General features: G+C 44.6%; 1 protein-coding gene and 1 long non-coding RNA gene across 10 annotated transcripts in view; both read left to right on the forward strand.

Moving 5' to 3' along the window:
- Window positions 1–4,654: 4,654 nt before the first annotated feature.
- Window positions 4,655–37,155, forward strand: LOC128324545 (uncharacterized). 9 transcript variants are annotated; one of them, XR_008306923.1, is made up of 9 exons: window positions 4,655–4,745; window positions 6,873–7,024; window positions 8,013–8,199; window positions 13,270–13,423; window positions 14,183–14,316; window positions 18,698–18,836; window positions 31,317–31,408; window positions 36,627–36,862; window positions 36,963–37,155. XR_008306923.1 is itself a non-coding variant. In XM_053249235.1 (9 exons), exons 4-9 carry the CDS (start codon window positions 8,822–8,824, stop codon window positions 37,083–37,085), a joined length of 810 nt encoding a protein of 269 aa, XP_053105210.1. In that variant the 5' UTR covers window positions 4,655–4,745; window positions 6,873–7,024; window positions 8,013–8,199; window positions 8,791–8,821; the 3' UTR covers window positions 37,086–37,155. The 9 variants fall into 9 exon arrangements, 3 of the variants coding, with proteins under 3 accessions (XP_053105210.1, XP_053105211.1, XP_053105212.1); XR_008306925.1 differs by lacking the exon at window positions 8,013–8,199 and adding an exon at window positions 8,791–8,907; XM_053249235.1 differs by lacking the exon at window positions 13,270–13,423 and adding an exon at window positions 8,791–8,907.
- A 15,787-nt stretch (window positions 37,156–52,942) lies between these two features.
- Window positions 52,943–72,089, forward strand: part of LOC128324546 (uncharacterized) — a 21,390-nt gene continuing 2,243 nt past the window's right edge. The window contains exon 1 of the long non-coding RNA XR_008306929.1: window positions 52,943–53,012. This is a non-coding gene — a long non-coding RNA (uncharacterized LOC128324546). The remainder of the gene's footprint in view (window positions 53,013–72,089) is intronic.

A 72,089-nucleotide genomic window follows, 5' to 3' on the forward strand; every position in this document is an offset into this window, starting at 1 on the left:
TCTTCAGTGTCAATTCTGAGGGTGGTTGCTGTACCTGTTGTCATTAGTTTAGTCTTCTTGACATTTAGTCGTCGTCCCATTTTTTCACTGTGCTCCTTGACTTTCATTACTAGAGCTTGCAGATCATCCGCATTCTCAGCTATCAGAGTGGTGTCATCAGCGTAGCGCAGGTTATTGATGTTTCTTCCTCCAACTTTAAAGCCACGGCCATCTTCTTCCAATCCAGCTTCTCTCAGTATATGTTCAGCATATAAATTGAATAAAGAAGTATACAGCCTTGTCTTACTCCTTTGCCAATCTGGAACCAGTCTGTTTCACCATGTTCCATCCGGACTGTGGCTTCCTGTCCTGTGTATAGGTTTCTCATGAGAACAATGAGATGTTCTGGGATGCCCATTTTCCTAAGGATATTCCACAACTTGACATGGTTGATGCAATCAAAGGCTTTTCTGTAGTCAATAAAGCACATATTGACTTCTTTCTGGTATTCTTTGGCTTTCTCAATTAATTATCCAGTATGCATCAGCAATGATGTCTCTTGTTCCTCAGCCTTTTCTGAAACCAGCTTGAACATTCGGCATTTCCCATTCCACGTAGGACTCTAATCTGCGTTGGGTGATCCTGAGCATTATTTTGCTAGCATGAGAAATTAAGGATATTGTGCAATGGTTTGGATCTCTTGATGGCTTTCAATACCATCGACCATGGGTTGCCTGAAGGAGTTGTGATTGGGTGGTTTTACAGTGGTTCCATTCCTAGCTCTCTGGCAGATTCCAGATGGTATCACTTGGAGACTGCTGCTCTGAAAGTGGGAGTTACTGTATGGAGTTTTGCAAGGCTCCATACTGTCCCCAAATACTTTTTAACATCTATATAAAGCTACTGGAAGAAATCATCAGGAGATTTGGTGCAGGGTGTTATTAATATGCGTATGACAACCAAATCTAATTCTCCCTATCAACTTCATCAGGAAATGGCATAACTTCCCTAAATGTCTGCCTGGAGGCGGTAATGGGTTGGATGACAGATAATACACTGAAATTGAATCCAAATAAGATGGTGGCACTAACTGTGGGAGGTCAGAACCTTGACCAGAGATGGTTTAGATCTGCCTGTTCTGGATGGTATTACACTCCCCACCACCAATGAACAAGTATGTAGCTTGGGAGTGCTCCTATATCCAAAACTCTTGGTTGCTCAGGTTGAGAAAATGGCCAGGGGTGCTTTTTATCAGCTTTGGCTGATATGTCAGCTCTACCCATTTCTGTAGGTGAATGACCTTAAAACAGTGGTACATATGCTGGTAACCTTCAGGCTTCACCGCTCTATGTGGGACTGCCTTTGTACATAGCCGAGAAACTACAGTTGATGCAGAATGCGGCAGCCAGACTGGTCTCCAGGATAACCGAAAGAGACCATATAACACTAATCTTTAAAGAATTGCACTGGCTGCTGATATATTGCTGAGTGAAATTAAAAGTGCTGTTTATTATCTATAAAGCCTTTAGTGACTTGGGTCTAAGGTATTTAACAGAGTACCTTCTTTGGCATGAACCCTCCCATCTATTAAGATCATCTGGGGAAGTCCAGTTATGGCTACCACTGGCTTGTTTGATGGCTACTCGGGACCGGGCCTTCTCTATGGCTGCCCCGGGGTTCTGAAATGCACTCCCTGTTAAAATCAGAGTTTCTCCAACTCTGGCTGTTTTTAAAAAGACCCTTAAGATGCACCTGTTTTCTCAGACTTTTAATTAAATTTAATTGGTTTTCTATCATAAAATTTTTACAATCATTTTGTCCTCTTTTATATTTGTTGTATTTTTTAACTTATGTATACCACCTCCTATCATGGTCCCTAATGCATGTAATCAATCTGATCATCACAGCTAATGTCTCATTTCTCCTGTCATTTCCTGTCTCCTTGGCAGTTGAAAGTTAAACTATGTTGTGTCCAGACATTCCAGGGAGAGGGGAAATGTGTGCTTGTCCTTCTCTGTCTGCCCTTCCCGGTAAGATTCCCTATTAAGACAGTATTAGTCACTGTTAAGAACATAAGAACAGCCATGCTGGATCAGACCCAAGACCTGTCTAGTCCAGCATCCTGTTTCACACAGTGGCCCACCAGATGCCAATGAGGCTGATCATCTTGCTTGCCCTCTTCTGCACCTTCTCCAGTTCTATAATGTCCTTGCAGAATTGTATGCAGTACTCCAAATGTGGCCACACCCTAGATTTGTAAAAGGTCATTATGATATTAGGAGTTTTATTTTCAACCCGCTTCCTAAAGATTTCAACCATAGAATTGGCCTTTTTTTTTTTTAAACAACTGCTACATGTTGAGTTGGGACTTTCAACGAGCTATCCACCACAACTGCAAGATCCCTCTCCAGATCAATCACTGACAGCTCAGACCCTATCAGCATATATGTGAATTTGGGTTTTTCCCCCCTCCAATATGCATCACTTTACACTTGCTAACAATGAACCACATTTGCCATTTTGTTTCCCACTACCTGGCCGCATTCACACGTTATGAGGAACCTGTGTTGCAGGGGATCAGAGGTTTCCCTTCCGTTACGTCCGAATGTGTGCAACTCCTCCAGTTCCATTCTTTAGCAATCCAAGATTGCACTCCACAGACTCCAGTTTGAACCTTCAGTCTGTAGAGAGTTTCGCTATGCTTTTATCATAAAGTACACCTTTTCTTTTTTTGCTAAGCTGCTATACTATTAGCCCATTTTCAAATTATTTTCAAATTGTCCTGACGAGCTGTTGGAACATCCTTTTCTTGTGAGTGGGGTTATCATTAGGGATGTGCATGAACTGGTCCGAAGGCCATGCAAGATGCCTTCGAACCAGTTCAGCACCAGCGTGGGGGGTTTCCCTTTAAGGGCAGCCGGGGGGGGGGGTGGACTTACCCTGGCCTAGTTTAATCCTAGTTGAACCAGACTAGTTTAATCCTTTTTTAAAAAAACAACCTTTTGCTTAACCTAGAACTCTGGTACACCAGAAGCCTAGACCTTACAAGAATTTTTTATTTTTTCCAGTGTTTCGGACAGAGGTCAGTCTGGAGAATGTACTCTGAAGTATATCTGTCTGCTAGTACCCATCCCCCAGCAATCTGTCCTGTCATATTAGACTCTGAGCAGGTATTGGGAGTTTACCCACAAGAGCGGTTCTCAAGGGGTTAAAAGGCAATAGAACTCCCACAGTGAAAATAGGCATGAAACAGGCATAGAGGCATATGGAGGTATACCACTGGCAATATGCTGCACTCAAATTCTTTATACCACCCGCTTATTGAAAAGATTATTAACGTTCAGGCATTTTCTCTGTTTAAGCAATGCAGACTGAAGGTAACTCGCTCTTAAAAAAAAAAGATTTGCATGACGGTAAAAGAAAGTGGTGACAATTTGAAAATAATTTGAAAATGGGCTAATAGTATAGCAGCTTAGCAAAAAAAAATGTGCTTTGTGATAAAAGCATGAAACCTGATCTATACAAAGGGTACCCTATGAAGCTCAAATTAAGATAGGAAGGCATTCCTAATATTCTCAAAATTCCAACTGGCAGCTAATTTTGTAACTAGTTGGGGGGTGGTTATAAATAACACAGCATCTCAGGTTCTTTGGATCCAATTTGCATTTAACCAGGCAGTATTACTATAAGGTAAAGTAATACACTAAGGCAATTTAATAGAATAGAACAGTGTACAAATGGCTAAAGTGAGTGTTTTGTGAAAATCCAAATGAAGTTATGAAGCAGTCTCTTTGATCTCATACTAATTAGCTGCAATGTCACCCACAAAAACACAATGCAGTGCATGTTAATTGTGCAGCTCTGCACCTGAGCAAACATGCAATCAAGAACTGATGTAAAAATTCATAACTAAGCAGCAAAAAGGAAATGAAAGGTTGTGCCGTCGAGTCCTGGCAACCACAGAGCCATGTGGTTTTCTTGGTAGAATACAGGAGGGGTTTACCATTGCCATCTCCTGCCGTCAACAGTAAAGGATCCAGCAGTCAAGAAATGACTGAACATTTGTACATTTTGATATTTTGAATTCACAACCAGCACACTGTTGTTGTGTGTCAGTCTACTTTTTTGTCTTTTTTATTTTGTTCTCTTGAGAAATCCCCTCCACTGCATGCACTTACACAATACCGTTTGGGTCTGGTATTAATTAATCCAGAATAACGGCTACCCTCTGGTTTAATAATTGAATTAAAATCCCAGATCTACCCATACACATGCTTTGAATGAATAACTCACAAATCCACCATAAATAATACCAATTGGCAATTACAATCACAAAGTGGAATTCCCCAGCAACCATTGCCAGAAGTGAGATAGCCAATGCACAGAACCTGAGCCCAGGCGCGTAACAACGATCGGGCAAGGGGAGACAGTTGTCTGGGGGCCCCACTGCCTGGAGGGGCCCCCCAGAGGCACCTCACGTGACTCCCCATTGCCCCCTGCCCAGCCCCAAGGCCCCTCAGCCACTTGCCCTGTTTGCCGTCTCTCCAGCTTGTTCTCCTGGCCGGCAATGGAAGCAGCAGACAAGCTGCAAAGAGCTCCTTTTCTGCCGCCTCTCAGCTGATCGGCGGGTGGGCGGGGCTTCCACGGAGGTCTGGTGTAGGCCTCTGTGAAGCCTGAACTCCAGTAGGGCCCAAGCCAGCCAGGAAGGAGGAGGCAGCCAGAGTGGCCACCACTGTTCTCTGCAGCAGAAGACCCCTTGCTGCCAGGTAGAGTGTGAACTCCTTTTTGTGGTTACCTTCCTTCTCCACCCCCCATATATAGGCATCTGCTTGCCATAGGGCTTTGATATGGGGGGGAGGGACTGAGAAGTCTCTGAATATTTATTTTGAAACAGCTTGGAAAATTTGCTGGCTTAAAAAAAACTATCTAAAAAGGCCTATAAGTGGCTTGTTTCATGGCAGAAAATTACAAAAACTTCTGGAAGAAACAGTGTTATATTTATTTTATTCATTCATTCATTTATAAATGCACTTATGTTCAAGTTGTTTTGCAACCCAGAAGGTCTGAGTGAGAACTGTGAAGCATGTCTTGTGCTTTTATTTTATTTTATTTTTCTTGTGTGTGAACTGCTCCCCAATAACTTGCAGGGACTTCAGGGTAAATCTGGCCAACATGTGAATGCAGCACCTCTATTCCAGAGGAGATGTGTGTTAAAGGGCTTTAAAAGCCTCCTGTGAAAAACCTCCTGGAATCAAACTTGACTGAATTTGTTCAGAATTCTGAGAAAACAAACATAGGCTCACCCTGCATGGTTGAAAGTCTCCTTTGCTAATCTGCAGCGAGGGATCCATTTTAATCATTCATCTTTCTAGTGTGTTCTAGGCATTAAAAGTAAAACAAATGTATAGTACTCAATGTATATCACTATATATTGTGACGTGTGCGTGTGTGTATTCAGTGAAATGTATTTGCAGGCAGCATACTTATTTTGGAATATCAGACTTAAATCCTTGGGGGCCTGGGGTGTGCGGAGGCCCTGGACTTTGAGTGGGGGGGGGCCCATTTTAAAATCTTGTCTCTGGGCCCATTCCAACCTTGCTACGCCCCTGCCTGAGCCCACTAATTATGGACTCCTAAACAACCGAGAACCATTTTTCTGTTTCTTTCTGGGAATCAAAACAAGTTTTGGGATTCTTCTGTCCTGCATTCAACTTATAGCACTGACTACAAGCCCCACACATTCATGTTCAGATGAACATGTCATAATGTAGCAAGAAACAGGTGGGGAAATATTACTCAGAATGCACAAGGATAGCAGAAAGGGTATTTGTTGTCGACACTTGAGAAAAGCACACATTCCCTCTCTTTTTATAATTGCCTTCCTAAAAACATTTCAGGCCAACCCTGAAAATGATGATCTTCCAAATGCATTTTCTATCATCTGCTTGCTTTTAAGAGACAAACTCGTTCAGGAGAAACAAAGCACCTGAAATATTCTTTTTTTAAAAAAACTAAAGTAAAAGATGTCTTGTATGATGAAGGGTGGTGTTAATGCATCCAAAACTAAGAAAGAGATTTGGATGGCACAGTCATCAAAGAAGAAAAACTTTTTAAAAGAAGGATAGAGTAGCTATAACTCCTTAAACAAAAAACAAAAAACACCTCAGATCTATAAATAAATATGTTTAGGACTGCAGCATTCTTAAAAAGCAGAGTTATTTACAACATTTGACCAAAATCCCATTGCATAGTCCTACACTTATATCCATCCATCCAAACAAACAAACAAACAAACACAAAATCCCAAAATCTACACTTATATTCATCCAAACAAACAAACAAACAAAAAATCCCATTGCATAGTTCTACACATATTCATACAAACAAACAAACAAACACATGAAGCTGCTTTAAATCGAGTATGACAATTGCAGGCTCGAGTCTCCTCAATCTCCCAGTGAAACTTTCTTCAAATAGCAATGTAATATCAGTCCTATTCAGACATTATGCTGTAAGTGCACAGGGCTCCAGACAGAAGGGAACCTTGGGGAGCAGATCCTCACTGAATGTTTTTGCAGGGAGAGGAAAGACACATTTGGGCAGGGGGAGATAAATGTTTTGAGGATTGATGATATGGTTTATTATGTTTGTTGGAGTGGGGAGTTCAGTAAAATGAGGGGGGGGACTTCTCAAGTGCATAGAGGGGATCTACACCCCCAAATGTGCATATAGGGGTCTGTACACATGTGCATGTTTTTGTGTGAATGTCTGGCATGTGTTCACTTGAAAAAGGAAACCAAGGTACTGCCTCCTTCAAATATACACTATAGATTGGAAGTATATTACTGTACATGCATTGAACATAATGTGTGAATAACTGTGCATTTCTACAGATCTGTGAGTACTGTGCAAAGGTTGCACAGGTGTTGAGAATAATGTGTGTATAGGACTATCCTCACTGCAGAATAGCTGTAACCTGCAGTGCTGCCCTCCATCTTAAGAATTTATTAGCACCATGGTGAACTGGGACATTACCTGAAAAACGGTAAGAGGCTATATATGAATTGCTTAATTTGCCAAATGTTTTTAAGCAGGCACCAACCCTGGAGAGTGCTGTACTAAATTCTAAGAGAGGGTTGCATGTCAAGATATGTCCTTAAACATACATTTACAGCTGAGATGGCATTTTTACGCCTGCGCTTTTAGCTTGATGGCCACAGCCAGCAATATGACATCTTCAGAATAAGATACTGCTTTTGCAGCAAAACAAAAGAACCATTAATGACACCAATTAACCAGTGTAATTCTCATTTGCGCCTCTTTATTACCTTCCACATACAGTGTATGATACATCCCATTAATTGTTAACATACACGCAAGTCAAGATCTTTTATTAGACTCGATCATCTATCACCGATGCAGAGATATAGCTGCATTTTTGCTGAGGCTGCTAGTACCCACTTCAGCAAGGAATACATAAGCATTTTTACAGCAAAAACAATTTTGATAAATACTAACCAGGCTTTTAAAAAAATAAATCTCCTGAGATTTGTATTTTGGTCTCTTCTAGAGCTAAAACCAAAACTACTTATCTAGTTTCATTTTTGTGAGCCTTAAAAAGTGCTTCCCATTTTCAGTGATTTTTTAAAAAATGCTTGTTACAAACTTATTTAATGCTGTTCCATGCCTTCTTGTTCCCCTAGTTGCTACTGGTTCCTTCTTTGGTTTTCTGTGTTCTTCTTTTCCCTCACTGTCCTTTACCTCATTGGCCCTCATTGCTCTTGACTCTGATTGGTTGTGGTGATCAATATGGTTTTGTTTTTTGTCTGTCTAATGTATTGATGACACAGATGCAACTTAATAAAACAACAAGGGTCTCCGCAGCCTATCAGATTCAGACTTAGCCAGAGTGTTTGACCCATTTTCCTGCAGTATGGTCCAATGCCACTCTGGAAATATATTTATGAGGGAACATGCCTGAACACACAATATGGTTCAATATTCACCACCCTGTCTATATGTGCATACATCAGGTAGATGGGGAGTTGGGACTACAGCCAGAACTCTCTAGATCTCATCTGATCAAGTAACCCAAATGTTCACAAAGGGGACGAGGAACTAATGGAAACTCACTTCACAATCAAGACATTGATCCTGAACACAGGGAAAAACATTCTTTTGCTGAATCCTCTTTGGAAAATGTTTTGGAACATCCATTTGGTAATTCTAACACTGGGAATCTGGATGGGTATTTTGTTATGGATAGTAATGCAATGCATTTTCTTCTGTGTTTTTTAAAGGGAAAGTTTCCCACAAGGTGATATTTCCCCATAATGCATCTGTGATTCTATCAATGTAGCCTCATGTCATAATATTGGAGAGTATAACAATGGGGATAAAACCGCTTGCTTCCAGTTCCATTACAAGCTAGAAGTATCATCACACATCCAATGCTTATCCCATTGGGAGTGAAGAAGCCCCACTGTCGGAAGCAGAGTGTGCAGGGGGCAGAGTGGCTTGGAAGCAAGGAACGTGCCTATCTCTTGGATCAGAAGCTCGCTCTGCAGTATGGGAGCCTCTGAAAATTAACATTACATTTCTGTGGATATATCTTAATTTTTCCAGAGGGGGAAAACCTTTATATAAATTAACAGCCACAGAAAAATGAGAGGAAAATGACACTTATGCTCTTGTGATGTCATGATGTCATGCTGCTTGTGGACTTGGAGACACAATTTGCACATAAATGTTTGAGGCGCAAGTGGGCTAACTTGTGAATCATCTAACCGATTTGAACCAAATTTGATACAGTTGTAGGGACACATAGGAACACTTCAACAGCATGGTCTGTGATGATGTCATCCACCCCAATTCAAGAAGGCAGACGTGTGAACGCTTGAAGCACAAGGGAGCTAACTTGTCAGGATGGTAATTATCAATTAAGATTACAGTGAAAGGAAAGTAGGCAGATGAGTTCTTACCAGAACAACTTGTTTTTAAATGTACTGCTATAAGTTATTTTACAACCTAAGTCTAAACTTATAAAACTAGGGGAAACTACAGCCATTAGAGAATAGGGAAAAAGGTGGGAAATGAGGAGGAAAGCAATAAAGAGTATATAATTACATGATAGATGTGTATGTTCTATAAGTGTTGCATATCCTTCTCTCTCTCTTTAAAAATAGACTGCATAGAGGGGGGAAAGCTTGGTTTTCATTGAAAACAATAATTATCCAAGTTATGCTGAGAGAAAGCATACAATACTCAAGAACATCTAAGACAATCAGACAGCACAGCAGCACACACTTCTTCACACAGCTAATGATGCCACATGTTGGAGTCAAATCCCCATGCCCTATCCCAACTGCAGCTCTGAAACTGGAGGTGGAAAACTGGGACCAAGAATCACACGGGGTGCTCTTACCCCTGGACTTTAGGACCGAAGTCCAGGGTCTCCATAACCCCTGGGAGCCCCCAAATCCTCTTTAGTCTGTCCTGGGTGTGATTGCCACTGGCTCACTCTGCACCAGGTAGCCGAGCGTGACTGTGACCTGTGGCCGTGGCTGAGCATGACCTCTGCTTTAGACACGGAGGGAGGAGAGGGAAAAGAAATATGTGGGATGGGAATATGTTAAGCTGCATGTTGAAATTTTTCTGCTAATGCATATTTACATAAATAGACCTGTTATGCTTACATTCTTGTGAGTTCAGTTGTTGTCTGTGCCCTCAAGAACCCACATGTTGAAAATACTGTGTGTGTCACATTTTGTGTGTGTGAGTGTGTGTGTAGGGGGATGATGCTTAACTTGCAGCAGTGGGGGGCTCCAGCAAGTGGGGGAGAGGGCCCTCAAAGGCCTTTTGGTTCATGCTCCAAAGTTACCTAGGAGCACCTCTGAGAATCAGACACTAGTCTGAGAGGCTGTAACTGAATGTGTTCAGTGGGATGTGTAACAACTGCACTTAGGAATGAAAAGCTCCCCAAATCAGTCAAGTGGGGTCGGGAGAAATTTAAAACTATAAAACAATGGGCCAGTTTGGGTGATACTTTCCCCCTAGAACCAGCCCACATGATTAAGAAGGGCAGTGGCGGTTCAAGGCCTCTATGCACCTAAGGCTGGGTGCCAAATTCTGCCCACCTTGTGAACACTGTTCTCTCCTTCTTCTCCCCTCTTTTTAAAAGAAGGGGCAGAAGGCCATTTTGCCACCTCATTAGTGCCTCTAGTAGTTTGCTGCCTTAGGTGACTGCCTCAGCTCACCTCACCTCATGGAAGGGCCTTCCATGAAGAGTGTGCCTGTACAGGTAAAGGTAAAGCATGTTGTTGAGTCAGTGTTGACTCCTGGCAACCACAGAGCCCTGTGATTGTTTTTGGTAGACAATCTCCATCTCCATCTCCAGCCCATGATGAGATGATGCCTTTCAGCATCTTCCTATATCGCTGCTGCTGGATACAAATGTTTCCCATAGTCTGGAGGCCATCTTTATTCATGGGAGTTCCATTCTTGCCTGAAACCATGAGTACGGAAACCATGCATGAAGAAATCTTAGCCCTGTGGGAATCCAAGGGTTGGGTTCCTTAAGTTTTTTTTAAAAGCCCAAAATGCAGAAATGAGAGAGCACAATACTTTTTTCTCCAGGTCTCCAGCAAAGCCCCACCACATCAACTCCCAAATTATCTGAATTTTGGCGATTACTTGCAAAAAAAAGCCTTCTTCTTTGAAAAAAGACTGGCTCCGTGATGCAAAATGGCAGCTGGAAATGACACAGGAAGTACTTTTTTAGATTGTGTGCCCTTCGGAGACAGGGAGCCATTTTATTCATGTATTATTTATTTTCTATGTAAACCTCTTTGAGAACTTTGGTTGAAGAGTGGTATATAAATATTCATAGGAGAAGCAGAAGTAGTAGTAATTTCTGGCAATTCAGGAAACAGGTGGATTTGGGCTATTTTTCTACCTGCAGATAAACAAATCAGGTCTCTAAGACCCAACCATGAATACGTGAAACCACGATCCATGAGTCTGAGGGCCTCCTGTACTGACATCATTCTCAGAAGTCCAGACACCCTCCTAGCACATTACTTATTGCACGGGGGCCGTGGTTAGTCCAAACATCCACTCTGTATATGACCCAAATACTGGTCCTTCCACCATGCGGACAGACACCAGTAGGTGTCTTATGTAAGAGCCTTCTGTAGAAGCAAACATGTGCAGAAATGGCCTGAACCAGGCCTCTAAAACAATCAGGTGCTCATACTGGGAACTCAGTTCACATGGGAGACAATCTGCATGGTGAGGGCTCAGCCGTGCCTCTACCCCAAATGAATGTATGAACTGGGACAGCATTTCTTATGGCATCTTGGATTATTATTATTCTTTTTTCATTATTATTTCTTTCTTTCTTTGCTTTTTTTTTTTTTTTTTTTTGCATTGTCTGCTGAAATACAACATGTCTTAGTATTTTCTCCCAGCTCCAGCAATAGCCTTGGGAGAATCAGAATTAGCTCCCAGTGGAAGAAGATGGGAAGGGAATATGTCAGCTGAGATTTTGATAAAACCTAATGGGAAATCTGTCAATGTGCCAACCTGTATAGGTGGGAAAGAAGGCAATACTGTATGAACAAACATCAACAAAGCTCTTCAGGTTGCCCTGAAGTATTAAAAGTTACACTTCAGGAAGCCCTAAAGCATGCCAATACTCAGAGGCCTAGCATAAAAACAAAGAGGATACTGAAAAATGAGAGTTAGCAGTCGCTGAGACACTTCAAGTGCTTTTTGGCCTATTTTGCTGGCGAATTAAGAAAGAAGGAGCTGGTGGTGCTCTGCTCAGCAAATCTGATCAAACCCACCACATAAGATGAGTGACTTTACCCAACTTCTCTGCCACAAGTATCACTGTGGAGTGAGGGTTCAGCCAACATTTATAGTGCCCCCAGTCCACATGCAGCCGGACATCATTACGTCCTAAGCGCACCAGTGTGATTTTCCTCTCATTTTTCTGCGGTTGTTAATTTACATAAATGTTTCCCCCCTCTGGAAAAATTAAGATATAGCCACAGAAATGTAATGTTAATTTTCAGAGGCTCCCATACCGCAGAGCGAGCTTCTGATCCAAGAGATAGGCACGTTCATTGCTTCCAAGCCACTCTGTCCCCTGCACACTCTGCTTCCGACAGTGGGGCTTCTTCATTCCCAATGGGGTAAGCACTGGATGTGTGATGATACTTCCAGCTTGTAAGGGAACTGGAAGCCAGTGGTTATATCCCCATGATTATACTCTCCAATATTTATGTATGTATGTATTTATTTTCTATTCCGCCCTTCCAAAAATGGCTCAGGGTGGTTTACACAGAGAAATAATAAATAAGATAAGATGGATCCCTGTCCCCAAAGGGCTCACAATCTAAAAAGAAACATCAGATAGACACCAGCAACAGTCACTGGAGGGATACTGTGCAGGGGTTGAATAGGGCCAGTTACTCTCCCCCTGCTAAATAAAGAGAATAACCACGTTAAAAAGTGCCTCTTTGCCAAGTTTTCAGGGGATTATGCTGTGAGGCTACATCTGTAGAATCACAGAAGCATTATAGGGAACTATCACCTTGTGTGAATTTTTTCCCCTTTACAAAATTTCCCTGAAGAAAGAGGAAACACTCATGTCCTGCCTGCTCAGTTGTTCCACAACTGACACCTCCACCTCTCTGAGCAGTGAGAAGTTCTGAGGGGTGGTAGTGCACTTTGTATTCTGGCTTCCTTTGAAGGAGAGATGACTTTAGACTTCTAGTGTCTTTGTAGTATTTGGTTTATTAATGAAAAATACAGGCTAAGCATTAGCTGTACTGTAGTTGAAAGATTGCTATGGAGCTTCAGAGCTCATTGCTCAGCCACTTCATTCCAGACTCTCCCAAAGTTCTCAGTCTGTCCCACACAAAAATGTTGCCTGCCCCACACCCATTTCACACTGACAGCCCCCACAAATCTAGCTGGGAGTGGGGAAAAGAAGTAGGGTAATGCCACCTCACACCAACCCTTCCCCTCGTCAGGTGTGAAGTACATGACTTAGAACAGGGTTTCTTAATCTTGGGCCCCCAGATGTTGATGGACTACAACTACCATCACCCCCAGCCATGTCCATTATGGCTGGGGATGATGGGAGTTGTAGTCCATCAACATCTGGGGGCTCAAAGTTAAGGAACCCTAACAGAAGATTTCTGATGGCTGATGATTATGGTACAGCCATTAGAGCCTCATCCAGCAATGTTCTCTGGCTTTCTCTGATTTTCTTAACACTAGGTTACAAATGGCTGCAGATTCACAGGATGGCTGTTTCATTCAGTGGAACTGTAAGATGAAGAAGTGGCTCCCACACCATGCTGTGTCAGAAGTGCTGTAGTCGTGTTCATTAGTTGAAGAAGAAACATAACACCACAGTGGCTTGCGTCCTAAGGTGCTGGTGCACATGTAGAAGGCTTTTCGATTCCTGCAAGGGTGTGCTGTAGCTGACCTATTAGCAGCAGTACCCCACCTTATTGCCCTCTTGGTGCTCCTTACACACACACACACACACACACACACTCTCTCTCTCTCTCTCTCTCTGACCTTGCTTGTCCGGGGTGTGCTGGGCTGTGGAGTTGGGTTTTTTCTGGCCATGGTTCCTAAGAAAGCCAAAGGGAAGACTGGAGGCAGGCCCATTCGTCCCTTGAGGAATCCTCATCCACAACTTTCCTCTTTGGACAAGGTGGATGACCTGGGACCCATCAAGGCCTTGACACCCTGGAAAAGACTACACAGGTCCCTCAGGGTCCTGATAAGTGTAGCACTTCAAGTGTTCTGCCTACCCCAAGGAAGGCAGAAAAGAGGAGAGCTGGTCTTGTGGTAGCAAGCATGACCTGTCCCCGTAGCTGAGCAGGGTCTTCCCTGGTTGCATATGAATGGGAGACTTGATGTGTGAGCACTGCAAGATATTCCCCTCAGGGGATGAAGCCGCTCTGGGAAGAGCTGAAGGTTTCAAGTTCCCTCCCTGGCTTCTCCAAGATAGGGCCGAGAGAGATTCCTGCCTGCAACCTTGGAGAAGCCGCTGCCAGTCTGTGAAGACAATACTGAGCTAGATAGACCAATGGTCTGACTCAGTATATGGCAGTTTCCTATGTTCCTAAGGTCACTGGGGCACTAAATGGGCTCGTATTTTAAAATCTTTATCTGATAGGTTATCCCTGCTGGAAGCGGAAAACACCAGACCTACTCCTGCACTTGTGGATCTGCCTCCGGAACGGGATTCGTCTGTGCCCAAGCCATCTGCCCCAGGTGCTGAGGGTGGAACACCGGTGGATGTTGGTGCTGGTGAGTTCTCTCTGGGCTTTTGCCCATGGGCTTTGGGGCAGTATGGCTTTTGCCCAAACAAACCACAAGGGCTTCCTTTGACTCAGTTTGGCTAGGCATTGGGCTACCAGGGTTGGCCTCAGGGTAACTTTGACCAGTTGGGATGTGCATGTTGGGTCGTCTATGCTGGGGTGTGCAACCAGCTTTGGCCCTTATGAGATGTGCAACCTGGTCTGGCAAGAGGGCGGCCCTCTGGAGCAGGCCCACATTCCCGGCTGATTCACCTTTGGCTTTTGTCCCTGTTCCTTCCAGGGAGAATTACCCTCATGGCAGCATGTCCTTGCTGTTGGATGATCATCTCTTGCCAGCGGTAAAATAGCATATTTGGAGGGGTGAATACATGGATGTTTCCCAGTTATTATTTAGGGAACCTGAACCTGATACCTATGGAAAGGGGGGCAGAATAGGTATCAGGAGAAGTCCAAAAGGAAGCATATAGGACACATTTGGACCAACTTGCTTTTCATTTTCACCATTTACATGGGGACTGTGCTTCAGATGCAGATGGCCAAAGGGCTGGCTTTGCGGGAGTATTTTGATATCATACATAGAAGCTACATGGATTTTGTGGGCAATGCCTGGCAATAGTACAACCAAGCGTTCCGCATTAGAATAGCACTTGATCCCACAATCCCTTGGGACAAGCCACACCAGGAGCTCGGACTTTAAATCATTACCCTGTTTAGGCCAATTTTAAGTGATTGATCAGACAGTGGGAGTTCAACAGGAAAATAGGAACATGGTAAGCTCCCATATACTGAGTCAGACCATTGGTCTATCTAGCTCAGTATTGTCTTCACAGACTGGCAGCGGCTTCTCCAAGGTTGCAGGCAGGAATATCTCTCAGCCCTATCTTGGAGAAGCCAGGGAGGGAACCTTGAATCTTCTGCTCTTCCCAGAGCAGCTCCATCCCCTCAGGGGAATATCTTATAGAGCTCACACTTCTAGTCTCCCATTCATATGCAACCAGGGTAGACCCTGCTTAGTTAAAGGGTCAAGTCATGCTTGCTACCAGAAGACCAGCTCTCCTCCCAGCAGTGGCAGGTGCACCCTTGAGTCTCGCAGCTTCCACCATGACTACAATTTCTGTGGGGGCAAATATCCTAGCACATGTTGCCCTAGAACCCAGGGTTTCAGAGGTGGTTTAGGGATCCTGCTGCTGCACAAGGGAATAAGAAAGACAGAGGAGGTTCAGTGCCTTTGGGAGCTGGAAAAGGGACTAGCTCAATTAACTTGGAGGCCTTAGCGTGTTTGCTGAATGGCTACCCACTCCCTGCACAGGCAGAATATTTATGGACGGGCTTTACATATGGGTTTAGGATTCCCTGTGCACTCCCAAGGGTGAACACGGAAGAGCCGAATTTGAAGTTGGTGCAGGGGTTGGGTGGGGTAGTTTTAAGGAAAATTAGGAAGATGGTTGATTTGGGAAGGACCTTGGCTCCTCCCCTTATCTCTTCCTCCCCATGACCTTTTGCATTTCCCCACTGGGGGTGGTGCCTAAGAAAGCCCCCAGGGAATATTATTTGGTACATCATTTTTCTTTCCCCAGGGGCTCTTTCATTAATGATGGCATTCCAGCTGAGCTATGCTCGATTCAGTATAATTCATTTGTCAAGGTGTTTCAAATGGTGCGTTCCTGTGGGCACGAAGCTTTGCTGGCAAAATATGATATTGAATCTTCCTTCCACTTGTTGCCCGTGCACCCTTTGACCTTCGACCTCCTGGGTTTTGCATTTGGGGGAGCCTACTACATTGGCCCTGCCCTGCCTATGGGTTGCTCTGCATCCTGTGCAGGATCTGAGACGTTCAGCTCCATGTTGGAGTGGGCAATTAAGCGCCACATGTGGGTAGAGAGCACCACTCAATAACTTGATGATTTTTGTTTTGTTGGGTGCCAGGGCACTGATCACTGTGCCCCTCTTTTGGACAGGTTCTTCTCTGTGTGTGCCGAATTAGGTGTAACCCTGGCACGGGGCAAGATGGGCCTACCACCCAATTGACATTTTTGGGTATTGAGTTGAATATTGGGATGGGTTCTCTAGGCTCCCACAGGACAAATTGGATGCTCTTTGTCAGAGGTTTAATGAATGCTTGTTGGTTTACATTGTGCCAACTCCAGGTTCTGGTCGGTCACTTGGATTTTGCTTGCCAGGTAGTATGAAGGGCCTTTATCTGGTGTCTCTGTAACGCGATGATAGAGCTATGCGAGCCTCATTGCAGGGTCCTGGTTACCGTGCCCATGAGTGCAGACCTCAAACTATGGGATTATTTTCTTTGTTCATACACTGGGATTTCCTTCTGACATACCAAGCAGCTTCTTGAAGCTGACCTTCAGGTACACTCTGACAGGGTATATTTCAGGAGGTGTTGGTGTGCCTGAATATTGGGATGGAATTCTTCCCCATAGTGGTTGCTGTCTATATTTCAGATGATCTATTTCGGGATTCCTCTCTGAGGTTTTGGTGTGACAACTAGTCTACAGTGCAGTAGGTCTCTTCTCCAAAGATCCCCCACCTCCTTAGGGACACGCTGAACTGACTTGGGTGCTTGCATCTGAACCAGTACAGCGGGGCGGGGATCAGTTCCTTTAAAACCCAGGTAAGCGGGTCCCTACATACTCCTCCACCTCCCCACCACTTTTTCCAGGTGCAGTGCTTGCTTTCCAAAAGGCCATGTGTGGCTGCAGCACTGCTCCCAGCAGCCTGCATGTGACATCGGCATGCACATGGCCACCGCATGTGCAGCGGCCATTTGTGTACTGACGCTGTGTGCAGGCTGCTGGGAGCAATTCTGCAGCCATGTGCAATCTTTTGAAAAGCAAGTGCCACACTTGGAAGGCTTGCCCCAGACAGAGATCATGAACCCGATACAATGCCCCACTGCCTTTGGAATTTTGGTGCTTAAAGGTGCACATGGCCATCCAGGCTTCCTTGGCCCCCCTAAACAAGGGGAGCATACAATAGGAAGTGCAGGGATTTCTAAGCAGGTAGGATTGGAGATTCACTAGTTGCCCCCTCCCCCCACCATGATGCATTGCAATATTTAGTGCATTGGAGGTTGTGGAGATTGTCAAGTAGGACCTTGTCTGTCCGCTTGGCAGCACTCACCTTCTACTCTAAGGCCTGGGGTCTGCTGGATACTTCAGGCGATTTCCAAATTCATTGTATGCTTGAGGGCTGGGCACATGAAAAGCCTGCATACCCTGATTCCCGGTGGCTTGCGACTCCTGTGGTGGTTCAAGCTTTAGTGGGGTTGTTTGTTTCTGTCATGCCCTTACCTTCACACAATGAAGAGGAGGAGGAAGTTGGCAACCCTCCAACAGAGCAACGGGAGGAGAATTCATCTGTCGGGCTGCAGGAAGAAACCGAGGCAGGCCAAGTTGAGGCTGCAGCTCCCGGGGGGCCATCAGAAGCTGCACAGGAGAAGGGGGTGCAGAGCCAAGCCCAGAGCCAGAGAGTGTGCAAACAATAACACCCCAACAACGGAGATATGAGCATTGTCGGTGACCACTGGAAACACTCAGATGGAGCAAGTGGCTGCTTAACAAGCAAGATAAATGCTGAATCATTGGCAGCTGATTGGAGGAGGAATCTAATTAGTCAAAGCACTATAAATCAAGGCCAGCAGCCAGTGAACTCTGCTGGAAGCAACAAGTCTCTTGAGCTTGCTACAGCTGAGCCTCCAACTCAGAGACCAGGGAGGACTTCAAGGAGCTGCCTCCGACCTTGACAGAGACCTTGATTTGGAAACCGGGCGGACAGGCTCCTGACAGGTTCCCTGCCTTTGCCTCTCTCCTTATGAGGTGGCTCTTTCCCAGGCCACCTCTGTTGTGGCTTTCTTTGGTGTCTTGGTGACATCGGAGCTGTTCCCAAAGGGGAGGGGGCCCCCAGAGGTCAGGTTGTTCAAAGGAGAGACCTGGAGCTGGGACAGGATTCGGTCTCCATTTTATTGCGATACTTGAAAACTGACCAGAAGGGGTGTGGGCAGCGGGTCACCCTGAGCAGGGTGGGACATTCTACCTTGTGCCTTATTGGCACACTGGAACAGTATCTAGTCCTTGCGGGGGGCGGCGGTCCAAGCTGTGCCTTTTTTCCCATGAAGACAGGCATTAGCTCACATGGTATCAGTTTTCGGCTGTGTTTTAAAAGGCGTTAGCTGCCTTGGGTGTATCGCCATTCAACTTGCCCCTCCACTCCTTTCGTATAGCAGCAGCATTGGTGGCATCTCAGTTTGGCTACCCAGCCCCTGATGTTGGTGCTTTGGCGTTCCAGCATATTCAAGCCTTATGTGCATTACATTTTGTTCTGGTGTCAGTTACTTGCATTATTTTCTGTTTTGACAGGTCTGTGGATGCCAATGAGGCAAGCCAGGGTGCTGATCCTCAATTGTTTTCTGGGCCCACAAGTGGGTGCGAGCATCCAGCTTGGGAACAGAGCTTGGCTGGGGGCAATGGGCATCGATCTGTTGGATTGGTCGCTGAGGTATGTTGTTTGACCAATTTTTGCCTGTCATTAGAGAACACTTGGAAGCCAGTCCATCCCCTGATACTTTGAGTTTGCATCTGTGGGAGAATAATTTGGGAGCTCAGGAAGGGCTCACCATCGCCCAAAGGGCAGCTAGAGATGGGGAATTTGTTCTGCATTGAGTTCCTGGCATCCTTCCAGTTTGGTCTGACCTGCTTCAATGCAGGGTTTGGAGGGGTGCACGGAAACCCAGAAGGATTGATAGGGCACAGCAGAAGATTAATAGGGACATGTGTACGTTTGTTTCTTCTCGTGGTTTCTTCTCAATTCCCCATCATAAGAATATAAGAACAGCCCTTCTGGATAAGGCCCATCTAGTCCACCATCCTGTTTCACACAGTGGCCCACCAGACGCCACTGGAAGCCTACGGGCAGGAGTTGAGGGCGTGCCCTCTCTCCTGCTGTTACTCCCCCGCAACTGGTACTCAGAGGCATCCCACCTTTGCAGCTGGAGGTGGCCTATAGCCCTCCGACTAGTAGCCGTTGATAGACCTCTCCTCCATGAAGTTATCCAAATCCCTCTTAAAGCCATCCAGGTTGTTGGCTGTCACCACATCTTGGGGCAGATAATTCCACAAGTTGATTATGCGTTGTGTGAAAAAGTACCTCCATTTGCTGGTCCTAAATTTCCTGGCAATCAATTTCATGGGCTTTGCAGCTTTGGGGGTGGTGGTAGTGGTAAGGCTTGGGACTGATGCCTATTCTTAGGTTAGCTAAGAAGGGCAGCCTCTGCTGCAAGGGCAAGAGGCGGCATGGAGCCAAGGTGTGTTGCACGTAGCATTTTAGGTGGGGCTTGCACCTCTGGTGGTATGCCTCTAGTCACCACACTGTATGGGGGTGGAGTGTCATCTCCTTCCACTTAATTTGTTTCAATAGAAGTTGTAGTCCTTTATTACCATAATTTTGTGTCTGATGTCTTCATGCAATATGGTATTTTTCTGTAGAGCTTTGCTGAAGCTAGGGTGCCACCTATTTCACAGCAGATGAGGTGATTAAAAAAAAAGAGGCAAGTGAAGCCCTGAAGACTAATGCACTCTTTAAGTAAATCTTACAAACTCTAATCTTCCAGAAACTCCCTTGTTCTTCTCTGCATTCCCTCTTAAATTTTTAAAAAGAACAACATGCAGAAATAAAGCACGCCACAATTAAGGAAGGTTCCTACCAGACATCTTTGAAATTGTTGGAAGCTTTTATTTTGTTTTATCTTCTTCCATCCCACCTTGAAATTCAGAATTTTGGTTTGTTGGGATGTGTTGCAGCAAGGAGGAGAGGTTATTTTTAATTGAAAGTTCTACCTCACACTGTTATTTACAAGAAGACAAAATTGTTTTCAAAGTCCTTTGCCAGAAGGAGACCAAGGAACACCTTACTATCATATTTTGAAATTACAAAAAGGGATCTTTGATGTAATTCCCCAGACGGTAGCTGTCCACAGAGTATCTCTAGGTTCTGTGAAGTAATTAAAAAAACCACAGTGTCTGTCTCAAAAACTCCCTACCCAGGTATTTTAAAATAATCAAACCTTAACTCCTTTATGATTTGCTTTCATTCTTGCGGTAGATTTCACTGTTCTCGCCGCTCTAGTTAAGCTTGTATCAGCAATTCCATTACAAAATGCTGCTTTCAGGGGTTTATAAGATAGATGCAAAAATTTGCTCAGGTTAGAACAGAAATTAAATCCAAGCCGAATACAATGGCTGAATAACTTATCAAGAAAAAACCCCAGCATATTAACACAACTGAATTGACCAGTTCCCATCTGTGAACTAAAGTCAGTTCATTTGTGTGTTATAAAAAGATGACACAAATTTGAAGGTCCGTTTTGCATAGTTTTTTGAATACAAACTAGGAATAAGCAAAACTCTGCTGAGAAATGTTATAATCTCATCAAAAGTCTTTGGCATCCCTTAAAATTCCTCAAATATTTCTCTAAGCAAGAAATGTCAATTTAGACAAACTTTCACTGGCATCACTACTCATACCTTTTAGTACAAAACTCAACTAGTGCTGAATATATTCTAGTAGAGATGTCAGTGTTGCCAAGTTCATTGCTGTAGTGAACACACATTATAGTATCTTGAAGAAATTACTTGTCATGGCTTTTCCTCACATTGCTGGGATACTATCACAGATATTCTGCAGTACTGTTTTCTTCAACATCATGCAATTATAGACAATGAGACACTGGTCGCGTTACAAAGGCATCCCCTAGCTATTAATTTTTGTCTTGGTGGATTGAACCAATTGTTCCCTACTGGCAGGATCACGCAAAATGTCTTCTTAACATAGGGGCACTCTGACAAACAGTTAACTACCATGGAGTGCCTCAGCACTAGGTTTATTTGATTTATTTACTGAATTTCTTCATCCCATTAGCAACAATGAATTAAAATCAAATATACCTTTGTAAAATTAGATTAAATCAAATCAAATAATAGCCAATGCTATATGGGAGCATATAGTCAAAGTTAGTCATGACTACATCCCACTGAAACTGATTGGACTTAAGTTAGTCAACACTAGGTCTGTGGACGAAATTATTGGATCCAATCTGTTTCCAGTCCAATGCAAGTGATTATCAGTTTCTGCAACTGATACATATTGCCAATGTTATTGATTTTGCATATGAACCAATATGATGAAAATTTTGCCATTAGGGACTGTATTGAAACAGATTTGATTATTTTCTGATTCAGTACACAGCCCTAGTCAATACTAACTTGTCTCATTGATTTCAGTGGTGTTTAGTCATGACTAATTAGTCTGGATGCTGTCCCTAATCTCTAGCCCTCTGATGCCTAAATCCAGCACTTCAAAGCAAGGAGATTTTAACACTTTCAGAAGGTTTGATTGATTGATTGATTGATTCAATTTCTATACTGCCCTTTCAAAAATGACTCAGAGCAGTTTACACAGAGAAATAATAAATAAATAAGATGGATCCCTGTCCCGAAAGGGTTCACAATCTAAAAAGAAACATAAGATAGCCACTAAGAACAGTCACTGGAGGTACTGTGCTGGGGTTGGATAGGGCCGGTTTCTCTCCCTCTGCTAAATAAAAAGAATCACCACGGTAAAAGGTGCCTCTTTGCCAAGTTAGCGGGGGGTTCAGGAGGTATTCAGATTTGTATTTTGGCAGATCTCTGTGCAGAGAGAGTTCCAAAGTAGCTTATTTTTGCTAGTGTCAAATTAGTTCATTCCAGAGTAGGAGACAGACACCAGAAACACTGGCATATGCCTGATGTCTTAAACTGCCATATAGACTGTCACCACAAGACAGCAGGATTGGGATGTAGCTGGACTTTTAGGCACATTGAGCCCAAGAGCTAAAAGCTTCATAGGTTTCGGCACACTTAAACAGTGCCAAGAAGACGATGAGGCTGTTCTTATGATCAGACAAAACTGGGCTAAGGAAGCCAAGCCTGGTCTTGGCTGATCATAAGAACCGCCGGGATTGCACCTGATCCCAGTGGTGCTTTGGCGGCAAACCCGTCTGTTAAGCCAGCCTCTTAAACGGGGTTTTGAGTTTGAGTGCTCCCTTAGCCCCATTTTCTGGATCCTCTGCTAGCACTGACAGCTTGAAGCCAGGGCTGGGAAATTGTATGGGTCCCTCCTGTTGCTGGGAGGATACCCACAATGCACCATGCACTCACATGGTGCATTATGGGATTTCTGGGGCCTGGAATGATGTGTCCTGGCCCCCTGCACTGCCAGAGGAGGCAGCTGAATGTCTGGGCACACCATCTCCGTGTCCATTCCCAGAAAAGGGGAGGCAAGCTTTTCAAGTGTTTCTCCCCACATGCCCTCAAGCCCTTCTTCTCACTGATTGTGAGAAAGGTCTCCATAAGAAGCCTTTAAGGATGATCACTTTCTAACAAAATGCAGCATGATTTCAAGGCCTATTAGAAAGCAATGTGTGCAGATTCTACCAGGTCTGGGAGCACTTCCTGTTCTGGATTTAGGGTGAGAAGCTTCTTGTAAAGAAAGACTTTTAATTTCATTATTTAGGACTCTTTGCTATTTCATTCACTTCTGTATATGATGGATGTAAATCACTAAAAAACACCCAGGACCTATAAAGAAACTGAACGATGACCAAACAACAGTTGAACAGTGCAATCATTGTGCAGGTGAATAACAAATTGCTGACAAGTTTGACCTCCCAATACTAAGGACCTGATGCAGCTAAAGCAAAAGACTTAAGTTAGTCACCATGGGTGTCAATGGGACTTGGAGCCAAAACAGACACAATACATCATTGTTCACTTTCCTGTGTCTGTCATGTTTTGCCTGCCCTGAGGCCCTGCTCACTGCTTCCCCTTGTGGCAGCCAACTATATTGCAGCAGCCTCTAAACCTTATGAAGTGCTGGACAGACCCCACCCTATGGGAGCATTCATTGGCCTTTTCGTGTAGCAAGAAGTATAAAAGTCTTCCAGCCAGAGATAGGTCTTGCCGCAGTATCAAGGTTCTCTTGTGCTGGTGTGCTGTCTTGCTGCTTCTCCTGATGGTCTGCTGTGATCCAGGAATAGAGAGACGGGTTTGTGACCCGCGTGTTGACCGCACAGTGACTTGCCTGCCTGGTGCGAAGGTTGCGGACATTACGCACGTCGGCACCAATGATGTGGGGAAATGCAGTCGGGAGGTCCTGGAAGCCAAATTTAGGCTGATAGGTAGCATTTTGAAGTCCAGGACCCCCAAGGTAGCATTCTCAGAAATGCTACCTGTTCCACGCGGAATTACAGTGAGACAGGCAGAGCTGAGAGGTTTCAATGCGTGGATGAGATGGTGCCGGGAGGAGGGGTTTAGATTTGTTAGGCACTGGGACACATTTTGGGGCAAGCAAGGCCTTACAAAAGGGATGGGCTGCACTTGAACCAAGATGGAACCAGACTGCTGGCACTTAAAATCAAAAAGGTTGCAGAGCAGCTTTTAAAATGACACCTGGGGAACAGCCGATGGGAGCTGGGCAGTATCCCGTTTGGCAAAAGCCATCCTTTAAAGTGTGAGGCTGCAAAGAATTCAGATAAAACAGAAAGGGAAAGAGCAGAACCGCATAAAGAGCAGACGGGAGCCTGTGCCAGCAGGTCAAAGAGTCAAAATAATAGCATACATCAGGGGAGAGATTCAGTGTATAGGTGCTTGTATGCCAATGCCAGAAGCTGGGCAGTATCCCGTTTGGCAAAAGCTATCCTTCAAAGTGTGAGGCTGCAAAGAATTCAGATAAAACAGAAAGGGAAAGAGCAGAACCGCATAAAGAGCAGACGGGAGCCTGTGCCAGCAGGTCAAAGAGTCAAAATAATAGCATACATCAGGGGAGAGATTCAGTGTATAGGTGCTTGTATGCCAATGCCAGAAGCCTCCGAGCCAAGATGGGTGAGCTGGAGTGCTTGGTTGCTAATGCAGAAATAGATATAGTGGGCATAACAGAAACATGGTGGAACAGTGAGAACCAGTGAGACACTGTTATCCCTGGGTATAAACTCTATAGAAAGGACAGGGAGGGGCACCTTGGAGGAGGGGTAGCACTGTATGTTAAAGAAGGGATAGAATCTAACAAGCTAGAAAACCTAGGTGCACTGGAGTCCTCCACAGAAACCCTGTGGGTGACTATACAAGGCCGGAAAGGAATCGTGCTACTGGGGACATGCTATCGCCCTCCGGATCAAAATGCCGACAGTGACTGGGAGTTGCAGGAGGAAATCAGGGAGGCGTCAAGGAGAGGCAGAGCTGTAATTGTGGGTGATTTCAATTACCCACACATGGGTAAATTCACATTCAAGTCAAGACAAAGAGGAGAAATTTCTAGATACGCTAAATGACTGTGCCCTAGAACAGTTGGTCATGGAACCAACCAGAGAGAAGGTGGCCTTGGATCTAATTCTGAGTGACACCCAGGACCTGGTGCATGATGTCAGTGTCATCGACCTTTTAGGGAACAGTGACCACAGTGCCATCAAATTCAGCATACATTGGAGAGAATCACCAATGACGTCTAGCACAGACATTTAGAATTTCAGAAGAGGAAACTTCTCTAAAATGAGGAGTATGGTGAAAAGACAGCTGAGGGGGAAACTCAGGAGAGTCACTTCGCTCCAGAGTGCATGGAGTTTACTCAAAACCACAATACTAGAAGCCCAGTTAGATTGTATATCCAAAAGGAGGAAAGGTACCACTAAGCCCAGGGGGATGCCAGCATGGCTAACGGGTACCGTCAAGGAAGCCATAAAAGGGAAGAACACTTCCTTCCGAAATTGGAAGGCCTGTCCAAATGAAGAGAAGAGAAAGGAACACAAACTCTGGCAAAAGAAATGCAAGGTGACAATAAGGGAGGCAAAAAGAGAGTTTGAGGAACATTTAGCCAAAAGTATCAAGGGGGAATAACAAAAACTTCTTTAAGTACATCAGAAGCAGCAAACCTGCCAGGGAGGCAGTTGGACCATTAGACAATGAGGGAGTGAAAGGGATTATTAAGGAGGATATGGAGGTTGCAGAGAAGCTGAATGAGTTCTTTGCATCTGTCTTCACGGCTGAGGATACTGAGCATATACCTGTTCCTGAACCAGGCTTTTTAGGGATGGAGGCTAGAGAGCTGAGTCAGATAGAAGTGACAAGGGATGATGTTCTAAACTGTCTGAAAAAACTGAAAGCTAACAAATCACCAGGGCCGGATGGCATCCATCCAAGAGTCCTCAAAGAACTCAAATGTGAAATTGCTGACCTCCTTGCTGAAATATTTAACTTATCCCTGCAATCGGGCTCTGTACCAGAGGACTGGGGAGTAGCAAATGTAACACCGATTTTCAAGAAGGGATCCAGGTGCGATCCGGGAAATTACAGGCCGGTTAGCCTAACGTCCGTTCCAGGCAAATTGATGGAAAGCATCCTCAATGATAAAATTGTAAAGCACCTAGAAGAACAGGCCCTGCTGGGAGTGAGCCAGCATGGCTTCCGCAAAGGTAAATCTTGCCTCACCAACCTTTTGGACTTCTTTGAGAGTGTCGACGAGTGTGTGGATCAAGGTGATCCAGTTGACATAGTCTACTTGGACTTCCAAAAAGCTTTTGACAATGTTCCTCATCAAAGACTTCTGAGGAAACTTAGCAGGCATGGGATAAGGGGACAAGTACATGTGTGGATTGCTAACTGGTTGAAAGACAGGAAACAGAGGGTAGGTATAAATGGAGAGTTTTCACAATGGAGGGAAGTAAGAAGTGGGGTCCCCCAGGGATCTGTACTGGGACCGGTGCTTTTTAATTTATTCATAAATGATCTAGAAGCAGGGGTAAGCAGCGATGTGGCCAAATTTGCAGATGATACCAAACTCTTTCAGGTAGTGAAATGCAAAATGGATTGTGAGCAGCTCCAAAAGGATCTCTCCAAACTGGGGGAGTGGGCGACAAAATGGCAAATGCGGTTCAATGTTAGCAAGTGTAAAGTGATGCACATTGGGACGAAAAACCCCAACTTCAAGTATATGCTGATGGGATCCGAGCTGTTGGTGACTGACCAGGAGAGGGATCTTGGGGTCGTGGTGGACAGCTCGTTGAAAGTGTTGACTCAATGTGCGGCAGCTGTTAAAAAGGCCAATTCCATGCTAGGGATCATTAGGAAGGGGATTGAAAATAAAACGGCTAACATTATAATGCCCTTATACAAAATTATGGTGCAACCACACTTGGAGTACTGCGTACAATTCTGGTCACCACATCTTAAAAAGGACATTGTTGAACTGGAGAAGGTACAGAAGAGGGCAACCAAGATGATCAGGGGCCTAGAGCAACTTTCCTATGAGGCAAGACTACAGCACCTGGGGCTTTTTAGTTTAGAAAAAAGATGACTGCGGGGAGACATGATAGAGGTCTATAAAATCATGCATGGCATGGAGAAAGTGGAGAGAGAGAAATTCTTTTCCCTCTCACACAACACTAGAACCAGGAGTCACACCATGAAATCGATTGCTAGGAGGTCTAGGACCAACAAACGGAAGTCCTTTTTCACACAACGCGTGATCCACTTGTGGAACTCTCTGCCACAGGATGCGGTGACAGCCAACAACCTGGATGGCTTTAAGAGGGGTTTGGATGACTTCATGGAGGAGAGGTCTATCAATGGCTACTAGTCGGAGGGCTGTGGGCCACCTCCAGCCTCAAAGGCAGGATGCCTCCTAGTACCAGTTAGAGGGGAGTAACAGCAGGAGAGAGGGCACGCCCTCAACTCCTGTCTGTGGCTTCCAGCGGCATCTGGTGGGCCACTGTGTGAAACAGGATGCTGGACTAGATGGGCCTTGGGCCTGATCCAGCAGGGCTGTTCTTATGTTCTTATTCTTTGCTTGTTCCTGACTCCTGTTCTTACCCTCCGGCTCTCAGCTGCTTCCTGGCTTTACCTTTGGTGTGTTCCTGGCTTCTGTCTGGCCCTCTGGCTCCCAATGACTACTCAGTTTGACCTTTGGTGTGTTTCTGGCTCCTGGCTCTCATCTTGATCCTCTGGCTCCAGATTGTTGATCTGGCTTGATTTCTGGTGTGCTACTGATTTTTGACTCCTGCCTTGACCTGTCTTGATGTTTGACTCCCGGCTTCTGACAGTTTACTTGATGTGTCCTCCGATATGTTCCTGGTTCTCCCAGTGCCAGCTTTGAATCTGTACCCCCTAATTACTGCTGCCCACAGCTGAGCTCCTGACACTGCCCCCTCACATATAAAAGTGGAAATGGGTGTGTGTGTGTGTGTGTCTCTTACTTTAACAGTAAAATACGAGAGAGGTGCTGAAAGCTTCCCCCTTGTTTAACATACCTCTCCACAGTTTGTTGCTGCAACCACTTTTCTCCATTTCGGGCTCTGATACCAGAGTTGAGCCAGGAATGGAGCAAAGAACTAGGAGGAGAGAAGGCATGAGGAAAGGCAGTGACCCTCTTCCATGTGCTCCTTTTATAGTATTGTACAACATAAACAGTTTAAAACCACAAATCTAACTGAAAAGCTTGGGTGAATAAACGTGTCTTTAGAGACTTTCTAAAGGTTGTCAGAGATGTTAAAAGTTAAACATTGTTAACTTAAGTAAAACATTGAGGCAATTCCCACAATCAGTGGGAAGCGCCATAAGGGGCCTTGCAGGGAGAACAGGCTTAGCCTGCTCTCCCCACAGACGATCACTATTGCAGCCGTGGGCGGCCAGAGTGGCCGCCCACACGATTGCTGGCTCCGTCACGGAACCGGTGGGGGCTGCAGTGATCGGGGCCGGGCAGCCCCCGGAAGTTCCTGGATGCACTGCGTGAGCACGTGGGCTATGTTGGAGAGACCTCTGACAATGTTGGAGAGACCTCTGAGGCTATGTTGGAGAGACCTCTGCGAGACCTCTGCAAGCAGCCTCCTGGCCGGGGGTCTCCTCATACATTGCCGCGGTGCAGAGCCACAGGGTGGCAATACACGGTTTTTTAAAAACGGGATTAGCGGAGCGCTCCTGGGAGTGTGCAGACTTCACCACGATGCAAGTTGTTGTTTTCTGAACTGAAACTTAAGACCTAAGAACCACCCATCCTCCTGTCTACCACCAGGTATCTTTCTTGAGCTTTTTAACTGTTTTGCTTTGTTTGCCTGTAAACTGTCCTGCTTTTTATATCGACTTAAATAAACTAGCTTTTGATTGTTTTTAACTTGATCTGGCTGGAAACGTGCTCCGTTCTGTCTCCCCACTTGCCTGCTCTGGCTCCACACTCTTTAAAGAGGTTTTAAGGCGTTTTGGACATATTTGGAGTTCACCCTGGTTCTAGATAGTACAGGGAATGTTTTAATGTTAGGTTTGTCTTGTAGGAAACTGGTGGCAGCTCTACTGGAGGATTTTTAAATGAACCTCGGGAGGTTCAGGGTCGGAAACCCTCTCCCGCTTCACCACACTTCCCTTAAAGGAAAGGCTACAAAGACATTTGGGAAACTCTCTTAAAGCCACAGTACATTGAACTTTTTACCGTTGAAATATCATCCTCCCACCGCTTCCATTATTTGTTAATAGGGTAGCTATGTGAAAAGAAATACACATTCTCCACTGTTACGTTAGTTTTGCCCTTAATCATGACAAATTTAATCCAGATTTTGCCCCAAATGTTTTGTGAAATGTCAAAACATCTATCCATATCTGTTTTTTTAAACTCATAAAAGCACACCTTTGAATTGAATTTATCTAAACCACAAAATAACAAACTACCAAAAGCCCTGAATGACAAACACCGAAGCTGTTTTACACAATATACCCTGCTTGCTTTTTAAAGAAAAAACTTCAGACCTGCTTTTTTTCAAAGCTGAACTCAGGATGCACAAAGACAAGGTTTTGAAAATCACAAGCGTATGTCACTTTCCCCTTAATCCTTTGCATTTCTTTTTTTTTTTCTAAGAAAGATGCAGCCATGGAAACCAAATTCTTTTCACAGGACACCTTTGACCACCCTATGATTTTCTCCAACCACTACAGCATCATTCACAGGACAATAAATAAATAAAATTCCATAAGCATTACACACACAAAAAGAAAAAAGATTTGGAAGACCTATGGTCTCGATATATGCTCATGCAGTCCTTCAGTGATACTCCATTCAGTTTACAAATAAAAATGTCATTTTTGTTGAGGATGGTGTTTGTCATGTAGGTATTTCTCCTTTGGGAACTGACCCAGGATCACCAATTTCACTTCATGCTGACCACCAAATAGCCAACAGATGGTAACGGTTTCCCACTCACTAACAATGTGGGCTGGATAGTCTGTGTGGACTCAGGGGGCATCTTTGATTTATTACCATTTCAAAAGGTTTGATTAAATTTAACTCTTAAATTCCCAGTAAGTTCACATCTTGTGGCATGAAATGAATGTTACCACTTGCTTAAAAAAACAACACCACTAAAACAATTTTTCTCCCACTTATCTGTTTCAAACTGATATCTGTTTCTAACAAAGGAAACTAACACCCATTCTTTCTTGGGTGTAAATAATATATATCTTGTTCTTAGAAATATCTGACTATTAATTGCAAGTTTATTTATCACCTCTAATACAACGTTATGCAGTCTTTGCAATAATATTTTCCCCCTCTTCCAGATATGAATATCAGGCTTGAACAAAACCAAACCACCTAGCACAAATCTAACATGGAAGCCAAAGGGCATGCATTGTAAATTCCTATTGCTTCCCTCACTTATATAATTTCCAAGAAAGAACTAGTATACTCATAGACTTTGATTTACCAATTCTTGTCGTCTTAGAGATGCTGGTGAACCACATGATTGCAGTGCTTGTGTATGATACAGAAGCTCTCCTGTATGATATGTGTGTGTGTGTTGTTGTTTAATGTGTTCTGTTATGGTCTCACATATAGTGGACCACTAAATAATGGAAATGGGGCCACCAGAAGCAGCAATCTGCAAAGTGCATCCGTCAATTTTCCCGGCACCAAACACTACCACAAATGTTTATATTAGCTATTTAGCTGTTTGATTTAGGGGGAAAGTCCCTTTTATGGAAAGCTTTTTCCAATAACTTTCATCACCAGAGTCTGCACAGTTGGGGGTTGGTGGAGAAGGCCACCACTCATCTGGGACCCAGCAGCCTGCACATGGGTTTGGCATGCACGTGGCTGTCTCACATGCGAGTCCGCAGAGAGGCAGGGGAATGGGCTGTGTGGGCTTCCTTCTTTCATGAAGGACAACCCCTACGGCCAGTAGGAGCTGGAGCGAGGGAGGAGCTTCCTCCCTCAACTTCATCCCATGAAATTGATTGCCATGAAATTTAGGGCCAACCAATGGAAGTACTTTTTCACGCAACACATAATCAACTGGTGGAATCCTCTGCCACAAGATGTGGTGACAGCCAACAACCTGGATGGCTTTAAGAGGGGTTTGCATAACTTCATGGAGGAGAGGTCTATCAACGGCTACTAGTCGGAGGGCTATTGGCCACCTCCAGCCTCAAAGGCAGGATGCGTCTGAGTACCAGTTGCAGGGGAGTAACAGCAGGAGAGAGGGCATGCCCTCAACTCCTGCCCGTAGGCTTCCAGCGGCATCTGGTGGGCCACTGTGTGAAACAGGATGGTGGACTAGATGGGCCTTGGGCCTGATCCAGCTGGGCTGTTCTTATGTTCTTATGTTCAGTTGTAGGTAATGGCAAACTGCATTCCTGCATCAGACATAACAAAGGTGCAGCCGAAATGCAGTTATTGGAGGCATAACTCACTACAAACTGAAGGTAACAAATGGAGTTAGGGGAGGGAAACTGCAGGTCAATTTTATTTTGTTTTGTTTGTAACTCCAGTTCCCAGTTAAAGTTAACTAGAGCAAAAGGGACCTCCGGTTTCTGGTTATGCAGATGGCCTCTGTCTGTGTGACTGGAGACCCTTCCCAATTGCACGTAGAGAGCCAATGTACATGCAGTTTGTAAACATGCAGATTCTTTCCAGGCATCACACTGGATTGGACTCTTTATTAGTCAGAGACCGGCAGAAAAAACAACATCCTGAACATGTGCTGAGGAAGTACATAAATACATTAAGTAAGTGCTGGGGAAGGTCAGCAGGTGAAGATCCCACTCCCCTCTCTCCTTGTCTGTGTGCTCAGCCTCCACTAAAGTAACATCTGCACAATCCTCCTCTGTCCCACCCTTGCTACTACATTGTCCCAAACCCTTGCTGGTTGTATAATCTCTTGCCATTTTGATTGCTTATTCAGCCTCCATACACCTATTGGTAACGTAACAGATGCATTAGCAGTGTTATAAACTGCTCTGTGGCAGGGCTCTTAATCAGGAGTGGATCTACCATTGAGCAACTGTGTGCGGTGAACACAGGCCACCCAATGGGGCCAGGGCTGGGGAAGCCGCAGGCCATCTGCTTCTGCAGCCGCCTGGCTCTTTGATGTCAACCACCATGACATTTTTAGCCCATGCACTGGCTCTTTGCCATTAGTGGTGGGCAGAGAGGGTGGTGGGCAGCTTAGGAGGGAGGGAGGGAGATGAGGGAGGGAAATTTAGGGACCATGGTGGGAGCTGCTAAACATCTAGCTAGGGGACACCACCCATGTCACTACACTTGTCTCTCAATGAAGGCCTGTGGTGTATTCTCTTTTTCCTAAGCAGGAGGAATAGAGGGAGGGGTGAGTCTGTAGGCTGGGTTGTACTTAAGGGTACAGTACTCACTGTGCTTATGGGTTGGTTTGTTTTAAGGGTACTTAAATGTACCCTTGAGTGTACACAACACACTGGCTAAACTGATGACTGCTATCGTGTTGCCCAAACTTGTTGCACTGAGCAATCCTGAATTCTATTTGTGCAAGAGTGTGCAAAAGGTCATGTATCTAGGAAGGGCAAAGGCCCTTCATAGAAGTATAAACATTCTTACAGGTCTGACAACACTGATTTGTTAAATGTCCAAGCTGCCACACACACACACGCACACACACACACACTGTGTGGGGAAACAAAGCTTACCTTGCCTAAGTGGCATCTGTTACACTCATATGCAAGCTCCGTTGTGAAAAAGAGTACCACACGTCTGCTGTGTGATAAATTCACAATTGTGACAAATAAAGATTAAATTTGACAGAATTTAACAGCCGCTCTCTGCTCCAGCAAGCTGTTTTTGTGGCAGAAGAGTTCTGTGCTGGGTGTGAATCAAAATAATGGACCTGGGAAAACAGAGAGAAACACTAGTGAAATATAACAGCAACACCGCCAGAAAACCTAGCCCCCTGCATTGAGCAACCTAAAAGATTGCCTCAGATTAAATACTTGGGGGACAGAGACCTTAAAGTATAGTATAAAAGGCATTAATTAACTGGACTTTTAAAAAGCTACTTTATATTATGGTCTGGTTGAGGGTCATGAATGTGACCTGAAGCTTGCCTACGCACTTCCGGCTTCCCACTCCCCTTTCCTTCTCACCTTGCACACCTGGGGAATCCTAGTTTTAAAAAAACCCCAAAAAACTGCAGTTCTGTAGCCCTATTCACATGTTTTGGTCAGTCCATGTATTGTCTGTGTACAGTATACTCACAAATGGATCTGCATGTTATGCATACATTTGTCCTATCACGCATTTTATTCAGTGGCTGACATACCAGGCAGCATTACGTTTATATTGAAATGTTGCATTTGCACAGCTACACAAGAGTGCAAAATGTGTAGTCGGGGGGAAATGTGCAACTGGAGTTGCTCAACAATGCAGTCATTATTACCAATGGTCATGTTGTTGCGCAACTTCAGTTGCACAATTGTTGTGATTGCATGAGTTGTGCTCTTGTACAGTTGGGCCAATGCAACATTCCCCTACGCGAACGTAAAGTTGTGCAGTATATCAGCCACTGCATGTACACTCTGTGTACAGGCTTCTCAGGTACAGATTTGTACACAGGACAGCTGTTCATATGTTATACTGAATGGAAGTACAGCAGCCCAAACAGTACACTTCCTATCTGTATACTGCATTTCAGGGGGCCTGTACCCAAGATGGACACACATCCAGTCAGTCACACACAAATATGTAGATGTGTACAGACAACCTATTCCAGGTAGATACAACATAATGGCCCACATGTTCAGTAGCACAACACAGCTGGTTCTGAGCCACCAGTGCTGTTTGTGGTGTGGTTTTGGTTAACCCATTCCTTGATCCAGGCCAGGTTTTGAATGGGGCTTTAGTGACTTGTATTCCAGGCCTGGAGTAGAGGCGGGGCTAACAAACAGCCAGCAGCAAGAGCACGGAAAAGCCGTCTGCACTTGCCTCTCTGTACATAATATCTATTTCATTAAACTATAAATATTCCTGATTCCATTCCACTGCCTTGTCCTTGCATACCACAACTCTTTCCCTTGGATTCAACACTGCTGTGGGCTCCTGCTGGCAATCTGGCACTTTTGCACAAGAGTACAAATACTTAAAGTAGCATGTGCACACTCCAGGAGCACTATTTGCATTGTTTCCACAGAATCACTTGTATTACATTGGCGGAACATAATGGATCAATGTCTGCTTTTTATTTATTTTTATTTTTCCTTCCTTCCTTCCTTCCTTTTATAGACCACCCTTCCAAAATTGGCTCAGGGCGGTTTACATCAAAATAAAAAGAATTAAAATCAATTAACAATTAAAATCAAATCTAAATCAAACAATTAAAATCATTTAAACATTAAAATCATTAACCTTAAAAACATTTTAAACCCAGTATTAAAATTATTTAAAAATATAAATCTAATTAAGAGCCTGGGTGAATAAATGTGTCTTCAGTGCCTTTTTAAAGGTTGCCAGAGATGGGGAGGCTCTTATTTCAACAGGCAGCGCATTCCAAAGTCCAGGAGGAGCAATGGAGAAGGCCCATTCCCTAGTAGTAAATAAATTTACTTCATTCATTCATTCATTCATTCATTTTGTATACCACCCGACTCCAAAGGCTCTAGGCGGTTCACCACTCTTTCTCCAAGGAGCCCAGGGTGGTGTACATGGTTATGTTTATCCTCACAACAACTCTATGAGGTAGGTTAGGCGGAGAGATAAGTGATTGGCCCAGAGTCACTCAGTGAGACTCTTCTCACACTCTGTGAGAAGGGCTCGTGGGTGGGCTGCAGAGAAGGCGGGTTAAACCTACCTTCCCCGTAGACAATCATCCTCCCTTCCCTGGGCGGGCAGATTGCCCACCCAGACAGCCAGTGTCTCTCCAAGCAGCTCCAAGGGTCAGGGTGCCAGGATGTGCTGCTGCGCATCACCACCAACCCGCCGGAGCTCTGATAATGCACCGCGTGAGTACATGGTGCATTATGGGAATCCCCCCTCCTGAGTGGGTCAGCTGCAGCTGCAAGCTAAATAGGGTGGCTAAAAAGGCGGGTTTGCCACCGTGCAGCCGCCAGGATCAGCCTAATCCCAGAGGTTCACATGCATGTGCAAAACCGGGCTGGGCTTCCTGAGCCTGGTTTTGGACACGTGTGTGAATACCTCAGTGTGCTATTCTTACGATCACAAAAATCGGGCTAGGAAAATCCTAGATTTTTGTGATCGTCAGAACCACTGGGCTCACAGCCGAGCCTGGTGGTTCTGGAGCGGCTAACCGCTCCTGTAGCCCGCCCCTTAGCCCGGGTTTGCGGAGCGAGCACTCTGCAAACCCGGGCTATCTGCTCGTGAGTAGCCGCAGTGCGGCTCCATGCCACGGCTACTCACAAGTGGACCCCCAGCTGGGAGGCTTAAAAGCAGCCTCCCAGCTCGGGGGTCTCCCCAGTATGCCCTGCACGCTCACGCAGGGCATAATGGGGCTTCCACGGGCCGCGTGGCCCCCGAGCTCCCCAGCCCCAGTCTCAGGCTCCCTGCCTGCTCGTGAGCGGGGAGAGTGGGCTTAGCCCGCTCTTCCCACTCACCAGGAAAAACCGGGTCTCACTGATCGTGAGACCCGGTCCAGTGGGTTTCATGGTTGAACAGGGATTTGAATTGGGTCTCCCCAGTCTTAGCCCAGCACCCTCACCACTATTCCACAATGGTTTTTCATGACACTGGTTCTCATTCAACCTCATTGGATTATATTGTATTGTATTGTATTGTATTGTATTGTATTGTATTGTATTGTATTGTATTGTATTGTATTGTATTGTATTGTATTGCATCATATCATACATATAGGGATGTGCAAACTGGTTCGGGGGTTCAATAGTTGGGGGGTTGGTTCAGGGGGTTGGTTAGAAACCCACCCCCCCAGTTCTGTCTGGACCAGAACTGACCGAGCCCCCCGACCAGTTCACATAGCTCAGGACCTCACAGAGGCCATTTGCGCATGCACGGCAGCCACCATTTTGGCTGCGGCACCACTTTAGGAAGGCCCGAATTGGCTGGAAAAATGGGCTAAAAAGGTCCGAAGGGGACATTTCAAAGGCCGGTTCCCCCCCAGGAACTCCCCCAAAGGGGAGAGAAGGTTAAAAAATAATAATTCATGAACCCCCCCGGACCAAAACGGGGGGGAGGGGTCAAGGGGTGCCAGACCGAACCAGCCTAGCCTACCTCACAGGGTTGTTGTAGGGATAGACATAACCATGTACACTGCTCTAGCTCCTTTGAGGAAGAGTAGGATACAAATGTGAAAATAAATAAATAAAGCAAATAAATGGCTCCACCAGGCTTCAAATTGGTGGCTGCTGAGGGGTACGTGCAGCATGCCCATCGGCATCAGGGGCTGTGACGAACAGGTGCAATCCTGCTTCCTTATGTGTGGGGTGGGATCATCTGCTTGCACACCTCTATAATGACTGCCCCAAGTTACCCAAATAACATCATGGCTGAGCAAGGATTTGAACACAGGACTGCCTAGTGGTGTCCTGTTTACTGCACTATACTGGTCCTTCACATTTTTGAGCTTGGGGGAAGAATGAAAAACACTGGCTGATATATTGCACAATGGGCCACCAGCATAGCAATGTTGTGTACACGCAAGCTGTGTGAATGCAGAACTTGTGCAAATGACGGCACCCAAGCCCATCACGTTACTAGGTTGATGTACCATTCTGCAGTATGTCAGCCACAGAAAGAGGGTGGGTGGGTTCTAGAGTTATCTCCTGGAAGCTTCTTTTTATTGCTTACTTTAAAACGAGCTCCCAAATTACAAAGCAAGCAGCCTTTTTACCCCCAGAGAGAGCCTTTTATTTTTTTTGAGATGAATGCGTGTTGGGAGTGGAATGGCTGTCTGTAGATCAAGGGCTCACTTTGAATTTTTGACTTTGTACACTATCTCATTTCTTATAGGCGTTCATGAGTCATTCGTTAGCACACACACAATGGTTATCAGATGCCACAGGAGCATGAAAAATTTCCACTCTAATAACCACCATCATAACTGTCACCTCTTTATGATGTGCAAGAGGATACACACACAGGATTGCCAGCTTTTCTTCAGCACAAAATATGACACCCCTCTCCTGGGAACTCCATTTCTCATCAACCTGTCCTCCCCAGAAGTTAACACAGCAGAGCTGAGACAGGTATACCCTTCCTACCAGTAAACCTACACACCTGCCTGCCCCTGTCTTGGGAAAGTTTGGGAACTGAATTGAATCTGCTGTTTTGATTCTCACTTTTTAGGAAGCTAGCTGTGATGCATCCCGTGTGTTAACTGGTTGTAGGGCTCCTGCTGTTCCTTCCTGGACCTCCTGCAAGTTACTTGGAGAGAACATGGCATATTTTTTATCTTTTTCTTTGGCTTAAACCATTTGCCTTAGAACACGAATAGAAGAACTCTTGATTGAGCCAATAAATACATTTCAGTGTTGGCCTATCTGGGTTTTTAAAAATTATTATTACTGCCCTTTCTTCTTTTCTTCCCTTTCCTGCACAATTTGTGCCACTGAAATTCTGTGCCACAGTTCCAGCTCTTTTCTGCTGGGTCCATAGCACTGTGACATGTACCTGCAGATGGAGCTGTAGCTCACGGACAAAGTATGTTCTTAGTATGCAGAATGTCTGAGGTTCAATTCCTGGCATCTCCAAGTAGGTCTGGAAAAAACCTCTGTCTGAAATCCAGACTTTCAGAGTGGAGAGTACTGAGCTAGATGAACCAATGGTCTGACTCAGTAGTAGGTAAGTCTTTTTTAAAAACAACAACATCAACAACCTGGAGAGCTGCTCCCAGTCAGAGTACACAATCCTGAGCTTGATGGACCAATAGTCTGACTCACTAAAAGGCAGCTTCATATATTACAACACCATGTGCTTCTGGGTACCCACATTTCGGCACTGACAACCTTTTCTAGCCCTCCAAGCACAATTAAAGCTTTTGGTTCAGATGTGGCCTGGGTTAAGCAATATGGGGAATTAGAAGATTTAAGGTTATTTTTAATAAAGTTGTTATTGACTCAAGGGAAGTGTTTTGCACACATTCAATTTTTTTAAAAAACGGACTTTCATTTACCACAGAGCAAGCTATGAATGCTTTGAATAATTATAAAGCCCTTTTGGAATATGAATCACTTAAAAAAAACACAATGTGAGTAAACTTAATTATACCACAAAAATCATTTGTAGCCCATTTTTATATACTTGAGGAAAACTGTAGGAAATGGCTCTCGTCTAATCTGCAAATTAATCCAAAAAATAAATTGAATTTTAAGTACATGGATAATGATCAAACCTCGTACAACTGGCATATACCTTTCACGAGACAGCCAAAAGAAGAAAACGAGCGCTCTCATCCTAAATTACATTCCCAATTTATGCCAGTTTAACTGGGAGCAGGATTCGACCCCATACCTGGCTATCCTATTCAGAAGATGAGCCTGGTAATGAAAAATCTTTCTTGCAAATGACTCACTGTTAAGAAGACTGAGCTGAGGCTGTTGAAAACAGGATGATGTATGTGGAAATGAAATTAATCAATATGAAGATGAGGATCAGCAGTCTATCACAGCCGGGCTGTTTCATAATAATAAAATGGAGGAAACAGGCAATGCTAGGCCAACACATGAAAATGCAGGAAATGTCACTGACAATAATGAATTAGTAACTATTCCTAGAAATGCAAGAAGTAGGAATTTGCAGGTAAAGCGCTGTGCATTTTAAAAACAAGCGTAGGGTGTGATAATGCATGTGCAAAACAGAACCACATTTTTAGGTTTGTTCCCAACGACCATTGTCAATGCACTCAGGTTGGGCAATTAACTAAGGCAAATAAAGTTGATTAATGACTCATTCGGAAAGAGCCCAATTTCCAGGCCACTCAAGGGAGATGTGTGAGAGGAAAACTGGGTTATTCTATTGCTGGGTTGTTGTTTTCACTCCTGGAACTCTGCAAGCAAATATTTATTCAGAATTAGGCAGTCAGCTGGAAAACTGAACAGGACACAGTTAGGACAAATGGGCGACGAATGGAACGCAAGTGGAGGGAGACTTGGGCTGAGTCTGAGTGAACACAGGTTACAGCTCATTATTGAGTCTATTCTGTGGCAGTGGTTTTACAAAAGAAATGGTTTTTGCGCCCACCATTGCTTCCTCTCAATGTCATCCAAGGGGCTTTTCCAGGTGGTCCAGGGCCTCTTGAAATCTGGCCCCAGGCAAGGTGTGCTAGAACCCTCGATACCATGCTGTGATGCATTTGCACAACACTTTGAGGGTAAAGTCACTTGCATTTGCCTGGAGTTAGACTCTACAGCTGATGCAATGTCATTGGGAGAGGTGTCCAGAGTCCCACCTGGTCCAGTTTTGCTGGAAGAATACAATACAATGAATATTTATATACTGCTTTTCAACAAAGGTTCTCAAAGCGGTTTACATGGATTTAAATCAATCAATAAAATGGTTCCGTATCCCCAAAGGACTCACAATCCCCCAAAGGACTCACAATTCCGTATCCCCAAAGGACTCACAAAAGAAACATGAGATAAACACCAGCAACAGCCACTGGAGGGATGCTAGTTGCTCTCCCCTTGCTAAATAAACAGACTCACCACTTTAAAAAGGTGCCTCATCAGGACGCATTTGCACAGCAGTTTGAGGGTAAAGCTGCTCACATTCTCCAGGAGTTAGACTCTACAGCTGATGCAGTGTCATTGGAAGAGGTGTCCAGAGTACCACCTGGTCCAGTTTTGCTGGAAAAGTTTGAAGGATGTGGACAAGGTGTTCTGTTGAGTTCAGCCAACCTCATGCATGCATGACCCTTGTCCTTAATGGCTTATTAAGGCTGCATTTGCATGTAACAGGGAACTGAGTTGAAGGGACCTGTGGTCAGTGGCGTAACGGGGGGAAACGGCGCCCAGGGCAAACTCTGACCCGGAAATTGCACCCTCCCCCCACCCCTCGCCCCCCCAGGCCCCCACATACCTGCGCCGGCGCCCCCTGAGCGCGGCGATGACAGGCAGTGGTGGATCGCCGAGTGCGGCGGTGGCAGCAGATTGCCGAGTGAGGTGGTGGCGGCGGATCGCCGAGTGCGGCGGTGGCGGGCGGCGATCCCGCCAAGTGCGGTGGCGGCAGATCGCCGAGTGCAGCAGAGCGACGCCGAGGCCTGCCGTCTGGCCTGGAGTTGCATCCCAACTGCACAGGCGCGCCTGCACAGTTCACTCGGCAGGATCGCCGCCCGCCACAGCTGCACTCGGCAATCTGCCGCTACCGCCGCACTCGGCGATCCGCCACCGCCGCGCGATCCAGGGGGGGTCGGGGGCATGCCACTTTTTGGCGCCCCCCCACGTGGCCCACCAGAGTGGTGCCCAGGGCACGTGCCCTGCCTGCCCCCCCCCATCGTTACGCCCCTGCCTGTGATTTAGGAACATAGGAAGCTGCCATATACTGAGTCAGACCATTGGTCTATCTAGCTCAGTATTGTCTTCACAGGCTGGCAGTGGCTTCTCCAAGGTGTCTGAACAGGTACAACTCCAGTCCTGTCCATTGGGTGACCCACGGTTTTGCTGGGGAGACTCCAATTTGAACCCTTGGTTTGTAGTGAGTCTCACTGCTCAAAAGCAAGGGTTCATGGAGCTTCCATTCTGTCCAAGTGCATCACTGGAGGCTGCTTTCGGCATGGCTGGAGCTGAGGGAGGAAGCCCCTCCCTCTCTCCCTCTGTGATTGGTTGTGTGGGCTGTCCTTCAAGCAAGAAGGAAGTCTGCACAGCCAGTTCCCCCTCCTCTCTGCAGTCTCACAGACAGGAGAGTGGGGGGTTGAAGGAGCAGAACCGTGGGTCCATTGGACCCACAGTTCTGCATGATGTGCGAATGCAGCCCATATCCAGTTGGGTGGGAATTTTTAGCTGGGTGCAGCAGGTTCTTAATGCCTCATTGAGAGAGTGAGTAGTTCCAGCTTTGTTGAAGAAAGCTATTATTTGACCACTCCTAAAGAAACGTAGTCTGGACCCAGATGATGTGAACAACTATAGGCCTGTGGCCAATATTCCCTTTCTGGGCAAGGTGCTTGAGTGTGTAGTGACTGACACTTTTGGAGGAAATCTAGATCCATTTCAATCCTGCTTCAGCCCTGGTTTGGGAACAGAAACTGCTTTGGTTGCCCCGTGGGATGACCTGTATCGAGAGAGAGGCGGGGGAGTGCAACCCTGTTAATTCTCTTGGACTCCTCAGCAGCTTTTGACCACTGCCCGTTATATCCTTTTGGATAGACTGGCTGAGTTGGGTGTGGAAGGCACTGCTTGGAAGTGGTTCTGCTTCTACCTCAAGGCCCATTTTCAAAAGCTGGTGCTGGGGGATTACTGCTCAACCATTTGGCAGTTGTGCTTTGGGGTTTCGCAGGGTTCCATTCTTTCCCCTATGCCATTTAACATCTACATGAAACCACTGGGAGAGGTCATTCGGTCATTCAGAGATTTGGCCTGAGGTGTCATCAGCATGAGGACGACAGTTGTATTTCTCTTTTTCATCAGACAAAGGTGAGGTGGTGACTGTTCTGAATCCGTGCCTGGATGCAGTAATGCTCTGGATGAAAATGAACAAGCTGAGATTTCTGTCTTGATTCAGAAGTACTGTTGGTTGGTGGTACCTTTGCCCAGGTGAATGGTGTTTAGCCTGTTCTAGATGGGGTTGCACTTCCCCAGAAGGACTATGTTCACAGTCTGGGAGTGCTCATTGATCCAGCATTGACACTAGAGGCTCAAGTGGCCTCTGTGGCTCCGAGTGCCTTTTATCAGTTTTGGCTGATACACCAACTGCAACTGTACTTGGATAAAGATAGCTTGGCTGCAGTTACTCATGCTCTGGTAACCTCTCGCTTAGCTTACTGCACTGCGTTGTATGTGGGGCTTTCTTTGAAAATGGTCCGGAAACTGCAGTTGGTACAAAGTAGGGCTGCAAGATCATTAACTGGGACTGGGCGCTTTGATCATATCATGTCAGTGCTTCATCAGCTGCACTGGCTCCCAGTCCATTTCATAAACCCAGATATGTAGGAAATCCCATGGCTGACATTCTGTGCAAGGCTTCGTCAGCCTAGGAAAGGAGCATTTGTGCAGTTTCACAACAATGCTTTTGCACAATATGCACAATTGCACAAATAAGCAGTTTTGGAGGAGGAGGAGGAGGAGGAGGAGGAGGAGGAGGAGGAGGAGGAGGAGGAGGAGGAGGAGGAGGAGGAGGATGCCAATAAGCATGATTTCCAATGGCCCTCAATTACACAACTGTGCACAACTGTGTGCACTCTTTTGCAACTGTGCAAATGCTCCATTCCTTGGCTGATGGAGCTTTGTGCAGTATGTCCACCAGTTAACCAGCCCATAATCAGGCCAAGCTTTTTTATACTTGCTTTGGTTGCAGTGGCTTGTCTAAGTATAGTCTTAGGCACTATGCTAATAACATACCCCTCCCTTCCTTCTGATTGCTCCTTGTGATCTTCTGATCCTATGTGTGTTTCATCAGAAGTTAGTCTCCTGAGCATACACTCAAATAAGTTGTATTGTACTTAGGGCTTTTATACGTGGATGTTTTGGGTTTAGAAAGATGGATTTAAGGTAATCAGAAGAGAATTCCATGTTGTCAGGCTGCAGATGGCAGTTGATCCTTTAACATGATTAAGAATGGACAGAAAAGGCTTCTTTTTTCTGTAAAAGGAGTGTTAATCCCTTTGACCAGATTTTGTGCAGCTCCATCAGCCAGTTGCCGACAGAATCCCTGATCTGTGTTAGGATCTTTGATCTGTGGTAACTCAAATGTAGATTTCTACTTGTATATGCGGATCATTGTAATGTATGGCTCATGGAATGAGTAAGTAATTGCCCCAATCTTCTGAGCCACTATTTTGCATATGGCTCCACCCCCACGCCACCCCACCCCTATGTTGCACCTGCCTCCCCTTGAAAGGCTTCCAGATAGTAGTTAAAAAAGTATAGAGCTCACAAACCTGCCCACCCCTGCCTAAAATACACTCCAGGCTCCTCTGTATATGCAATATACTTATACTACCTGTATACTACTATTAATATTTATATACTCCTTTTCAATCAAAGTTCTCAACACGGTTTAGATAGAAAAATAATAAATAAAGATGACTCATTGTCCCCAAAGGGCTCACAATCAAGTTGTTCTAGTAAAAATTAATCTGCCCAACTGATTGATTGATTGATTGGATTTGATTTGATTTCTATACCGCCCTTCCAAAAATGGCTCAGGGCGTTTTACACAGAGAAATAATAAATAAATAAATAAATAAGAAAGAAAGAAAGAAATTTTCCTTTCACTATCCCTACAGCTGGACTAAATTTGGTCCAAATCAATTAGGGAATTCACACTTGCACCTCACATGTTCATGCATCCGCCATCTTGAACTGGGATGGGTGACATCATCACAAACTATGTATTAGAGGTGTCCCTATGTGTCCCTACAGCTGTACCAGATTTGGTCCAAATCAGTTCTCACTTGCATCTCAAACATTCACGTGTCTGCCATATTGAATCAGAGTGGATTACATCATTACAAACTATGCCCTTGAGCTAATCCTATGTGTCCCTACAGCTGCAGCAAATTTGGTTCAAATCGGTTAGGTGGTTCACAAGTTAGCCCAATTGTTCCTCAAATGTTTATGCATCCTCCATCTTGAATCAGGGAGTATGACATCACCACAAACTATGTCATTGAGGCATCCTTATGTGTCCCTATAGCTGTAGCGAATTTGATTCAAATCGGTTAGGCCGTTCACAAGTTAGTCCACTTGCACCTCAAAAGTTTACACGTCCACCATCTTGAATTGGGGTGGATGACATAATCACAAACTACACTGTTGTGTGTCCCTATGTGTCCCTACAACTATACCTGATTTGGTTCATATTGGTCCAGGCATTGCGAAAAAATTGATAGGGACACACATACACACACACACACACACACACGGAATGCTGGGTGATTTCATAAGCCTACTGGAAAGCAGGCTAAGAAGAAATTCAAGATATACACTAGCCACAGCCACTGGAGGGATGCTGTGCTGGAGCTGGGTAGGAACAGTTGTGCTCTCCCCCTGCTAAATATAAGAGAATCATCACTTTAAAAGGTGCCTCTCTGCTGAAATATGTAGAGATTCCTTTGCAGGTAAATCAAATCAAATCAAATCAAATAAATAAAGCAGCAAGGGTTCACTAAGCACAGGAGGTCTGAAATCCATTGATTCAGAACTCCCAAATTCTGAAGAAACAATCTTATATTTGTTTTGGCCATTGATGACAGATTCTTTGAGATTCTCTACAGTTAACTTTAGAGCTTTTTCAAAACGTAATGTGTATATAATTTTGTGATGGGGCAAGTAATGACTTCCGAATGTTTTGATTCCTCAAATCCCTCATTAACTGCCTCACAGGATTCTAAAATGTTTGTGTATCAAAGAAGGGTCTTTTGAACTGTCATCTCCACAAGGTCAGAAGAAAATAAACTTCAGCTTGATAAATTATTTGGTTGAATAGTTTTTCCTCTGTTCTCCATCCAGCTGCACCAAACATTTTAATGGCAAGCATTAAACTGTATAGGATGCGTAGACAGGCTGTGGTTGAAATAATATGTATAGTGTTGTGCACGTGTATGAAGTATAATCCTCAATGCAGGAAGTCTTCTAGTTGAGTTTAAGCACTTTTCTATTACAGAATTTTAAATAAGTTTTTATTACAATCAAAGCAGTATAAAAACCACTTATCAACAACTACAAGTTCTCAAAGCATTTGAGACAGGAAGGGGAATAAGACAGTACCTTGTCCCAAAAAGGTTCACAATCTAGAAGAAACAAGGGGAGACATCAGCAACATCCACAGAAAAGAACGCTCTGCTGGAATAACTAGTTATTCTCCTCTTGCTAAATATAAGAGAGCCACCATTTTAAAAGGTGCCTCTTTGCCCAGCTAGCAGGAGATGCTTTAAGTGGTTAAAAGGCAAGTAGAAAGAAGGTCCTCAACTTTTCACCTAATCAACACAAGGAAAAATAGATTTAAATTAAGAAGTCAGAACTAGGCTTAAGCTACAGGTATTCTAAAATGCCCCACTCATTTTCTCCATCAAATTCTAGCGTGAAGAAAATGGGGGGTGGGGGGAGGTTTCCTGCACTTTTCCAAGAGAACTAGCAACCCACTGGCAACCCCTACCACCTTCCCAGAAGCCCCCTTAGAATGATACCATGGTTCATTTCAAAGAGTTAGAGTTGCAGCCCATTGCATATGCAGAAATGAGAGTGTGCCACTCTGACCCCACTCCCCAACCCCCTGCATACTCACATGGGGTCAGAACAACCAAACCAACTTCTTAAAATGCAATTTAAACACCCACTGTTATGGCCACCAAACAGCAGCAAGCAACCTCCCTCAAAACTTTACAAGAATTTCGTACTCACCCCCCTGAAAATTGTCCCATTTCATTTCCCCTACTTGAACCATCACATTTTGTCAAATTTACTTCCAGGATAATTCTTGGATCAACTCCAGTTTAGGTTTAGAACCTGGGTACCACCTAATGCAGCCACCTAATGGTGCAGTGGTGAAATGACATGGCTACCAAGCCAGAGGTTGCCGGTTCGAATCCCCGCTGGTATGTTTCCCAGCCTATGGGAAACACCTATATCGGGCAGCAGCGATATAGGAAGATGTTGAAAGGCATCATCTCGTACTGCACGGGAGATGGCAAAGGTAAACCCCTCCTGTTTACCACCTAATGGTGCAGCGGGGAAGTAATCTGCCTAGGGAGCAAGAGGTTGCTGGTTCAAATCCCTGCTGGTATGTTTCCAAGACTATGGCAAACACCTATACTGGGCAGCAGCAATATAGGAAAGATGCTGAAAGACATCATCTCATACTGCGTGGGAGATGGCAATGGTAAACCCCTTCTGTAGTCTACCAAAGAAAACCGCAGGGCTCTGTGGTTGCCAGGAGTCGACACCAACTCGATGGCACAACTTTACTACCTAAAGGGGTGGCTCCTCCCATATCAACTTGCCTGTCCACTGCATTTTGCATCACTGTGTCCCTTCTCCAGCTGCTACTCTTGTGGTCTAAGATGAGGTGGTGAGGTGGACAGTGATGGGGGGAAAGAGTTGGACGAGGTAAACAGCCATTGGGCAGGGACAATTTTCAATGCAAAAACAGCACAGAGGGGAAATATTGACCCTCTTTGCCACATGCTGCAGTCCTGGAATGGATGTGTAGCAAACGTTTTTGATGCAAAAGGATTGCTTCAGGCCCACTTCCTTGTTAAACCTGTTAATCGTTGACAAGTTCAAAGTCATGTGCCATACGGCTCTAAGTGAGACCCCTACAGAGAGTCTATTTATACTCTCCGCAGATTGTGAACTTCCTATTTATTTATTTATTTGTTTTAAATTAGGACCGCCTTTCAGAATATGAATTATCAAAGCAGATAACAGAAATAAAATCAAATTGCAATGAAAATCTAATTAAAACCATCAATAGGATTACATTTACTAATATGAATATTTCTATACCACTCTTTAACCAGAGTTCACAAAACAGTTTATGTAGAAAAATAAATAATACATAAATAAGATGGTCCCCTCTCCCCTGTCTCCAAAGGGCTCACAGTCGAAAAAGAAACATAAGGCAGATACCAGCATCAGCCACTGGAAAGGTGTTGTGCTGGGGCTGGAGAGGGCCAGTTGTTCTCCCCCTGCTAAATACAAATATGATTATACCTTTTAAATGATAACTTTAAATGGTGTCCCTGCTCAGTTAGAAGTGAGCACTTTGCTCATTTAGCACGGTCTATACATATACATACAAGTGAATAGGCACATTAACTATTTAAAAACTGTTTAAATCTTTTAATTCCATTTCATCCCACAATCTGAGGCTGACCATGGAGAAAGCCTTCCCCATGGTAGCCACCAAGCAGATAGAAGATTAAATTATCAGAGGATTATTTATGCTAAATCTTAATGAGCATGAAAGAATATGTTTTCCCACAGACATTTCTGCAGCACTTTAATCTGGTTAACAAAAAATGGCCCATGAGCAACCTGGCCATACCCAGTGCTCAAATGCCAGTGCTCTCTTTTGAGTACCCCACTGGTGGAATTCAGGCAGGTGGCCAGTGACCACCGGGGAGAGAGTTTTTTGGCTGTGGTGCCCCACCTGTGGAACTCTTTTCTTAGGGAGGTCTGCCTGGCACCTTTATGCTTTTTGTTAAATTGACAGTTTAAGACCTTCCCATTCCCCCAGACTTATTACCTTCCCTTTGGTGGTTCCCCCCCCCCCCTGCCCCCGAATTGCTCTAACTGAAATGAGTTGTATTTCCCCAAGGGCTGTTATTTTATGGAGCACCTTGCCCCATATGTCCCAACCCAGACCTTAAGATCTTTGGAGGCCCTCCTCCGTGTGCCACTGCCAAACATGTGAGGTGGGTGGCTACTAGGAAGAAGGCCTTCTTAGTGGTGGCACCCCATTTATGGAATAGCCTCCCCAGTGAGGTTTGCCTGGCTTCATTGTCCTTGCCAGGTGAAGACCTTTTTGTTCACTCAGGCCTTTTACATTTTAAATTTTGATCTGATTTTATTGGGTTTTTAAAAAATGTCTTTTACATTGTTTTGTATTGTATTTTGTATTTTCTTTCTCCCCCTTTTTGGGTCTGTTATGATTTAATATATTTTGTGTTTTTATCTCATGTTTTAATGTGTTTATTTATTTATTTATTGTTAAATTTATATACTGCCTTTCATTAAAATAATCCCAAGGCAGTTTGGTAACCCAAGGCGGTTTTGTTGTGTTGTAAGCCACCCAGAGCTGATGTTGTTGTTGTTGTTGTTATTGATTACACAGTCAGACAGGTGTTATTGACTGGCTTGTTTTATCCAGACATCGAGTCCTTTCCAAAGACCTGCGATGGCTGGATTTTATCATCAGTGTTGTTGCTGTTATTATAGATATTGTCGCAGAATATAGTCTGTTCCCAGTAATGTTGCTTTTTGTAATTGGCTGGTGGTGATTTCTGTGGCCCCTATGGTGTTGAGTTGCTCTTCAAGTTGTTTTGGAATTGCACCTAGGGCGCCAATTACCACTGGGATTATTTTGGTCTTTTTCTGCCACAGCCTTTCAATTTCAATTTGTAGATCTTTGTATTTTGTGATTTTTTTCTATTTCTTTTTCTTCTATTCTGCTATCCCCTAGTATTGTTATGTCGGTTATTTTGACTTATTTTCTTTCTTCTCGACTACAGTTATATCTGGTGTATTGTGTGGCAGATGTTTGTCTGTTTGTAGTCGGAAGTCCCATAATATTTTTGCATCTTCGTTTTCTACAACTTTTTCAATTTTATGGTCCCACCAATCTTTGGCTACAGGTAGCTTGTATTTTTGCAGATGTTCCAGTGTATCATCCCGGCTACCTTGTCATGCCTTTGTTTGTAGTCAGTCTGTGAAATCTTTTTACAACAGCTGATTAGGTGGTCCACTGTTTCAACTGCTTCTTAACGAAGGCGGCACTTGCTGTTTGTTGTTGATTTTTTGTCTTTGCCTCTTATTGCATTTGTTCTAGGGTTGCATGTTTTGTATTTTTTCTGTTTCGGTTTGTACCAAATCCAAATCAACACCATTTTGTATTTTGCCTGAAATTAAGCCTTCCAAATCACCCCAGTTTTGTTTTGTATCTGAATTAATCTGAATCCAAATTAATTCAGATTAAAAAATGGGCCACATGGTCAAAAGAGTGGGTGGGAGTTATAGTGCCCAATAAGTGGAAGCTATCACAAAAATTTCAAAGGAATTGGGCAAACTGCTGATTTTTGGTGAATTTTTGAAGTTTGCGTGTCTTTCAGATTTTCCCCATAGGGTATGATGGAGGTTTCAGGAAAAGTATAGCTTCACGCGTGGGGGGAGGGGTGGCCCAGAGTGGAGTGTGGTTGGTTGCAGTGCCCAGTTGGTACAAGGAAGCTACCACAATTTTTTCAGAGGAATTTCGCAAAGGGCTGATTTTTAAAAAATTAATGAAGTTACGTGTCTTTCAGATTTTCCTCGTAGGGTATAATGGAGGTTCCTGCAGTCCCATAACTCCACTTGAGGGGCACTGGGGTGGCCCAGAGCAAGTGTCAGTGTAGTGCACATAGGGTGCCAACCACCCACATGGGTTGCCAACCCATGGTTTTGTTGTTCTAGAGGTGTTCTGAGAGTAGAGTCTCTAGTAGCATATGAGAGTGGATTCATGGTTTTTCATTAAAAATCTCATTTGCTACCAGAGAATCTAAACACAACACCTCAGAAACAACAAAGCCCAGTATCCCCATGGGTTAGCAATCCAGGGAGGTGGCTGGCACCCTCTGTGCACTACACCACCACTCACTTAGGCCATCCCAGTGCCCCCCAGGTGGAGTTATGGGGCTGCTGAAACCTCCGTTATTCCCTATGGGGAAAAATCTTAAAGATGCGTAAACCTCAAAAATTCCTAAGAAATCAGCCCTTTGCCCTATTTGGAATCTGGGTGCACCACCCTTGGGGCACTGCCACCAAACCCACTGTTTTGCCCCTGAAGCCCCACATAAACAAGTTGAAAGAGTGAAGAGAATGATGAACAACAACAACACTTAATTTTTTGGCACAATTATTTGAGAATTTTGCAGCAGGTGGGAGCCTGTCCCTGTGGCACTAGCACAGCAGCACAACCCATTTGTGGATTCAAGCAATCTTTCAATAAAAACACTCCCTCCCCATGGAACGTCATTTAAGATAGCAAGATAGACCAATGAACTGCTTGGTACTATGGAACAGCTTCAAATATTCATTTAACTGAAGTGGAGTGAACCGTAGCCCAAACAAATCAGCCTACTGTTCAGAATTGTTGAGATTTATCATCACTGCATTTAAGAACATGCAAAACCATGGATCAGGGTTACAAGAAAGAGAGAAGCAACTAAGATTCCTGGGGATGTCAATAGATTGACAGGGGTATTCCCCACTCCCCTCCTTTTGTCTCCTGTAGTCCCATGTGGATGACCTGTCCCTGCAATGGCAAAAGTTGTGAACCACTGGCTTAGACATCATGTTCTACCAAATTACACTGTGACCTAAATTACATTAGACTGCTCAACTTGGGGAACAAAACTTAGACACCACTATAACTCATAAAAATCAGAAGAAAAATAAAATAGCTCTTCAAAAGACTCCTGAACAAGTCAAGAGATTCTTTCTAAAACTTTGGAAAGAAAAACCTGTGTAATTTCAGAACTTTCCTAACCAGCTTCTCAAAAAGCTTCTCCACACAATTTATACCATGGCTTTTAGCAAGAGCTTTGCAATTGCATTGCGCTCCCAAAGATATTTGGGTATTTCTGTCTCAAAATGCTGTCTTCCAAATCCCTTTGCAAGGTCAGTTTGCATTTCAATCACACTGAATACAAGAAATACTTAACGAAACCATTCATGCTAACAGCTTTTTGCATATCTTATCTTCTGCTAATCACTTAGTGCCTCAGCTGGAGTGGAGAGAGTCAGAGAAGTCCATTTCAATTGCAATGCTTTTCCAAAGAACATAGCATTCTGTCCGAAACACAGTCATTTCGATTTGGAAACAAAAATCTCTGTTTTTTAATTCTTGATTTTGTTTTGGTTACAAAACCTCCAAAATTGCCATTTTCGGGCACAAAACATTTTGTATCCAAATTGAAATGCACAAGCCTAATTTGTTCTTAGTGCCTGTTCTTGCGCAGTCAATATTAGACCCTCTGTTTCTTCCTTCAAGTTACCATTCTTAAGCCATTGCCAGGTCTTGGTGATGTCTGATTTTCCACTTATATTGTGCAAATATTGACCATGCAGTGGCTTATTTTTCCATTTTTCTGCTCGGTTCTTGACTTGTTCTTTCTTGTAGGCCTGCTTTGTTTTATTGGTGTTGAATAGTTTCTCATTCTTGACCATTTGAAGTGCATCTTCTTCACTGTCCTTTATATATTCTTCAAGGCCTCTTTTCTCCTCCTCTACTGTTTGATGGACTTGCAGCATTCCTCTTCCACCTGAGCTGCGAGGGAGGTATAGCCTATCTACATCACTGTGGAGGTGCAGAGCATGATTGATGGTCATGATTTTCCTTGTCTTACGATCTAGCGTCTCTAGCTCTGCCTGGGTCCAGTCTATTATTCCTGCAGTGTATCTGATAATAGGTATAGCCCAGGTGTTTATGGCTTGTATGGTGTTCCCGCCATTGAGTTTGGACTTTAGGATTTTTCTAACTCTCCTGATGTATTCACTTCCAATTTTTCTTTTAACTTCAGTGTGTGCAATGTTATCAGCCTGGAGGATGCCCAAGTATTTGTAATGTTCTTTCTCTTCCAGCTTCTTGATGTTGCTTCCATTGGGCAGTTCTATTCCTTCTGTTTTTGTTATTTTCCCTCTGTTCATTATTAATGCAGCACACTTGTCTAGTCCAAACTCCATTGCTATATGGCTACTGAATATATGGACAGTGTTTAGCAGTGATTCGATTTCTTCTTCTTCTTCTTCTTATTATTATTATTATTATTATTATTATTATTATTATTATTATTAATTTTTCTGGTTCTTTTGTATTTTATTATTTGATTGCTGTTAGACTGCTTTTATTTGTATTGTTTCTGTTATTCATGCACACTGCCCTGGTATTAGCCATATACATCAGCAAAATAAATAAATCTGAACTTATGTAGCTTCCTCATACCAAGTCAGACCATTGATCCATCTAACTCAGCGTTACCGACACTAAACTAGAGAATCTAGAAACAGCTCCTCAAGGTTTCATATGAGGGGTCTTTCCTACCTGTGGATTGAGCCTGAGGACAAGTCTATCAATGGTTACTAGTCTTGGTGCTATAGGCCAGGGGCATAGCTAGGGGAGAGGGGGCCCATGTTCACCTCTCTTCCCAGTGGCCCCTTCAAGTGAGGGAGATAATGAAGAAAATAGGGAGGGGTAGATCTTTGGGGCCCTCAGGAGCTTGGGAGACATGGTTCTTTGAACCCATCCACTCAATTATAGCTACACCCCTGCTATAGGCTACCTGCAGGTTGAGAGACAGGATTCCTCTAAATACCAGTTGCAGAGGAGGAAAAGCATAAGACATGGTATGGCTTCATCTCCTGTTTGTGGGCTTCCCAGAGGCAACTGATGGGCCATTGTGGGAAGCAGGAAGCTGAAAGCAGAACAAGATAGGCCTTGGACCTTATGCAGCATGGCTCTTCTTATGTTCTTAGGTTTTTGTGACCTTCTGCATGCAAAGCATGTGCTTTACCAATGAGCTTCAGCCTCAATCCCAAATAACTACAATCCACTTGGCAACTCCCCACACTCCTCTTGGATTAGGATCCTTGGTAAGATGACATAGCCAGTTTCTAGGCAAGCTTAGGTCCTGGCCTCTCATCATATTAGAAATTAAGCCCTGCCTTGAGATGGGGACTCTTCATATAAAACAGAAAGCAAAGTAATTGTACCCTGAATCATTTAGACAGAATTGGTCATAAATCTAAACAAACAAAGCTGTCAATTCATTGATTGGATTAGAGGCAAATAATTGGCAAAAGACCTTGAAATCTATTGACAGCCTTATTTGGAATGGGCTGCTTTAAAGATGGCAGGAATAATATAGCAAATGACAGGGCTTAATTCTGCAAAGACAGACTCAAATAAGCAGAAACGATGGCTAGAAAATATGGCTCCTGAAAATGAAGAGAATGACATTTGTGGAGCCATTTGTGAAGTATATATAATATATATAATATAAGAATATAGAAGGGTTTGCTTTTTAAAGAATTGAAAATTCTAACTGAAATAAATAAGGATATATTGTAACTTGGACTAGTTGGGAAACATTTCCATATCGATAATAAATAAAGGGTGCCACTCAGGCGCGTAACAATGATAGGGCAAGGGGAGACAGTTGTCTGGGGGCCCCACTGCCTGGAGGGGCCCCCCAGAGGCACCTCACGTGACTCCCCATTGCCCCCTGCCCAGCCCCAAGGCCCCTCAGCCACTTGCCCTGTTCGCCGTCTCTCCTGCTTGTTCTGCTGGCCGGCAATCGAGCAGCAGACAAGCTGCAAAGAGCTCCTTTTCTGCCGCCTCTCAGCTGATCGGCGGGTGGGCGGGGCTTCCACGGAGGTCTGGTGTAGGCCTCTGTGAAGCCTGAACTCCAGTAGGGCCCAAGCCAGCCAGGAAGGAGGAGGCAGCCAGAGAGGCCTCCACTGTTCTCTGCAGCAGAAGACCCCCTGCTGCCAGGTAGAGTGTGAACTCCTTTTTGTGGTTACCTTCCCAACCCCCCCCACCCGGATATATAGGGATCTGCTTGCCATAGGGCTTTGATATGGGGGGGAGGGACTGAGAAGTCTCTATTTATTTATTTTTAAACAGCTTGGAAAATTTGCTGGCTTAAAAAAAACTATCTAAAAAGTCCTATAAGTGGCTTGTTTCATGGCAGAAAATTACAAAAACTTCTGGAAGAAACAGTATTATATTTATTTTATTCATTCATTCATATATTTATAAATGCACTTATGTTCAAGTTGTTTTGCAACCCAGAAGGTCTGAGTGAGAATTGTGAAGCATGTGTGGTGCTTTTATTTTATTTTTCTTGTGTGTGAACTGCTCCCCAATAACTTGCAGGGACTTCAGGGTAAATCTGGCCAACATGTGAATGCAGCACCTCTATTCCAGAGGAGAGGTGTGTTAAAGGGCTTTAAAAGCCTCCTGTGAAAAATCTCCTGGAATCAAACTTGACTGAATTTGTTCAGAATTCTGAGAAAACAAACATAGGCTCACCCTGCATGGTTGAAAGTCTCCTTTGCTAATCTGCAGCGAGGGATCCATTTTAATCATTCATCTTTCTAGTGTGTTCTAGGCATTAAAAGTAAAACAAATGTATAGTACTCAATGTATATCACTATATATTGTGACGTGTGCGTGTGTGTATTCAGTGAAATGTATTTCCAGGCAGCATACTTATTTTGGAATATCAGACTTAAATCCTTGGGGGCCTGGGGTGTGCGGAGGCCCTGGACTTTGAGTGGGGGGGCCCATTTTAAAATCTTGTCTCTGGGCCCACTCCAACCTTGCTACGCCCCTGGTGCCACTGGATCTTGGTCATGGATAAAGCTATTGGAGTTTGTTTCTGAAAGCTATACAGCTCCCATGGACATACTTTTGGGTGGCACAGAGCACTTCTGGGGAAAGGGGTTGCCAAAATCTGCCCCTTCTACTGCTGCATGTCGAGTTAAGTGAGTTGAGCTCTTCAGATGTACCAGGGCTGCTCTTGTTGCACTGATGCTTTATTAGTCTGGAAATCACTGGAAAGAAAGAATGCGTTCATCCTCTCAAGGCCCCATTTACAAAAAGAAAGAGAAATGCACCATTAAACTGTGTTATTTCTCAGTCTCTCACACCTTTTGAAAGCAATTGTATTTTCTTTAGGAATTAAAGCAGGGATGAGCAGAAGTGGTGTGCCAAGTCTTCAGCGCTGACTCCACGAGGGGTGCCACTGGAAGCAAAGTTGGCATCTCAACTTCATTAGCCCCACCACGTCTCTTGCATTGCCAAGCTGTGGTGTTAAGAACATAAGAACATGAGAACAGCCCTGCTGGATCAGGCCCAAGGCCCATCTAGTCCAGCATCCTGTTTCACACAGTGGCCCACCAGATAACACTGGGAGGCTACAGGCAGGAGCTGAGGGCATGCCCTCTCTCTTGCTGTTACTCCCCTACAACTGGTACTCAGAGGCATCCTGCCTTTGAGGCTGGAGGTAGCCTATAGCCCTCCAACTAGTAGCCATTGATAGACCTCTCCTCCATGGCGGGGGGATGTTGCCCCATCCCCCCCATCACTCCACACCCCCAACTGCTGGACTCACTGCCCAGCTGGAAACTTCACAATGATCTTTCATCTTCCTGGCATCTTCCATCTTCCTGGCAGCATTCAGCACTGTTCTCCAGGTAGCATTATGCATCATCACCAGCAGTTGATCTTTCTCTCCATTCTTCAGCAAAACTGTGCTTTGACTCCTTCATTTCAGGAGCAGACAAAGCATAGAAGTTACTTGCTGGAGCCAATCTTCCTAACAGTGCAAGTGCCATTGAGAATCATTTCATGCTGAGTTAATCAATGGGCAATTTTTTAAAAACCACACCATAATGAAACATTGGTACTCACGGAAACATTGGAACTCTCTGGCCCATAGGCAACCATTTGGTCATTAGATAAAGCCCAGATTTGGTTTTGCTGTTCAGTATTTCTCTGCTTAATTTTCTAGTGCTGCCAGCATATGGGCATAACATGAATTGTAGCACAACTGTACAGTTGTTTTCATGTAATAGAATGGCAAACTAAACTATAAGTACTTGTGCTCCCTCCTTTTTGCTTGATATTAAAGGGCTGGTTTGAACTGCATATCAGACTGGAAAACACACGTTCCAGCAATTTTTCATGGCAGAATGCAAACAATATAAGCTTACCATGGCTATTTTTTATTATTATTATTTTATATTTCATTTTCATCATGCAATTTCAGAACCTCTGACGACAACAAGGGAAGCCAGACAAAAATATCGCTCGTGACCTATTGTAATAAATTCTTTGCCTCAAGTTCCAAGCGTGTTATGAAATGAAACTTGAGGTAATCTTCTAAGCAGAGCTTCGGGGCACCTGTGACTTTTCAATGGAATTATTCAGTTCCAAGGGAAATACACACTTTTAAAAATGAAGCTTGAGGTTTAAGGCTTCAAACAATAAATCTCCCTGCATGCGCATTTCTCTGGGGATGAATAAACAATAGAACAACCGGAGCACTTTGGGGCAGTCCTTCTCTGCTGCCAGAGTCCCTTTGTCACTTGCTAAAAAGCAGATTCTTGCATGGTGGCCATTTTGCCTTGGTAGATTTTCAAATTCCTCCATAGATTCCAGTGTGTCTCTTGTCAAAATTTAGTACAATTGTTTGCCTGACAAAAGCTCTCTGAGCAACTGCTATACTTGCAAGGAATCAGAATTCCAGACTGCTTGCAAAAGGAAATTCACACATTTTATTTCCTTAAGATATATGAGAAGATATACCTTGTCACCATGGTTAATTTTACATATGTATTCATATATTTTATAGGGATCCATTAGGCCAGGGGTTCCCAACCTGTGGTATTCCAGATGTTGTTCAACTACAACTCCCATCCTCCCCAGCCACAACACATTGCAGCTGAGGATGAAGGGAGTCATAGTTCCGCAACATCTGGAGTACCACAGGTTGGGAACCCCTGGCCTAATGGATCCCTATAAAATATATGAATACATATATTTGGCATTAGGCCAAATATGATGTCCTAAGGCAGGAGACAGCAGCACAGATGCAAATGGCCTCCTTACATTGGGGTGGTTGTTCTTAGACTACTTTCTGGAGGAAAAGAAGTATATGAGATCATCATGTCGATATGTGTGTGTGTCAGTGGGCTTGTTCAGATGAACAACGGCTACTACGTGTGAGGGGGATGGGGTCATGCTGTGAGCACACCCACCCTGATGTCATTAAAGGACATGCCAATGTGATCTCAGTACATCTTTTACTTTCATGAGATGATGATAATCCGAATTGCCCCCTACATGAACTGCAAAACCCTGTTTAAACTCTGTTTATTGCCTCATCAAAATGCATGGCAATTTATAGAATGCCAAGAGGAGGAGGAGGAGGAGGAGGAGGAGGAGGAGGAGGAGGTCCCTGCCCAAAGGAAACATTTAAATATCAGCAGAACTGATGGAGGAACTACTAGTACAACTGCTACAAAAGTTATATACCACTTTTTAACAAAAGTGCTCAAAGTGGTTCATGTAGAAAAACAAATAAATAATAAGATGCCCCCCCTGTCCCCCAAGGGCTCAGAATCAAAAAGGAAACATAAGGTAGATGCCAGCAACAACAGCTTGAGGGATGATGTGCCGAGGTTGAATAGGGACAGTCAAAAGCATCGCTACAATTGAACAAGGGGGGACTTGTCCCTGGGCCCCTGCAAGGGGGAGGGCACCAGCTAGCCGGCGGATTGCTCTTTGCCTCATTGCACCTCTCTGAAGAAGGTGGGAGGGAGCAACAAGAGCCCATGTTCACTTTTTGTGCCTCTTTGCTCAGTTAGCAAGGGTGTTAGAAGGAAGGGAAAGAAGAGATGCAAGCAACATGAGCAAGTCCTGTGATATGTACACAGGCTTCACTTTAGTTACTTTTAACACTCTCCTACAAAAATGCCCGTATGAAGCCAAACGTTGTAATTATGCTGGCCACAGAAGTGGCACAACAGCTCAGCTACATCAGTAGATAGATAGATAGATAGATAGATAAGGGATGTGCACAAATCATGATTCATTCACTGATTCAAAGCACAGCCTGAGCACCTTTAAAAGGTAAGAGAGGACCATCCCTGCTCCTCCATCACTTGCCACAGTTTCTTATCGTGGCAGTGCCCTGCTCCCCAGCTGACCTCGCATGCCATCAGAACTCCCCCCAGCAGCCCTCAAGCCACGGCGGCATGCTCATGGCTGCTACTGGCACACTAGGACAGCTGCAGGAAGCACAGCTGGTGGGCGAGGGCAGCTGGTGTGTTTGTGTGTGGGGGGGTGCGTGCTGCCACAGCAGGAAGCTGTGGGAAACGGCAGAGAAGCAGGTATGGACCTGCTCACCTCCCTTTTAAAGGTGCCTGGGCTGTGCTTTGAATTAGTGAACGAATCGCGATCCGTGAACATCCATTAGATCGATGGATCAATCGATAGATATATAGATAGATTTTGTGGTAGTATTCCAAGGCACCTGCATAATATTCTAGCATTTAGTTCCTTTCATAATGATGTGTTTCTTGCATATGTAGATGGAGCAAACCAGTGTCTACTGGCACTTATTTTTCAGTCCATTGCAGTTCCATTTGTTTGGTCAATATGGCGATTATTTGTATGATGACCCTTCTTACACTATTTAATGGGACTGTAAACAGCATGAGTGTATAGCCAAAGTTAAAATAACTCATGGCTGATGGTTAGAAACTCGTCAAATTCCTAAAGGGGCCATGACCCCAATTGTTAATCCCCACTCCCACCCTCTTCCCCCAGAGCCATATAATAATTTTAGCTGTGAAAGGAAATTTTATGCCATCTAAGATTAGCCCACACTAATGCAAGGTCAAAAATAATAGAATCAATAAGCAAACTCAATACTGTTAACATTTTGAGAAAATTACTACAGAAAACAATGTCAACAACAGATTGAAATGGGGCTCCAATGTTGTCACATTGATTTCCTTTCAGTTTCATGACAATTTAACTCGTTTTTCCTTTGCAATATGGTATCTAATGTTCTTGGCTTCCATCTTTCAGCTCTGCTGCTTTAGCTGGTGAACAATTTTTTTGCAGCGTTTACTATTCAAAATCTTTTGTTACAAAATGAATACAATTCACCCTGCTTTCATCTTGACCCACAACACTATTAAACAGAACTCTGATGTCTTTATCCAGCAATTTCTTGACACAGAAGTCCATTCACTTAAATGAAAGCAGCAAATCCTCATACATGTTTCTTATCTAGCCATTTTTACATGAACCAGAGGGCCATTCAGTTAAATGACATCCGCAGATCCCTATTCACATTCCTTAGCATACACTGAGCTGATGTTTCCATTGAAATGAATAAGGAAGCCCACATGTGCGAGGATTCCACATGGTCAGATGTGTCACTGAGCTTTTTCCAGCTCCCTGTAACATACAGTACATTGTACTGCCTATACATCCCTGACTCATTATTGGTCATATCATTTAGCCCTAAATTGACATCAGTCCAATAGCTGGTTGGATTCTAAAAAAAATATATCAATTATGCTTGCATTAGGCCCATTAAGTAACACAAAACTGCAACCTTAGAACAGAAATGTATGTGATATTGTTTCTTATACCTCCTTCTAAAATTTAGGGCACAGGATGGCATGTCTTTGTTGAGTGAACATGTCTGATGACCCTGGATCCACTTCAGGATCATCAGACATATTCACGCAACAGAGACATCCAAATAACAAAAGCAACCCATATTATACAAGTTTATGAGCATATCTGAACATTGAAATCTACCTCTCAAGCTCAGCTTTGAGTCTCCTTGCCATCAAATGGATGGTGGGAAGCCACAAGAGACGGGGCTTTTTCTGCTGTGGCACCTAGAATTAGAAAAAACCCTCCTGTGTTCTGCCTAGATCCATTTTTGTTTGCGTTTGGCACACAGCCCAAGCCCTTTTCGTTTCAGTTGATGTTTTTGACTGTTGTCTCTTAAATGATATTTTTAAAAACTGTCTGTTGCTGCTTTTTAACCTTTTGTTCTTTAAGGATTTTTGATTTCTGTTTGGATTAATTTGATGATTAATTGAAATATTAAATTATTTTGCAAAGGCATCCCAAGACCTCCTCCCACCTTCATGTGTCTCCTTTTTTGTTTGCACTTTACCAGACCATGCTGGGACATGTGCTAATGCCCTCCTCTGCCTTCACCTTCTCCTAGCCTGGCATACAGCCTCCTACTCCTCTCACATCAGGCTAGTAAGAAAACAGGGAAGGAAGTGAAAGAGGAAATTATGAAAGGGCAACAAAATAAAGGAGACAATCTACAGAGCATGTTTTGCACTCTGTTGCCCTTTCATCATTTCTTCCTCCACTTCCTTCCTGTTTCATTACTGACCTGGTATGAGGAAAGTAGGAGGATGTGTGCTAGGTGAGGAGGAGGAGCAGCATATAATTCCTGAGTAGTGGTTGGGCCACTGCTCGGTGAAGAGCGGCTTCAATGGTGCTGGGAGGCAGGTGGCAGAAGGGGGGGAGCTTTGGCAGGGAAGAAGCTTAGACAGTCACATCACTGGTGCCTCAAAAATCTGCCACTTAAGCTAAATACCTCATATAACCTCAGGAAAGGACTGTCTGTGTTATGGAGGCCGCATTTGCACATAATGTGAAAATGCAGTTAAATGGGGCAGAGGTTTGAATTTGTGAATGTCCAAATGAGTGCAACTGCAGTTTGGTGGCAAAAGCGACCTATGGTTTGCCTCACCATACTCCAATTTGAACCTTCAATTTGCAGTGAGCTTCACCACCCCAACCTGAGGTTAGAACGTGGCAGCATTACGTCCGAACACAGATGCCACCATAACTATGGTTTTGTGTAATTTCTGGAACTGTAATAATAAAATAGGTGGCCTAGACCTGCCTAGGTTCGCTCCCGCTCCATGCCTGCAGCACTTCTCGCTAGCAGAAGTTCTCTCCAAGCACTTGCCCTGCCTCCTGTCCCCAATCTAAGAAAGCAGTTGCCTGAAAACAGGGATGCCACCATGTCCCATCCCAAGCTTCCAAGCCAGTCAAATTGGAAAGTCACATGGGGACATGCCATCTTCTCAGACCACAATGATGTTTGGGAAGGGGTTGCCCAGCCCCTTCCCCCTGGGTGAATGCATGTGATCCCTAGGCTTACTCATGAGAAGGGCCAGGCAGCAGGATCAGTGTTGCCTCCAATGAAAGGAGCTATTCTACATTTGTGATGACGATGGATGCTGTTCCTGAGTGGACCGCTCACTCATGAGATTGTAAGACCATGGGGATACCCCTTCAAAACTCATGAGAAGAACTGTCTGTGGAGACAGAGGTGTCAGGCAGAATTACTAACAGTGTGTGATGATGGACTGCTCCCATGGACAATTGTCTCACAAGAGTGTCAGGCCATGGAAATACATATGCAGGCTGGACAGCAGATGCCACCCAGCCAGTTTGCTTGATACAAGCAAGCCGTGGGGATGGGTGCCCTGGCAACACCTCTCCCTGCCTTGGTGACTACCACAAAGAAGCAGTCAAAGCAGGTTCTCTGCCAACCCATCCACCCATTTGAACATGTCCATCTTTATTTTTTCCTGGAACAGCAACTTGACTCTACTGAGATCACAGACAACTGGGGCTCCCTTCTCTCATGATTCTTCCCCGGGGCAGTAGATCTGCATATGCCACAATGCCAGTCCAACCTGGGGAAATTTGAATGAGAGTAAAGATCCTCATCTTGGCTTTTCCCCAATCTGCCCACCTGGCTACACCCGGAGACATGGAGCATCAAAATCTCCTTTGGGTGCATGAAAAGCTTCACTGGAAAGGAGGAGGTCACTGTGCAAAAGAGCTATCATTAACCAGAGAGAAGAAGGACCCCACGCAAGTGGTGGCCCCCTTTTTTGGATAGCTTAACACATGAGTACACAGTCCGACGGAAGACCAAAGATTGGAGAGCCTAAGGTCCTCCCCAGTAGACTGGCCCTCTCAGAAGAGTACTGATGCCCTGGCAGCAAGCCACCAGGGGGCCAGGAGTGTGGTTTGGTCTCCATAGACTGCTTTGCTGTAAGCCATCACAAGACTATCCTTGGTGACAGCGGGCCAGTCCCCAGGATCCTTTGCCCTCCCTCATACACATATCCCCTCCTAGGAAGTCAACATGTTCGCTTCCGTTTTCCAGAGTAACAGGAAAATAGTGCCCCTCAGCGTCACCCTCCACCAGAAAATGTGCTTGTGCGAGATTCTTTTGTTGTAGGGCTCCTGCAAGGGTGGTGGTGCTATCACTCACAGAAGAAGGGCTTGCATGGCATGGCATTTAAAGGGAATTAAATGCCCTTTCCCTGCTGAGGGCAGGCAGACCATTCCAAAAAGGCATGCTCTTGCACTTGGCAGGCCCCCTTGAAGATCATGGCCAATGGCTGCTGTCCTGGAGACGTTCTGATGCCTTGCCCACAGTCTGGCCACGCAAGCACTATGGAGCTTGCTGGGATGCAGCCTTGAAGGACCGGGGGAAGGAGGGGCTTCCCTGCCCTTAAAAAAGAGGTTGCTGGACTGTGGTTGGACGAACGTCTGTGATGTGATTTGCAGTTAGAAAAATTATCCACGGGTTTGGCAACCTCCGGTTTCACATGACATTTGAATGCAGCCATTGGCATTTTGCCCTATTGTTTATCTTCTTGTTAGCTGTCTTGAGTGACGTGATAGAAAAGCCGAATATAAATGCTAAAAGTAATTTTCTTACTAGGCTACCAACCCTGGCAGGCACTCCTTCATATCTCACCTGGACCTCACAGCCATGGCCTCAAAAAAGAAAAGAAAATAGGGAGGAAGGCAGCCAGAACATCCCCACTAAGCTCCCACCTGTATTTTCCAGAGCCAGATTCATGTTCAGGGAGGATAACAACTTCCCTTCTTGGCTCTTTATCTGCAGGACTCTTTCTGGAGCTGGCTACCAGACAGCCACAACATACAGCCTTCTGCTTAGCCTCTATGGACTTCCTTCAACATGTTCATTTAACACCAGTCTGGAAAACCAATGTGGTATAGCCACTCAATGGTGCAGTGGGGAATAACTTGACTAGCAAGCATGAGGTTGTCGGTTCGAATCCCCGCTGGTATGTTTCCCAGACTATGCGAAGCACCTATGTTGGACAGAAGCAATATAGGAAGATGCTGAAAGGCATCATCTCAGACTGCGTGGGAGGAGGCGATGGTAAACCCCTCCTGCTTTCTACCAAAGAAAAACCACAGGGCTCTTGGGTCTCCAGGAATCAACACTGACTCGAGGTCACACTTTACCTTTATAGTGGGGTAGCATGTTAAGGATGGACTCAAATCCTTATAGTTCCCTGGGTGAACTTGGGCTGAATACTTACCGTGAAGATCTTTGTGATCAAGTTGTGGCATATAAACTTTAAAGCAAGTTCATGCCTCTCCGTTTGACCTACGTTGCAGGGTTGTTATGAGGATAAGAAAGGACTAGTCTGATGTGTGTCACACAAAGAAAGGATGGGATACAAGTATAATAAATACTTTACACTCCAAATACCTTTCTTCTTCCACAGATCACAAGTTCTAACATCTATCGCCCTTTTCAGACACATATGATGAACTGTGTTGGATTGGGGGTTGGGCAGCATTACAGCACCAGTCTTTGCCCTAACCTACATGCATTCATTAGAATATCTGGAGGACTCTCTAAATATGCAAAGTCAGGAGTGGAGCCTGCTATTGTGACGCTGTCGCCTTTCCCTGTGCATTCATTGTTCATGACTAAATACCTGAAAGGTGCTTATTTTCCAAGATAATGGGCAGGTTCACCTGATTGCCACAGTTTCAGTAGCCTGGAAACCAGAGGTTCCTGGCAAGCACATGTTGCCGGTGGGCATATTGTGTGAAGCCTCCAGCCGCTGGCTCCTGCATCATGTGGCCAAGATTCTACCAAGTTCCATCCAGTTTCTGTAACCAAGATTAGAAGCTGGACAGAGAAAATTCGTAGGATCTCAGCAACGTGGTGTGGGAATTGTCAGTTTACAGCTTCATACAAAATGCCTACCAGGAGTGTGTGCTCACTGGGAAACTCTGATTCTCAGCTTTTTGACTTGATGGCAATTGTGCAAACCCACCCATATAATCTGGCTCTTCCATTCCCCTACTGAGATCCAGGTTCTTGCCTTTCTGTCCACAATACAAGGGTCCAGTGACAGTGGCTGGCATCCAGCCATTGTAGCAAATCAGACCTGGACATGACAATATTTCCCCAAACATTTCTGGTGGCAGAATTGGGAAAATTGCTCAGAGTCTTTCAAGTCACTCCTCCTTTGAAATCTTCTCCAGGTTCCTTCAGAATTAAAGCCATTTCCGATGTTAAATTGCATGCGCCAGTTGAGATTTTGGTGATATATAGGTCCCTGTCCAGGAGGTATTGAGCTGAGACGGCTAAATTCATTTCATGAAGGGTCCCCATTTCAAGCGCAGTATTGGGGATAAACGGTCAGTGCTTTAATGGGCATTTCACACTTCTTCATCAAGTCATCCATTCAAAGCACTCACCATTTATGTCTCTCCTTTGGATGTTTCCATTCATATTACAAGCAAAATGAACCTGACCTAACAACTACTGAGCAGAAAAGAAAAAGAAAAGGAGGGAAGCGACATTTGGTGCTGTGTGTTGTTTCTGGGGTCATTAGTGGTTCTGAAAGGGGAAACTGTATCCAGTATATGCAGTCTTGGGGTCCTTTGGTGAAGCAAAGCCAAATATTACTGCAGCCACCATCCTCATGGCATGCCTGCACTTTACACATTGATAGGCATTTTAACATGAAAAAGGATCAGAGCTGGGGGTGGGGTGGGAAGGCCTGCTTGCAGCTTTGACAGCAGACGTTTAACAGGAAGACTTCTGGACACTCTACGGTTTAAAATAATTTAGTAAAATAATTGCAGTGATTGATTTTTTATTTTAAAGTCCCCAGGTTCATACCACACACTTTTGCATGACAACTCCCTTCAGTCTTTCCTTCTCGCTCTCCCTCTTTAAAAAATTATTACAGCCGTGACAAGAGAATGCATTTCCAACAAGTTCAGGGCAACTGTCAGAGCCTGATCAGATGTACAAACTCTGTCACTGTTTGCTTGCTAAGTCCTGTGTATGGAGCAGCTGCCAAGGGGAGCTTTGTTCAAGCAGCTGTTCCTGCTGGCGGCATCGGGGTAGCCAGGAAAAAAAAAATCATCTGGCTCAGATGAGAGTGGACAGCCAACCTGTTTGACAAGCTAAGTCCCAACTGCAAAGAACCCAGCGTTTGTTTATGCTGCAAACACAGATGTTGCTTCCACAATGGCCACACCAGGGTTGCATAATGCAGCTGCCCTTGAAAGTCACGGCATCTTCTTGTTATTAAAATGGAAAGTCAGGACTGATTCACACTTTTTTTTGGCATCAGACACATTTGCCCCGAGTTCATCTGTGTTTGCTGTGCTGAATACCATAAAGTGAGAAGACGAGACCTGGGTCTCTGTTTTTCTGTTGGACAAGCACTAAGGAGCCACAGCCAATAGGAATCTCTTGGAAGTGCTGGGAAGAACTACATTTCCCTACATTCCTCACATGCCTTCTGAGGAACCTTCCACAATGTCACTGGGGCTTCCTGTAGATTCTGTCCTTTTAATAGCCCCCGCTGGTGCTGTGCATGGACCACCCCATGTGGAGGTAAGCAGGGAAGTGGATGCTTCTGCATGACATGAGGGAGGAGGTGTGTGGGATTCAGCTTCGATGCTTTGATGCTGAATCTTTGCACAAGTCTAATGACCAGTCCTAGAAACAAAGAATCTTAATTCACATTACATCCATTGGTATGCATACATTTTATCCGATATAAGATACAGATAAATGTAACTTGCACAACCAGGTTTGCAGGTGGTTATGGCAATTATAAAGCAAGAGACCCGACATCTGAAACTTCTGTCATATTTGGACCTTCTCTTTCAAGACCTTCAGAAACCACCCAATAATCATGAGCGCAGATAATTCATATCCACCAATAATTATTGCTAACAATAGTCCGATGCTGTTTGTATATACTACATTTTCAGTAAGAAGTAAGACAGGGTCTTTGGGTATAAAGGGGTGTATAGAGCAATAGCCAAATGTTGGGGGGGGAGTATTTTCTAGGAATGATCAGTTTTGAATTTAGAAAATCTGATCCATTAATGAAATTGCTGACTCTTCTTTTCCAGCTCTAAACAACAACAACAACAACAACAACAACACACACACACACACACACACACCCCGCCACATTGTGCCTTATGCACAGTAGAAATGAAGCGGAGTCCATTAAACCAGAGAAAATCAGGACGCGTCTCTATTTTGTCAGATGCATCTGTCTCTCCTAATGAATTAGTCTGATTACAACTCCATCTCAGTCCCAGGCCAGATGTGAACTGTTAGCTCTTTGCACACTAAGCTGCACAACGCAGCTCGCAACATCTGACCAGCCAAATGTAAATGTGCTCCAGTGCAAATCTGCTTCATGGTTTGCAACCAGGGGGAGAAAAAAAAATATATCCTTGGAGATAGATTTTAAAATGAGGAAAATTAGGCTTGGTAGATTTTTCTTCCTGTGATTATTTGATTCCGATGATTAATGAAGAACTGAGGGTAGGATAAGTCAAGAGGGGGTTATCCCTATTACTTCTCAGCAGCGGGTGGTGGTGGTGGTGTGTGTGTGTGTGTGTGTGCGCGCGCACGCATGCTGTCCTGTGTGTTGAAGGCGGAAGCAGTGAGAGAAGATCCTCAAAAATACTGAACTGGATAGGATGATATGTGATTAAATTACATAGTTCTCACTCACACTGATGTATATATAATGGTAATACTACTTCTATCATAGTAAGATTTAATCAACTTCACCTACTTTATTAAGCTTGACATGCTTATGCTGATGTAAGGTTTAATACAGCAATAGCACACACTCACTAATGGAGTACTGGAACGCTTTTGGCTGGAGCAGGAGCATAGCATGTTTGGCATGGGGTTTGGAGTGAAGATGCCCCTCTCCTCTGAGCCCCCTACATCCCTTGACTATGCAGCAGCCACAGACTGTGACCCAGTAATCCCCCCTGTGTTCTGGAGCCTCAGAGCCAGGGCTGCACAGCACACTCCTGACCTGCTCCTGCTCCTTCCTCCTCACTTGGTGATTGGCTGACTAGCTGCTCAGACTCCGCACACCCCACCCTCAGACTGACTGGCAGACTCGGCAGCATATCCCTGGCCTGGTCTCACCTCTCCCTCTTTATGACTTCCTGGCTGGGTGCTCAGGCTCGGCTCAGCCTTACCTACAGGCTCAGGACCCGCGGAAATGCTGGCTGGTGCTCAGTGACAGCATTTCCCTCACTGCTGAGCCAAGAGGGATGGGCTGAGCCAGAGCACGGAGCCCAGCCAATCAGGAGGAGAGAAACTGCCTGGCACTCCTCCCCACTCCTCCAGGAGAGTCATAGTGGCCAGTGCAGGCACTGCCGGGGGCGGGGGAGCAGAGTGAGGCACCTTTAAGCATAAATTAGAAGGTGCTTGCCTCCACTGCAGCAGTACCTGCAAGCTGTTCCGAGCTGCAGTACCCAACACTTCCTGCAGTGAGGGATCGACTCCGCTGCTCACCTGGCCACCGGCGGGGAACATGTTCCGCAGCAGCCAGGTGAATGGCAGAGCCAATCCCCCACTGCAGGGAGTGCTGGATGGCACACAGCAGCTTGCAGGTGCTGCTGGAGCAGAGCTAGGCACCTCTCCGCTACTGCTGGAGAGGACTCTTGTTAACTTGAGGCCAAGGCACGTCCTGTGATTTGGGAGCCCATGTGCCACAGAGTCAGGAAGGAGGGAACCGGCAGCCTGCCTCTCTCTCTGCAACCTGGAGACATCTGTCCCACTTTGCTCCCTTGTAACTACATCCCTGGCCTCTAGCTCTTTTCTCACCTACGATCACATGTATACTGAGACAAGAAAAGGATTGCTCCTGCTTCCCTGCCACCATTCTCTGCATGTTCAGCAGAAGGTTTGAAACGGGCCTTAATCACATATAGTTGTACACACATAAATGCCTCTTTCACTGGCGGGCGGTGGGGACAGGGAATGTTGGACCACCAGGCATGATCATGCAGCCCCTTCATGCATCATCATCATCATCATCATCATCATCATCATCAATTCAATTTCTATACCGCCCTTCCAAAAATGGCTCAGGTTGGTTTACACAGAGAAATAATGCATAAATAAGATGGATCCCTGTCCCCAAAGGGCTCACAATCTAAAAGAAACATAGGTTAGACACCAGCAACAGTCACTGGAGGTACTGTGCTGGGGAGTGGATAGGGCCAGTTACTCTCCCCCTGCTAAGTAAAGAGAATCGCCATGGTAAAAGGTGCCTCTTTGAACAGTTAGCAGGGGTAGCAATAATGATATAAATGATTGAAAGTGTGAAAAGGGCTTCTGTGAGAATTGTTTTTGTGCCCTGGAAGGGTGATGCAACACAATATGAATAGACAGAAATATGACCACAGCTTCATTGACATTGCTATCTCCTGCATCATGCCTATCAAGGCCTAAGACTGGTCTGAAGGTACATGTCACAGTTCTGCTGCTGAACTGAAGCAAGCTGAGCCTTGTATGGTTCCTGATGTGAGACTTATCCGGGAATCATAAGTAATCCACGTAGCTCAGTGGCAGGCCACATGATCTGCATGTAGAAGGTCCTGGGTTATCATGTTCGAGGCAAAATCATTAGCTGAGTCAGGGTTTCAGTTGAGTGAGGACCAGTTAAAGGTGCCAGGAGGGATTCAGATCTTGGACAGTTCCAAGAAAGAGTCAGGCAAAGTATCAGGACCTCAGACAGCTCCAAGCAGGAGTTGGGTAGTTCCAACAGGAAAAATGTTGCTCCAGTTCTGGCATCAACTGCAGACTTACATAGGTTCCTGGCTAGTAAGGGTGCCCTATCTCACATACTCTTGCCAAGTTCCACGCACATTATAATGCAATGTGCATGCAGTTGCACTAGAGCACTGTTCAAGACAGTGAGGTCATTATTAAAGAGGGACAGGAGTGCAAGGCGAGTAGCAAAAAAAAAAAAAAAAAGGTCTCACCATTATTAGCTCAAAATACTATTGCTTGTAAATATGGCAACTGTTGAGCTTAATACAGTTCCCGTGTTGCTAGGTTTACTCTTGCCAAGCCTTTAGGAGCCATGTGGGGTTGCTCTGCCTGTAGAATCTAGCTAGCTGTCCAAAGTGTCCTGTCTGCACAATAAAGGAGCTGTTGCAATGGATTATTGTCTAGCGTTCTGTGTGTCCTGCTGATTTAACAGTGGTGATGAGGATGGTACCCTCCAATGTTGGCAGTATTGCTGAATCTGCATTGGAAATAGCCACAAAGAATGAGTAAACTCTTGGTTGGTTATTATGGTCCCAGAGGGCCCTGCCCAGGACTAGGCCTGACAAGGCTTTTTGCACAGGACACTTCAGACAACTTGCTAGATCCTACCACCACACAAGCCCCCTAGAGGCCTGACTGGAGCATACACATCAGCTAATTTTTCTCTTCTAGACCTTAGGGTGGAGGTTGTTTTTTACAGTGGGAAAATTCCATAGGTCAGTGATCTTCACTGTTTTTCAAGTGTGGGCCACTTTGGTTAAAACACACACACACACACACACACACACACACACACACACACCTCAATTGTAAGAGCCATTTCTCACCTCCATGCTGTACTGTGCTTTTCCTAGCACTGGGGACAGGGGAGTAGGGGCAGGCCTATAAGAATAACAGAGCATAGGAACATAGGAAGCTGCCATAGACTGTCAGATCATTGGTCCATCTAGCTCAGTATTGTCTACTCAGACTGGCCTTGGCTTCTCCAAGGTTGCAGGCAGGAATCTCTCTCAGCCCTATCTTGGAGAAGCCAGGGAGGGAACTTGGAACCTTCTGCTCTGCTCTTCCCAGAGCAGCTCCATCCCCTAAGGGGAATATCTTACAGTGATCACACAGCAAGTCTCCCATTCAAATGCAAGCCAGGACAGATCCTGCTTAGCTAAGGGGACAAGCCATGCTTGCTACCACAAGACCAGCTTTCCTAGCCCTGTAAAGCTCCAGCACTGTCTTGAAAGGCTCATACAGAGAGTGGAGAAGTGTCATCCATCCCAGGACCTTCCTCCCAGAGTTCTATGGCCAAAGTACTGGGGAGGATGACACTTCCCACTGCTCTTTGGATGCTTTTTAAGATGATGTTGGAGTTTTACAGGGCTCTGTTATTCTTATAGCACTGGGGGAAAGGGCTATAAGAAACTGGGAAATTGGAACCTAAGACTGATGTCCTAACAGATCTGCCACATGATCAGTAAAGATGTTTTGCAATGTCACAAATTGTGCTTTCTTACAGCTTGCCTTTGATGCAAATCATAGGCCCCCAAATCCTCTTTAGTCTGTTCTGGGTGGTGTGGTCACCCAGTGGAGCATGATGATGCTTAATCTGCAGGGGAGCGGGGGCCTCCAAAGGCCTTTGGGTCCAGGTTTCAAAATTACCTAGGTGTACCTCTGCAGGCACTCCATCCTCCCCATTTTCAGATGGGCCTCAAAGATCAAGGAGAAGTGTGGGCGCATGGAGGGCAAGTTGTAACTGAGCAGAATTTGTGACATTGCACGAATAAACTAGGTCTTAAAGTAGCAGGGGTTTTTTGACTATCTGATAATAATTTGAGTTAGATGAAAATGCACCTCCTGCCTGTGCAGGGCTGGCTATTCTAGTGACAGTGTGGATGAGGTGTTGGCGGGGAAACCTTCCCTCATCCAAGTTTGATTTGGGAGCAAAAATTCCTTCTTGGCCTCTGTGACAGGAATGATCTGTCTATCCAACTGCTTATGTTTTGGTGAACATAACCTTCTTCCCTCCTTCTTTCCAAGGCCAAAAAATATATTTTGGGGTTTTTTAATTACTGCAATTGTTTAATTCTTGTTTTAAAATGTTTTAAAATTAACTGTTATATGGTTTTTAATTTTTGTTTTAGCTCTTTATTGTTTTAGTGGTTTGTTTTTAATTGTCAACTGCCCTGAGCCATTTTGGAAAGGCGGTATACAAATCAAATCAAATCAAATAAATAAATAAATAAATAAATATCCATCTGTATGAGGTCTGAAAATGTAATTTGCCCACCCATCTATGATTAGTTTGTTCTCCATCATATTCTTCACGGACCACTGGTTTAGCATTCTGTCGTGCACTAACACAAAGATAGCCAACCTGTATAATATCTAGGAATATTGGCTTAGATATATGGAGATGACAATAGGCCTGTTCACATAATCCTCAATATCAAATGGAGGTTCTGCTTGTGTGCTGGAAAAGGGGTAGGAGCTCTCAGTACATAATCAACATGTTGAATTCTCTGCCACAAGATGCGGTGACAGCCAACAACCTGGATGGCTTTAAGAGGAGTTTGGATAACTTCATGGAGGAGAGGTCTATCATCAGCTACTAGTCAGAGGGCTATAGGCCACCTCCAGCCTCAGAGGCAGGATGCCTCTGAATACCAGTTGTAGGGGAGTAACAGCAGGAGAGAGGACATGCCCTCACCTCTTGCCTGTGGGCTTCTCAGAGGTATCTAGTGGGCCACTGTGAGAAACAGGATGCTGGACTTGATGGGCCTTGGGCCTGATCCAGCAGGGCTGTTCTTACGTTCTTAACCCTCCAACCCATGCCCAAATGACTGCATGAGCAGGCCTATAGAAATAATGCTCCTTAGGAATAATTATCACATATTGTCCAAAGCATGTAGAACAACCTTCCTTCCTCTTCCTGATCACCCAAGGTGTCTTATATTAAATCAAAACATTATTCTGACTGGCCCAGCACTGCTTACCGTGACTAGTTCCCCATGCCCTCAGTTAGAACTCCTTCCCAATCCTGCTACCTGAGATCTTTTCATTGGCCATCCTTTCTAGATAAACATCCTATCCCTGCAAAGAGCTGGAGGTTCTCATAAGATTTGGCCTGCCAGGATATGGGCTGAAAAATAAAAGCATCCGAACAAAGTCCACGTAGGAAGCCAGAAGCATGTTTGTATTTTGTTTCCAGGAGGATGTGAATAAGCAAGGTGCACGATTTCTCCCATGAGGTGGTATTCTCTTAAAGCAACTTCTGAATCATCCCCTCATCTCTGCAATTTTTTGTTCCTAGCTAGGGACATTGTCATAAAAATGTGCATTTAACCTGCATGATCTGAAATGTATACTGCCATGTATGCCATAAAAGTCTAAACTTAGTCATACATAATGCAAGTGCAGGCTTTCTCACGTTATTTCTGTATCTGGAAAGTTTCAGCTCTGGGGCCCTATCAATATTTATTCATGCACTGTGAACTAGAACCTGTGATTATTACTCATACAATCTCTTGCTTTACAAGCTTCAAGTCAAAAGAATAAAACCACATCTGCTCCTGCTCGTTCCCCATATTTTATTCAATGTTTTAACAGCTTTGCTGTAAATATCTCATCCATTACGATTCAGTTGTGACTGTATCAACTTCACATCTCCTGCTTTATTGCTGTCATTACAGTTAAACAACGCACTGTTAATTTTTTTTTAACTAACAAGTTTATTGTTCGCACCAGTCAGGCATCTCTGCTTGAGTCCACACAGTGTTATTGGTTATAAATCAAAACTGGGCCCAATTGAAACATTTGCCTTTGTTAAGAGAAGGAAATGGCTTTTCATTAAGTGATGAGATGTTGCCAAAAGAATCCTGTAGAACAGATATTATTAACCTAAGCAAACATTTATTATTAACCTAAGCATAGTCCTGGTTCTCTTAGGTGATCCAGGGCAGTGTTTCTCAACGTTGGGTCCCCAGATGATATTGGACTTCAGCTCCCATAATCCCCAGCCAAAGGCCACTGGGTCTGGGGATTATGGGAGTTGAAGTCCAATAACATCTGGAGACCCAACGTTGAGAATCCCTGATCCAGGG

This window comes from Hemicordylus capensis, chromosome 4 (genome assembly GCF_027244095.1).
Source record: "Hemicordylus capensis ecotype Gifberg chromosome 4, rHemCap1.1.pri, whole genome shotgun sequence".
In the NCBI taxonomy this organism is placed as follows: domain Eukaryota; kingdom Metazoa; phylum Chordata; class Lepidosauria; order Squamata; family Cordylidae; genus Hemicordylus; species Hemicordylus capensis.

Bases quoted from the DNA above. Each gene is read 5' to 3' on its own strand.
- LOC128324545 (XM_053249235.1), top strand. From the start codon at position 8,822: ATGGTCTGTGATGATGTCATCCACCCCAATTCAAGAAGGCAGACGTGT. The intron at 8,908-14,182 runs GTAATTATCAAT...TTTATCTGATAG, and splicing joins GGAGCTAACTTGTCAGGATG to GTTATCCCTGCTGGAAGCGG. The intron at 14,317-18,697 runs GTGAGTTCTCTC...CTGTTTTGACAG, and splicing joins ACCGGTGGATGTTGGTGCTG to GTCTGTGGATGCCAATGAGG.